Source organism: Letharia columbiana, assembly GCF_014066305.1.
Source record: "Letharia columbiana isolate WasteWater2 chromosome Unknown Sc0000006_s0, whole genome shotgun sequence".
Taxonomy (NCBI): domain Eukaryota; kingdom Fungi; phylum Ascomycota; class Lecanoromycetes; order Lecanorales; family Parmeliaceae; genus Letharia; species Letharia columbiana.
The window spans coordinates 1,237,350-1,309,438 of record NW_023501042.1 but is presented as its reverse complement, the minus strand read 5'-3'; the positions used below and the strand labels follow the sequence as shown (position 1 = coordinate 1,309,438).

General features: G+C 28.2%; 10 protein-coding genes across 10 annotated transcripts; 3 read left to right on the top strand and 7 right to left on the bottom strand.

Moving 5' to 3' along the window:
- Positions 1–19,861: 19,861 nt before the first annotated feature.
- HO173_003023 (uncharacterized protein) lies at positions 19,862–21,575 on the bottom strand (the record flags this gene model as incomplete). Its single annotated transcript, XM_037304953.1, has 3 exons — positions 19,862–21,096; positions 21,151–21,253; positions 21,312–21,575. 3 exons carry the CDS (start codon positions 21,573–21,575, stop codon positions 19,862–19,864), a joined length of 1,602 nt encoding a protein of 533 aa, XP_037168446.1.
- Positions 21,576–23,068: 1,493 nt separating this feature from the next.
- HO173_003022 (uncharacterized protein) lies at positions 23,069–24,046 on the bottom strand (the record flags this gene model as incomplete). Its single annotated transcript, XM_037304952.1, has 3 exons — positions 23,069–23,372; positions 23,486–23,864; positions 23,914–24,046. 3 exons carry the CDS (start codon positions 24,044–24,046, stop codon positions 23,069–23,071), a joined length of 816 nt encoding a protein of 271 aa, XP_037168445.1.
- Positions 24,047–28,046: 4,000 nt separating this feature from the next.
- HO173_003021 (uncharacterized protein) lies at positions 28,047–29,658 on the top strand (the record flags this gene model as incomplete). The annotated part of the gene is made up of 2 exons (XM_037304951.1): positions 28,047–28,383; positions 28,448–29,658. The coding sequence occupies 2 exons, from the start codon at positions 28,047–28,049 to the stop codon at positions 29,656–29,658; spliced, it is 1,548 nt and encodes a 515-aa protein (XP_037168444.1).
- A 1,358-nt stretch (positions 29,659–31,016) lies between these two features.
- Positions 31,017–32,219, top strand: HO173_003020 (uncharacterized protein; the record flags this gene model as incomplete). Its single annotated transcript, XM_037304950.1, has 2 exons — positions 31,017–32,112; positions 32,170–32,219. 2 exons carry the CDS (start codon positions 31,017–31,019, stop codon positions 32,217–32,219), a joined length of 1,146 nt encoding a protein of 381 aa, XP_037168443.1.
- A 924-nt stretch (positions 32,220–33,143) lies between these two features.
- On the bottom strand, positions 33,144–35,673 carry HO173_003019 (uncharacterized protein; the record flags this gene model as incomplete). The annotated part of the gene is made up of 5 exons (XM_037304949.1): positions 33,144–34,037; positions 34,094–34,243; positions 34,294–34,419; positions 34,475–34,597; positions 35,662–35,673. 5 exons carry the CDS (start codon positions 35,671–35,673, stop codon positions 33,144–33,146), a joined length of 1,305 nt encoding a protein of 434 aa, XP_037168442.1.
- A 140-nt stretch (positions 35,674–35,813) lies between these two features.
- Positions 35,814–37,766, bottom strand: HO173_003018 (uncharacterized protein; the record flags this gene model as incomplete). The annotated part of the gene is made up of 1 exon (XM_037304948.1): positions 35,814–37,766. One exon carries the CDS (start codon positions 37,764–37,766, stop codon positions 35,814–35,816), a length of 1,953 nt encoding a protein of 650 aa, XP_037168441.1.
- Positions 37,767–38,224: 458 nt separating this feature from the next.
- Positions 38,225–39,784, bottom strand: HO173_003017 (uncharacterized protein; the record flags this gene model as incomplete). Its single annotated transcript, XM_037304947.1, has 7 exons — positions 38,225–38,558; positions 38,612–38,717; positions 38,806–38,868; positions 38,921–39,146; positions 39,196–39,320; positions 39,378–39,470; positions 39,520–39,784. 7 exons carry the CDS (start codon positions 39,782–39,784, stop codon positions 38,225–38,227), a joined length of 1,212 nt encoding a protein of 403 aa, XP_037168440.1.
- Positions 39,785–40,721: 937 nt separating this feature from the next.
- HO173_003016 (uncharacterized protein) lies at positions 40,722–41,613 on the bottom strand (the record flags this gene model as incomplete). The annotated part of the gene is made up of 8 exons (XM_037304946.1): positions 40,722–40,761; positions 40,816–40,901; positions 40,957–41,041; positions 41,102–41,214; positions 41,272–41,354; positions 41,420–41,432; positions 41,496–41,513; positions 41,566–41,613. 8 exons carry the CDS (start codon positions 41,611–41,613, stop codon positions 40,722–40,724), a joined length of 486 nt encoding a protein of 161 aa, XP_037168439.1.
- A 707-nt stretch (positions 41,614–42,320) lies between these two features.
- HO173_003015 (uncharacterized protein) lies at positions 42,321–46,158 on the top strand (the record flags this gene model as incomplete). The annotated part of the gene is made up of 4 exons (XM_037304945.1): positions 42,321–43,639; positions 43,797–45,070; positions 45,117–45,547; positions 45,595–46,158. The coding sequence occupies 4 exons, from the start codon at positions 42,321–42,323 to the stop codon at positions 46,156–46,158; spliced, it is 3,588 nt and encodes a 1,195-aa protein (XP_037168438.1).
- Positions 46,159–46,747: 589 nt separating this feature from the next.
- Positions 46,748–47,723, bottom strand: HO173_003014 (uncharacterized protein; the record flags this gene model as incomplete). Its single annotated transcript, XM_037304944.1, has 2 exons — positions 46,748–47,284; positions 47,430–47,723. The coding sequence occupies 2 exons, from the start codon at positions 47,721–47,723 to the stop codon at positions 46,748–46,750; spliced, it is 831 nt and encodes a 276-aa protein (XP_037168437.1).
- Between the last annotated feature and the right edge of the window lie 24,366 nt (positions 47,724–72,089).

Sequence of the window (72,089 nt, the reverse complement as noted above, 5' to 3'; positions counted from 1 at the left end):
ATTATATAATCTTAACGCCAAGATCAAATTCTGATAGCTGAAATTTCAGTTCTAAGGGTAAAAAATATGAAAATGTACGCTAATTTCTAAAACTTGCCCTAAGACAAGTTTTAAGCTAAAATGTATACTAAAGAAAAGCGATATTCGAGGTCGAATTTCTATAAATTTCTACTCTTATATTTAAAAGCGATTTAAATTTTACGCTCTTTTATAATCATAATAATTAGACTTAGTTCTCTCGATCGTATACTCTTAAATATTCTAAATATATGTGATTATAACTTCTTATTTCGGAGGCTTAACGTTGAAGCGATTACGGAACGTAATCTATAATTCTCTTAGCACGTTATAATACCCCTATCTGAAAAGAAAAGTTGAAAATCTAATCTAATTATATCGAAAATGTGGCTATTAGATAATAGCTAAACGGGCCCTTAATATTAGAAGAAGTTTAACGCTATAAAGTATAAGTATAATAAATTATAACTATTAACGCTTAAGAAATATATATATAATTATAAAATCTTTAAAAAACTTATTATAATAGTTATAACGTCTATATAATATATTAATCGAGTATATATTTATTATATATTTATTATAGAAAGCGTAGATTATTAAGAGTAATAAAGAAGTATTAATAAAATAAAAAACTTTTTAGAGAAAAAATAAATATTATTATAGTTATATTTTAATTATACGCGTTATATATTTAAATTATAATATTAAAAATTACTCTATATATCGTTATAACTATATCTAATCTATAAGAGTATATCTAATATTATCTATCGACGTTATATACTTTTATTATATATTTATAATATATTATATTTACACTATACTATTATAAAAAACTCTTTCTCTTCTTTTTTTATAAAGTTTAGAGAATTTTAATAAATCTTTTAATAATAAGAAAATATTCTTTCTACACTTAGATTCGAGAATAAATCTTTAAAGAAAAGAGATAATTGTTAGAAAAGGGGCTTAAGGGTTCTAAGTGAGAGAACTCTAGATTATTTAGCTTATATACGCCTAACGTATACTTAACGAAGTCTTAGCGAATAAGCTTAAGTAAGCAATTCCCTCGAGTTTTCTTTATTTTCTTAAGAATTAGTTTTACTACTAGATCGATATACGAATATATCTATCTTTCTAATTTTATATTACTATATAACTTTAAGACTCTTCGAGTTTAATATATTAACTATAAGAGTAAAAGTACTTAAAGCGAACTAATAAACTCGCTTACGTTATTTACTAGATTATAAATTATATAAATAGAGTAAGTATTTAATATACTTAGCGAAGTCTTAAATATTTATAAATTCTCTTTCTCTTCTTCTTTTTTTAATTATTAATTTATCTAATAATTAATCTATTTATTCTATTAACTATATATCTAAATCTTATAATTATATAGCTATTACGTAGTTTTATTAAAAGAAATTTTATAATTTTATAATTTTAATAACTTTATTTATATAAAGTTATCTAATTTAATTATAGTAAGTAACTCGCGAGTTAATTCTATTAACTTATAAAGTAGAAATATTCTATTATAATTAATTAGCGACGTTTTTAACTTAATAAATAACTCTTATTAAAATACGTCTACTATATAACTAAGCGATTATAATATTAATTTTAATATCGATAGAAATTTTAATAATACTATTAATAGAAATAATAATCGCCGAAGTATTATATCTAATAACTCTCTATTTATAGATAAAGACTTTTATTTTATAGACTTAACTTAAATCTAACGCTATTAACTTTTAGAGTTTAATATTAAAAAGTAACTAGTTATTAAAAAACTTAAGCTAATTAAAATATAGAATATATAAGAATATTATTATAAATATAATAATTATTATTATTATAATTCGAGCTATAAGAAGATAAGTATTATTAAGATATTTAATACGTAATATCTTAATAACTATAGCTCGATAATTATATTTCTTTAAGACTATAATAATTTTATCGTCTTAACGTCTTATATTAATTTTTATATAAATAAAGAAAAGACTTATTAAACTTTTATTCTCTTAATAGATATTAAGAAATAGATTTAAAGAAATATTAGAAATATAATATTATATAATATTAAGAAATTTATTTAAGAGAAATATAAGAGATAATACTTAAATTAAATTTATAATTTAATTATTAAATTTTATAATATAGAACGCTAATTAGTTAAAGTAGTTATAAGAGATATATAATCGATAATTAACTTTAATAATTATTTTATTATACTTTAATTATAACGAGATTATTATATAATTAATTTAAAATATATAAAAGATTATAAAATAGAGTAGTAGAGAAAATTTCTTTAAAAACTATAAAGGAGGCTATTTAACTTATTATCTATACTATTAATATATATAAAAGAATAAGATAGAGCTAAACTAGAAAATCTTAAATTTATATATATAGTTAATTATAAATTCGTTAGATCTACGCTTTTTAATTAGATATCGCGAGTAAATAAATTAGCGTTAATAATTATTAAAAATCTATATATAGAAGTCTTATACTCTAAAATAATTAAACGCGTTCGAGATCGAATAATAATTCTTTCACCTATTTATGTAATTATTATTCTTTTATTACTTTATTAATTCTATTAATTCCATTAATATAAATATAATCGTCTTCGATATATCTCGTCTAAAGGTTACTTAACGTCTTAGATATATATACTTCTTCTACTCGCCTCTTAGAGTCTCTACTTACGCTCTTAGACTATCTCTTAATAAATTCGTTACTACTAATAATCGAGGCCGTAAGCGAGTTTAATAGCTATCTACTATTGCTTATAAACGCGTTAAAAGACTCTTAAAAAAGGTCTAAACGAATTTATAGCTATCGTTCTTCTTTATATACTTCTCTTAAGCTAGATAATACTTAATTAGTCGCTTAATTAATACTATCTATCTTATTAGTTTAATAATTTACTTAGTTAGATTATTAGTTAGTTATTTAATTATTTACTTAATTAGTTACTTAGTTAACTATTTAATCTAATACTCTATAAGAGAAGAAGTAAGAGAAGAAACTATAATAGATAAATACGAAGAATATTATAGAGAAATTAAGCGGTAATAAGATTATTATCGTTAAGAATATAGCTTAGCTCTTTAAGATTTTACGTTATATTAATTATCTACTTAGTTAGTTACTTAGCTAATTACTTAATCTAATACTCTATAAGAGAAGAAGTAAGAGAAGAAACTATAATAGGTAAATACGAAGAATACTACGGAGAAATTAAGTAGTAATAAGACTATTATTATTACGAGCGTATTCTTAATATATTACTTAGCTCTTAGCCCTATAGCTAGCGAGCCTTAGCGAAGATATCTTCTATTATATTATATCTTCTTTCTATATATATAATTCGATAGCCTTATTATTCTAGTTCTATCTTACTTATACTAGTATCGTATCTATACTAGTCCTAATATTATAATAAGACTTCTTCGTATACCCTCTCGGCGAAGAGAATTGACGGGTTTTTTACTTTCTACTCGAAGTAAGCGATCGAGTCTAATAAAGAAAACGCTGGGTATTTCTATTATATAGAAACCCTATTACATATTTAAATTATAAACTATCTATATTATTCGAAAGAATCTATATTAGATAGTCTTCATTATTAACGATAGTTTAATCTATTAAAAAACGAGTCCTCTCCACCGAATATAAGAAATCCTTCTCCGCTTCGTATCGATCTCTTCGCTTCGTTCTTATCTATATTTAATATATTATAAATTCTTTAAATCCACCTATATTAATATCAAGATATCTTTCTCTATATCGTCGATTATCTATATATCGCGATTAGTTTTATCTTATATATAACGATTCTATCTACTATAAAGTAGTAGAGATTAATAAAAAAGATAAATATTATATAGAAATTCGTAACGCTATCATCGAAGATAAGAATAAGTTTTAAGGGATTACTCTTAATAAGTGCTTCGTATAAGACGAGATACTTTATTATAAGAATCGTTTATAAGTATTCGATAATATATATATCGATATTATTCGAGAGATATATAATTAATCGTTCTACGATTATTTCGAAGTAGTATATATCTATAAACTACTTAAAAGAGAATATTATTAATAAGAAATAAGGACGATAATAACTATCTATATTTAGAATTACTATATCTATTAGAGAACTAAGATATCTTATAATTAAAAATATAATTTACTTTAGTTTATATTAAATCTATCTATATTAATACTAAGATATCGCTCTTTATATCGTCGATATAAGAATACTCTCTTTAGATTACGATCTTCTATATATTATAACTAGTCTTATCTTACTTATAAAGATCTATATATAAGATATTTACCTTTAAATTCGCTATAACTTTATATATTATATATATAGCGATCTCTATCTACTAAGAATCTATATTAGCGATATTACGAAGTATTAAAAATATAAGACTAAAACTCGTCTAGTATCTCTACTTCGTTCTCGCTTTTTTCCTTATTTTATATTAGTTAAGAGGAGACGTAGAGCTAAAACTCGATAAGTATCTCTACTCTTCTATCGTCGTTCTTACTATTACTTATATTATAAGATTTCGAGATATTTAGAGTAAATTAATATTAATTAATATTATTATAGCTAGTTAGATAGCTACTTAGTCTAAGATTATTAAATCTATCTATCTTTATAAGTATTAATTTAATACTATTCGATAACTAAAAAATAAGAATTTAAGATAAGCTTACTTATAATAATAATTATTTTCTTATTAATATCTTTAAAATTATTTACGTTATAGTAAGACTTAAAGAAAAAGTTAGTTAATATATATCTATTAGACGATAATATCGCTTATACTCTATAGTCGATAATCTTCTAAATTATTTAAGTAATATATATAAGATATCTTTATTTATTCTTAAAATAATCTATTAATATACTTATAATAAAATAAGTTAAGAAAGTTAATTATTTCTCAAATTCTACGATAATCTTATTAAGTATATCGAATATAATTTTAGAAATAATAATCTTAACGATCTTAGAAATAATAGTCTAATAAACGATATATAAAAGAAATTAAAACTTTATTTCTATAACTTAATTTATCTAATAGTAAGAAATTAAACTACGTCTAAGTTAAAGAAATATATTATAAAAATATAACTTTAATATTAATAATCTATTAAGAGATTTATTAAAAAGAAGATTAAAAGATTCGCGAAGTAATATATAAAAGTAAAGGTTAAGACTAACGTAAAGAAGAGTAAATACTTAATTATAACTCGCCCTACTTTTAATATAGAGAATTTAAGTTTTATTAAGATAGAGAATCTTATAGATAAAAATTAAGCTTATATATAAAAGTATAATAAATACTTCGAATCTATAAATTTCGATAAAGTATACGAGCTTAGTTACTAGAGCTATTTATAATTAAGAATAGATAATAAAAATACTAAAGAAGGGCTTAGAGAGTCTTATAGATATATAGATAAGAAGATTTACGAACGTATTAGATCTATAAACGATATAATTATAAGAACGTAATAAACGAGCTCGATAATACTTCGAATATCGTATTTTTAAACGAATTGAAATTATTCGATATTAGAATAGTCTTATTCTTTTATATTCGTAAAATTAATTCTTTAGATCTATATTACTTAATAACTACCTTATATTAAATCTATTAAGCGAGCTTTCCTTATTATTATATATATAAAGATCTTTCGAAGTTATTATACGTTATCTATAGATCTTACTATCGTCGTCGATAGCCTTTATCGATATCGTCTATATAGTATTCTATAGAGAAACTTACTTAATATTAGATTAGAGTTTTTAGCGCCTACGACTTAATTCGATTTAGAAGCCCTCGACTAATTATATCGCATTATTTCATATATATTTTATCCGCTTAGATATAGATTCGAAAATTATTACTATTTACCCCTATATTAATAAATATTATTTTCGCTATACTATATCGATTTTCTCTCGACTAAACTCTTTATATAAGTCTATATCTCGACTAACGACGTCGCTATAGCGTAAGTATAAAGAGCTATTATTATTCTTAATATTACTTACGAAGAAAGATATAATACTAAGATTCTCGAATACGATTATTTCTTTATTATTTTTACGATTTTTCAGACGTTAAGCGTATATATATATCTATTTTTCTATCTTTTCACTTACTAATTATGAAATATAATTTTATAAAGAAGAGAAATAGTATTACGAGCGTACTCTTAATATATTTCTTAGCTCTATAACTAGCGGGCCTTGGCGGAGACATTCTCTATTATATTATATCTTCTTCTCACATATATAGTTCGATAGCCTTATTATTCTAGTTCTATCTTATCTATACTAGTATCGCATCTATACTAATTCTAATAATTATCGTTAAGAATACGACTTAGCTCTTTAAGATCCCACATTATATACTCTCTATAATTCTATATTAAATTATTACTTAATAAGCGAAGAATACTATTATAACTTAATTTATTATTTCTACTATATTAATATAGTATATTATTATAATAATATTATAAGAGAAGAATTTACTATAATAATTATAGTTAATTAGATCTCTATAGAAGAAATATTAAACGATATATATTTAAACGAATTAAAATCGTTCGATGTCTTACTCTAATAGCTATTTTATTATTCGAAAGATTTTACTATAATAGAAGATAATATGAAATTCATATTACTAATTAATATGTTATCTTTATTTCTTTTCAATATTTTAATACTTCTTATTATAAGAATATAATCTTTCTCTATTTTTTATAGATAATTATTATAGATAAATTCTTTATACTTAATATATCTTTCTAATTAAATCTTAGCGCGCCTCTCTTCGTATATATATATCTATATTTATATATAGATTAAAAACGTATAGTAAGCGATTAGAGTTCGATTTAACTTAGAGCTAGAGCTAAAATTCGATTTAACTTAGAAAAATTCAACTTTATAAATTTAATTTATAGGTCTTTACTTATATTACTATAATAATATTAAGATATAAAATAAAAGCTATAAAAAATAAAAGAGCTTTCTACTCTAGATAAGATTTACTTTAATAATAAAATAAGTAATTAAAAAAGTAATAGTTAATAGTATATTAAGTCTAAGAAATAATATATAAAGAATTAATAAGATTAAAAGAAGAGTTTATTCTTATTAACGCTATAAGATTAAAAGTTTAAGCGAATTAAATTCGAAGATAGCGACTCTTATATTAAATTTAAAATATCTTTTATTAAAATATAATACTATAATTATAAATAGCTAAGATATTATAAAAATTTATTTAAATATCTAAATTACGTTATAGATAATAAAGTATATAATTATAAATTAAATAAGAGAAAAGATAAAGTTTAATACTTATCGCTATAATATTAAATACGCTATTAATTAAATAGCGATCTTACTCTCTATTATTAAAAGGCGAAATTATTATATTAAATAAGAAGTATAAGATAACTATCTTAATAGATATCGATAATAAAAAAATCTTCGTATTATAATCTTTTATTAAAGAGATATAAATTTCTAAATCTAAATACGTATTAATAATAATATATACTATTAATAATTATTAAATATTTTTATATAAAAAGTATAATCTAGTCTTTAGTCTCGCGAATAGTTAAGAAAAAAAGTAAGAGTAAATCTTAAAGGCGTATATTATAAATATATAAGAATATATTCTTATTCTTAATTTCTCTTAAATTTATAATATTAATTCGAATATTTATTAATATAAGTAATTTTAGATTTATCGCGATTTTTTTATAAGTAATAAGAAGTAAGTAAATATCGTAATAATAAATATAAAGTAATTTATATTATTAGTTAATATAGTAATTATATATAATCTAAAATAAATATTTATTATATTTTTATATTAAATTCTATTTAAAGATAATAAAGATAATTATAATAAAGTTATATAATATAATATTATATAGCTAAATAACTCTAGCGTATTTAAATAATTTAAAAATCTATTAAAAGTCTTTTTAAAAGAGTTATCTAATAATTTTAATATATATAATTAAATTAAGTACTCTATCGATTTACTATCTAAGAAGCTATTTAGAAATAATTTAATTTATAATATATTATATAATAAATTTATAATAATTAAGAATTATTTAAATATTATATTTAAAAGAAAGTAAATTTAATTTTTAATTAGTTAGATTAACTCGCTAATACTATTTATTAAAAAATTAGATAGCTCGCTATAATTATATATTAATTATTAAAGACTTAACGAGATAATTATTAAAAATAATTACTTATTATTACTACTCTTAGAGATTTTAAAGAGATTTTAAAGAGATTTATATATATAAAGTATTTTATTAAAATTAATATTTATAATATATATTATAAAATACGAGTATAAAAGAAAAATAAATAGAAAATTATCTTTCGAACTCGCTATAACTAGTTTAAATATTAAATAATATTTTTTAATCTTATAAATATTCTTATAATCTTTTAAGCTTATATAAATAAAGTATTTAAGTTATATATTAATATCTTCTATTAATATATATAAAAGAATAAGATAAAATTAAATTAGAAAATCTTAAATTTATATGTGTAGTTAATTATAAATTCGAGTTCTCTACGCTTTTTAACTAGATCGGCTAAGTTATCGCGGGTAAATAAATTAGCGTTCGCAATTATCAAAATCTCGCCCTTCCGCGCCTTCTTATTAAAAATTAGATGTATATTATTAACATATAAAATAACTTTTTTATTTTCTATTAAAATTATAAGATTTTTTTTTAAATTATAGAACGAAATATAGGCTTTTAGATAAAAAAAGAATTTTCAAATTTAGTCTTATAATTATTAAAGCGCAAGGAATTCAAATATCGCTCATCAAAGTTCGCTCGACAGCCGCTGCCGGACAGCCCGCTCACCAAAGTTCGCTCATCAAAGATCGCTCACCTATTTGTTGAAAGTAGGATATCAGACATGTTATAGAAATTGAATGATTGTAACTGAAAGACTGATTATTGATTCATGGGATATACGGATATTTATATATATAAAATAGGTGGCTGATGGTGGCTGGTAATTACTAGCCCTAGCAATACGCGACATATTATGCGATAGCCGAAGGGGCTGATATTATAACACTCCCCGATAGCCCTAGAAGCTAGATTCCCTAAACCCCAGCATATCGCATATCCCATATATATTAGTTTCCAAATCCACGCTTTGTATTCGGGATTGATTATTTACCCGGCCTCGTTAAACCTATAAAAAACCCCGATAAGAAAAAATAGAAAGAGTGCCGGGGCTTTTGAATACCCGTTTCGGGACCTCGAAATGATATAAGGGTTTTTGATGTTTTGCCCGTATTGTTTCGGGACCTCGAAATAATCTAAGGGTTTTGATGGTTTACCCGTATTGTTTCGAAACCTTAAATGAAATGAGGATTTTAGTTCGATATTTTTTATGTAGGGATTAAATGGCGATAGCCCTCTCGTCGATAAGTATGAGTTAAAAAAATGGGCTGTCGCCATAAGATATATCTATTTATAAACGATTATCGAAGACTTAGTTTAATATTCATATTAGAAAGTATAAGAATATTCGATACTATTCTATCCGCTTTCGGGCTTATAATCTATTAAAAGTAGAATATTAGATATATTATAGAAATTAAATAATTGTAACTAAAAGACTAATTATTAATTTATAGAATATACGAATATTTATATATATAAAATAGATGGCTAATAGTAGCTGGTAATTACTAGCTCTAGTAATACGCGATATATTATACGATAGTCGAAGGGGCTAATATTATAATACTATTTACTCGATAGTCTTAATTAAAAAAAAAATTATAAATTTAATTTATAGGCCTTTACTCGTATAATATACTTAAATAATATACTAATCTATTTTAAAATAAAAGAGTTATATTAAAAATATATATATAAAATATTACGCGTATTATTAAAGTATTAACTCTATATAAAATTATCGAAATATACTTTTAATTAGTATATATAATAGAATAAGATAGAACTAAATTAGAAAATCTTAAATTTATATATATAGCTAATTATTAATTCGTTAGATGTACGCTTTTTAATTAGATAGCGCGAGTAAATAAATTAATATTCGTAATTATTAAAAAAATAGGTGTATATTATTAACATATAGAAAAACTTTTTTATTTTCTATTAACTTTTTAAGATTTTAAATATTAAATTTTGAAGCGCAGTCTGCGCTTTCCCAATTTTTAAGAATTCTGAAATTTAATCTTATAATTATTAAAGCGCAAGGAATTCAAATATCGCTTACTAGAGTTCGCTCGATAGCCGGATAGCCCTAATTAAAAAAAAATAGATACATATTATTTGATTTTAGAATAACTTTTTTGTTTTCTATTAAAATTTTTGAATTTTTGATTTAAACTATAGAGTATAATATAGGCTTTTAGATAAAAAAATAATTACTAAATTTAGTCTTATAGATATCTAAAAGTAAGGAATTCAGATATCGCTTATTAAAGATCGCTCACCAAAATTTACTCGATAGCCCCGATTAAAAAAAAATGATTATAAATTTAATTCATAGGCCTTTACTCGTATACTTTTAATTATAATAAGATTATTTTTTTAGAGTTCTTAATAAATTAGCGCGATATTTAAATAAAGCTATCGTATATTAAGATTATTATTAAATAGCTAAAATTAGAGTCTATTAAAAATATCTTAATCTTTCTAAAATTTATAGATTTCTATTAATAATTTATATAAGATTTTTCGTAGATAGCTATATCTTTAATAAATCTAACTTAAAAAATAAAAAAAGATAAGATTAAATTACTCTTTATATTTAATAAGAAAATATATAAAACTTTTAAGATACTTAAGCGAGTATTTATTATTATATTTATACTAAAATATTATAATTAAAAAATATTACTTATTATAAAAATTAGTACTTCTAATATAAATATAAATAATATATTTAATTAACTAAATAAAGATAAATAATAATACTCTATTACTTTTTCTAGCTATAAATTTAAGAGCGTTAAGTCTTATTAAAATATATATATTAAAGAACTCTATATAGTTATATTAGACTTTAAGAATTAAAAATATTACTTATAAGATAATAAATATTCTATTTATATAATTTTAAATTATAATAATTTATATTATTTTATAATAATAAAAGAGTTTAATATAAAGTAGATTTGCTAGATTAAGAAATTAGCTATATTTAACTTTATTATTAAATATTATAAAAAAAAACTTAACTTTATAAATATATTATTAAAAAGATTTAATATTATTAAATTAAATAATAGCGAGAATAATAATAATTTTTTTTATCTTATAAAATAAGCTTCGTAATTAGAAATATTAATTTAATTTATAGAAATATAATAGTATATTTACTATAATTAAATTTATAGCGTTAATAAAGTAATTAAATAATATTATTATTATAGATATTTAAGTTATTAATTTAAATAAGAGAGTATTTAATAGATAAATATATATTTTAAATATTATAATATTATTTTAATTTCTAATTTATTAGATTTTAAAGTTAAAGAGATTTTATTTAAAATTATAAAAATTAATAATAATATAATTATTTAAATTATAATATAAGAATACTTTTATTATAAATAAGAAATAACGTTAAAGATACGCTATTAAATAGAATAAGCTTTCGAAATAAAGAGTTAATAAGAATAAATTATTACGTTATAATATCGTAATTTATATTTCTAATAATTCTACTATAAAGAAAGAGATTTTTTATATAAATTTTATAATAACTTTAATATTAAATACTTTATTTATAAGTATATTAAGAAGAATATAAAATTTAAATATTTATAAGAGTAAAAGTACTCGAAGCGAACTAATAGGCTCGCTTATATCGCTTACTAGACTATAAGCTATATAGCTAGAGCGAGTATTTAATATATTTAATAAAGTCTTAAATATTTATAAATTCTCTTTTCTCTTCTTTTTTTTAATTATTAATTTATCTAGTAACTAATCTATCTATTCTATTAATTATATATCTAGATTTTATAATTATATAGCTATTATATAGTTTTATTAAAAGAGATCTTACTATCTTATAATTTTAATAACTTTATTTATATAAAATTATTTAATTTAATTATAATAAATAACTCGCGAGTTAATTCTATTAATTTATAAAATAAAAATATTTTATTATAATTAATTAATAACGTTTTTAATCTAGTAAGCGATTTTTATTAGAATATATTTACTACGTAATTAAGCGATTATAATATTAATTCTAATATCTATAAAAATTCTAATAATACTATTAATAAAAATAATAATTATTGAAGTATTATATCTAATAACTCTCTATTTATAAATAAAGACTTTTATTTTATAGACTTAATTTAAATTTAATACTATTAACTTTTAAAGCTTAATATTAAGAAGTAATTAGTTATTAAAAAATTTAAACTAATTAAAATATAGAATATATAAGAATATCGCTATAAGTATAGTAATAATTACTATTATAATTTAAGCTATAAGAAGATAAGTATTATTAAAATATCTAATATATAATATCTTAATAACTATAACTCGATAGTTATATTTCTTTAAAACTACGATAATTTTATCGTCTTAATATCTTATATATCGATTTCTATATAAATAAAAAAAAAACTCGCTAGATTTTAATTCTCTTAGTAAATACTAAGAAGTAAATTTAAAGAAATATTAGAAATATAATATTATATAATATTAAGAAATCTATCTAGAAGAAATATAAGGAGTAATATTTAAATTAAATTTATAATTTAGTTATTAAATTTTATAATATAGAATATTAATTACTTAAAGTAATTATAAGAAATATATAATTAATAATTAGCTTTAATAATTATCTTACTATACTCTAATTATAATAAAAATATTATATAATTAATTTAGAATATATAGAAGATTTATAAAATAAAGTAATAAAGAAAATTTCTTTAAAAGCTATAAAGAAGGCTACTTAATTTATTATCTATACTATAATATTATAATAATATTAAAATATAAAATAAAAACTATAAAAAATAAAAGAGCTTTCTATTTTAAATAAAACTCGCTTTAGTAATAAAATAAGTAATTAGAGAAGTAGTAATTAATAATATATTAAGTTTAAGAGATAATATATAAAAAGCTAATAAGATTAAAAGAAGAGTTTATTCTTATTAGCGTTATAAGATTAAAAGCTTAAGCGAATTAAATTCGAAGATAGTAACTCTTATATTAAGTCTAAGACGTCTCTTATTAAAATATAATATTATAATTATAAATAATTAGAATATTATAAGAATTTATTTAAATATTTAAATTACGTTATAAATAACGAAGTATATAATTATAAATTAAATAAAAGAAAAAATAAAATTTAATATTTATTATTATAGTATTAAATATACTATTAATTAAGTAATAATCTCGCTCTTTATTATTAAAAGATAAAATTATTATATTAAATAGAAAATATAAAATAACTACTTTAATAGATATTAATAATAAAAAAATCTTTATATTATAATCTTTTATTAAAGAGATATAGATTTTTAAATTTAAATACGCGCTAATAATAGTATATACTATTAATAATTATTAAATATTCTTATATAAAAAGTATAATTTAGTCTTTAATCTCGCGAATAATCGAGAAAAAAAATAAGAGTAAATCTTGAAGGTATATACTATAAAAATATATAAATATAATTTTATTTTTAATTTTTTTTAATTTTATAATATTAATTTAGATATTTATTAATACGAGTAATTTTAAATTTATCGCGATTTTCTTATAAGTAATAAGATATAAATAAATATCGTAATAATAAATATAGAGTAGTTTATATTATTAATTAATATAATAATTATATATAATTTAAAATAAATATTTATTACTTTTTTATATTAGATTTTATTTAAAAATAATAAAAATAATTATAATAAAGCTATATAATATAATATTATATAATTAGATAACTCTAATATATTTAAATAATTTAAAGATCTATTAGAAGTCTTTTTAGAAGAATTATTTAATAATCTTAATACGTATAATTAGATTAAGTACTCTATCGATCTACTATTTAAAAAGTTATTTAGAAATAATTTAATTTATAATATATCGTATAATAAACTTATAGCGATTAAAAACTATTTAAATATTATATTTAAGAGAAAGTAAATTTAATTCTTAACTAATTAGATTAATTCGCTAATACTATTTATTAAGAAACTAAATAACTTATTATAATCTTATATTAATTATTAAGAATTTAATAAGATAATTATTAAGAATAATTACTTATTATCGCTACTCTTAGAAATTTTAGAAAGATTTATATATATAAAGTATTTTATTAAAATTAATATTTATAATATATATTATAAAATATAAATATAAAAGAAAGATAAATAAAAAATTATCTTTTAAACTCGCTATAACTAATTCGAATATTAAGTAATATTTTTTAATCTTATAAATACTTTTATAATCTTTTAAACTTATATAAATAAAAGATTTAAATTATATATTAATATTTTCTATATAATATATATAAATAATATATTAATCTATTTTAAAATAAAAGAGTTATATTAAAAGTATATATATAAAATATTACGCGTATTATTAAAGTATTAACTTTATATAAAATTATTAAAATATATTTTTAATTATAATAAGATTATTTTTCTAAGATTCTTAATAAATTAATATAATATTTAAATAAAGCTATTATATATTAAGACTATTATTAAATAATTAAAATTAGAGTTTATTAAAGATATCTTAATCTTTTTAAAGTTTATAAACTTTTATTAATAATTTATATAAGACTTTTTATAGATAGCTACGCTTTTAATAAATCTAACTTAAAAGATAAAAAAAGACGAGATTAGATTACTTTTTATATTTAATAAAGAAATATATAAGACTTTTAAAATACTTAAGTAAGTATTTATTATTATATTTATATTAAAATATTATAATTAGAAAATATTACTTATTATAAAAATTAATATTTTTAATATAAATATAGATAATATATTTAGTTAATTAAGTAAAGATAAATAATAATATCTTATTACTTTTTTTAACTATAAATTTAAAGATATTAAGTCTTATTAAAATATATATAATAAAAAACTTTATATAATTATATTAGACTTTAAAAATTAAAAATATTATTTATAAAATAATAAATATTTTATTTATATAATCTTAGATTATAATAATTTATATTATTTTATAATAATAAAAAAGTTTAATATAAAGTAAATTCGCTAAGTTAAGAAATTAGCTATATTTAACTTTATAATTAAATATTATAAAAGAAAATTTAACTTTATAAATATATTATTAAGAAGATTTAATATTATTAAATCGAATAATAGCGAGAATAATAATAATAATTTTCTTTTTATCTTATAAAATAAGCTTTATAATTAGAAATATTAATTTAATTTATAAAAGTATAATAATATATTTATTATAGTTAAATTTATAATATTAATAAAGTAATTAAATAATATTATTATTATAGATATCTAAGTTATTAATTTAAATAAGAGAATATTTAATAGATAAATATATATTCTAGATATTATAATATTATCTTAATTTTTAATTTATTAGATTTTAAAATTAAAGAGATTTTATTTAAAATTATAAAAATTAATAATAATATAATTATTTAAATTATAATATAAGAATATTTTTATTATAAATAAGAAGTAGCGTTAAAGATATATTATTAAATAAAATAAACTTTTAAAATAAAAAGTTAATAAAAATAGATTACTACGTTATAATCTTATAATTTATATTTCTAATAATTCTATTATAAAGAAATAGATTTTTTATATAAATTATAATAATTTTAATATTAAGTACTTCGTCTATAAGTATATTAAGAAAAATATTAGATTTAAATATTATTAGATAGATATAATAAGCGATATAATAAAATATATTTATATTTATCTCGATTATTAAAAAGTATAAATTTATTATTATAAGTTATATAGTAAGTTAATATTAATTTCCCTAGATAATATAAATCTATTTTATATTATAATATTAAATTTTATTATAAATCTATTATTTATAAAAAATTTATATATTAATAAAATTTATAATATTATTTTAATCTTAATAGATAAGTTAATTAAGTATATAATATATATAATAATTATTAAAAATTTAAAGATTAATAGTCTTATTAATATCTTATAGCGAAAATTTATATTATTATATAATATAATATATAATTTAATTTTAAATTAAGATTTTCTATTTATAAGTAAATTTTAGATAATATTATATTAATATCTAAATACGAAGCGTAAATTAGATATTATATTTTATTCTTAAATCGATAATTAGATTAAGAGATAAAATTAGATATTAAAATATTATTTATAATTATATTATAATTATAAATAAAATAATTAACTTAAAATCTTATTAATTACTATATTTATATATAATAATAATATATATATAAATACTAATAAAACTTTATAAGATTTATTAATAAGATATATAGTAGATTTAGAAAATACTTTTAAAAATAAAATCTTAAAAGAGGAAATATTACTTATTATAGAGTAAGTAAAATAATTATAAAAGATAAGATTATATTTAAAAGAATTATAGAAGTAAATATTAAAGTAATAAATAAAATATTATAATAGTAATTATAAAATTATAATTTTTAAAAAAAAAGATAAAGTATTATTATAAAGCTTAAATATATATATTTTATAATTAAAGAAGAAATTTAATTATAAATAATTTAAGTCTTTTAAAGTATTAGAGAAAATAGATATATAGATTTATAAGCTAGATCTTTCGACTAGATATAGAAAAATTAATCTTATATTTTATATATTATTATTAGAGTTATAATATTTATATAAAAATAATTTAAAGTTATAAATAGTCTTAATTAATAAAAAAGAAGAATAAAAGATTAATAAGATATTAGATAAAAGAATTTATAAGAGCGAGATTAAATATCTTATTAATTAAAAAGACTTTTTATTTTATAAAGCTTTATAGAAATTAATAAAGTATTTTAAAAATATTAAAGATATAATTAAGAACTTTAAGTAAGTAAAGAAATTATATAAATTAATATTTAAGATAAAGTTAAAGATATAATTATTAAAAGAAATTAAGAAGTAAGAGAATTTAAATAAATAAATAAAATTATAATTAAAAAATTTAGCGAATATAATTAAAAAGTTTATAAATTAATTTTAAAGTATTAAGGCGCTATATATAGTAAGAAAAGTAATTATTAGAGTTATATATATAACTATTATTATTTAATATTAATTTATCTATTTTCTTATATTAGAAAATAATTTTTTATCTAGAAGATTTATTAGATAATAAAAAGACTTAATATAAGAGATAATAAAAGAAATAATAAAAGAAGCGGCGAAGATAATAATATTATATCGAAGTTTTTTAATATAATAAGTCGCTATATATATTAGCTATATAATTTAATATATATTAATTAAGATTTATATTACTTTATATTTAAAGAATAATATAAATATCTCTATTAATATAGATTATAGCGAGAATATTACTCTAGTAATAGAGAATTATATTTACAATATATATATAATCTTTATAAGAGTATTATTTATATTTACATTAACGCGAGCTAATAAAAAATATAATATAAACTATATAAGAATTATATATAAGAGTATATATATAATAGTAATAAAAGAAAATTAATATATATTAACGTAATCTTTTAATTATCTAATATCTCTTTTATTTATAAATAAGAATAAAAATAGTAATAAGAGAAGTTATTAAGCTCTCTTAGTTAAGTATATCTTTAAAATAAATATAAATATTTATTAATTATAGCGAGAGATATAAAAATAATAATAATTATAAATATTTAATAGCTTATAGAGCTATAAGAGCGAAGATTTAATATTACTATTAATATATTAATATACTTCTTATACTATTTATAAAGTATTATAAAGTATTCTTTAAGATACTTATTAGATATAAAGTTAATTTAAATAATTATAATCTTACTTAACTATTATTTTAATTAATATATATATTATACTATTATAATAATATATAACTCGCTATCGCGATATTATAATAAGAATAAGTAAAGATAAAATAGTAGATATAAAGAAGAATTAAGTACTTACTTATAATAGCGTCGATATTAATATTATTACTAAAAAGAATAAAAGTTAAATTAAAAATAAGACTTTTATATTTACTAGCGCGATATTTATAATTATAATAATAGAATTATTATAATTATTAAAGTAATAATAATAATAATAGCGTATAATAATAGTAATAATAGTATATCGCGATAGAATAGTAATATATTTATATCTTATTAATTAAGATAATAATATATAAAGTAATATTATCGCGATTTAGTATATAAATATATTAATATATTTAAAAGATCTCGAGATAAGTAGTTTAAATACGCTATTATAGTATATATTAATTTAGATTATATTTAAGCTAGTAATAAATAATATATATAAAGTTAATAAGTTTATAGTATTTAATTATAAGACGTAATAATAATAAGATTTAGAGATTATATTTTCTAAGAGAGAATATAGTTATAAGAGTAAAAATACTTAAAGCGAATTAATAAACTCGTTTACGTTATTTACTAGATTATAAGTTATATAACTAGAGCGAGTATTTAATATATTTAATAAAGTCTTAAATACTTATAAGTTCTCTTTTTTCTTCTTTTTTTTTAGGTTATTAGTTTATCTAGTAACTAATCTATTTATTCTATTAACTACGTATCTAGATCTCGTAATTATATAGCTACTACGTAGTTTTATTAAAAGAGATCTTACTATCTTATATTTAAATATCGCTTATTAGAGTTCGATAGCGAAATAGCTCTAATTAAAAAATAGATATATATTATTTAATTTTGAAATAACTTTTTTATTTTCTACTATAATTATAATTTTTTTTTTTAAATTATAGAATAAAATATAAGCTTTTAGATAAAAATAGAATTCTTAAATTTAGTCTTATAATTATTAAAAGATAAGACATTTAAATATCGCTTATTAAAGATCGCTTATTAAATTTACTCGATAGCTCTAATTAAAAAAAAAATTATAAATTTAATTTATAGATCTTTACTCGTATATTAATATATTAATTAATATATATAAAAGAATAAGATAGAGTTAAGCTTAAAAATTTTAAATTTATATATATAGTTAATTATAAATTTAGAATTACTACGCTCTTTAATTAGATCGACTAAGTTATCGTAAGTAAATAAATTAATATTTATAATTATTAAAAAAAGTCGAATAGCTTTAATTAAAAAATAGATATATATTATTTAATTTTAGAATAACTTTTTTATTTTCTATTAAAACTTTAAGATTTTTTTTTAAAATTATAGAACGAAATATAGATCTTTAAAGAATTTTTTTTAAATTTAATCTTATAATTATTAAAGCGTAAGGAAATCAAATATCGCTTACTAAAGATCGCTTATTAAAGATTACTTATCTATTTACTCGATAGCTCTAATTAAAAAAAAAATTATGAATTTAATTCATAGGCCTTTACTCGTAACTATATACTAGAATTATAAGTCATTTTCTTCTAAAAAAACATCAATGCAATTTTCTTCTATATTCAATTAAGACATCAATATTGCTTTTACCTATACTGATCGTAATGCCTCTCTTCCCTTTTCCGTCTTTCCACGAGTTGCAACACGTTGATGCTGTAGATTTCATCTGGTCCCCGGCCTCCCTTTAGTACGTCCTTCTCATGTGCCGCCGCCTCGTCTTTAGTCATGCACACCAACTCGTTCAGACTTAGCCTTACGCTTTTCCGCCCTTCTCGGTTCTCCTCGATCTGGAATCCACCTTCGGGCACTTTCCACCTCACCAACGCCAATCTCGTCGGCAAATTACTCACCACGCTCTTTCCTCGATAAACCTCTTCGACCAGGTATCCCACGTCGTCCTTTGTCACGGGGATCTTGAGGCCTAAAGAGTCTGCTCCCTCGTATCTTGCTAACCGCTCCTCCAGACCTTGTAGATTTGCCAAAATGTTGGCGTACATCTTCTCTCTTCCCTTGCCCGCTCCGCTTTCATGAGGGTATCCAGTAAGTTCCAAAACGACAAAATTTGCCATGGTGTATCCAAAAACTGCAGGCATCGTGCCTAAGACCGGTAAAATCCTGGCTCGGAAGTCCGGTAACACGCTCAGCTCGTTCGTTTGGCCCTTCAGGAACTCTTCTTCTGGTAGCGGCAATAATTGCGCTTTCCCTGGGCCGGGTTTCTCTGTGGAGTATACCACTGGAATCCCTTCGCTAATGCCTACAGCTCGTAGTCTCCGTCTTGTAACTCTTGATAATGGATCCTCCACACTCGCGCTGATGTCTCCTACGAACACTCTCGTGGGATCGCTCTTACATCCTGCGCCCATGGAGCTGACGACTCTGACACCATGCTTGTGACAATACTCCAGCAAGGCGACTTTGCTGTCAATGTTGTCGATCGCATCGACTACGTAATCTGGATTTCGACCCTTGCCCGTACACCACGGTCCAAATAACCTCTCCGCCCGCTCTTGTTTCCAGACTTCATTAAAAGGCTCCCACTGCACCCATGGTACTATTGCCTGTAATCGTTTCGGTACGCATTCCACTTTCGGTGTACCAACGTCGGCAAGGGTGGCAACAGCATGTCTGTTGAGAGATGAGAGAGTGACTTGGTCGAAGTCAATGAGGCGGATCTTTGAGACACCGGAGCGGGCGAGAGCTGAGGTGCAATGTGAGCCAACACCACCAAGGCCGACGACAATCACAAAGGAGTCGCGGAGCAGAGCAAAGCGATCGGAGCCAAGAAAAGAAGTAGTACGTGTGAGTTGCTCAGTGATCAAATCTGAGGAGTTCAGCATGCGCCCTCGATAGGTTCGTAGAGCTTAGATAGATAGACCTTTGTCATAATCACCTTGCTGGGCACGACGAGCGAGAGCAGATACTCTTTCGTCCTCTCTGCTGGCCTTCGGTGGTGGCGAGGCAGCACCAAAATCTGTGAGCTTCACTGAGCCGATGAGCGTAGATCCCGTTTGTCCTAATCGTGAAGTCTAAACGTACCATGTCTGCATGGTGAGTTGCATCCAGCTCTGGAATCGATGCTTTCAACTCTTGCACAGCCTCCTTGCGTCGAATTGCTTGTGTTCCATAGATGAGTGCCGCGACAGTCACGCCGGAGAGGACGACCGCGGCGGCAAGCTGTGCATGGTGAGAGGAAGCTTGACGTTCAAACCAGGAAGTCATGGTTTCTTGAGGCTTGGGCTCTGAATTCCGGGCGATACGCGGATACTTTGTCTGCGACTTAAGTTTTTCCTGCCCCTCCATACTTGACGATCAGCATCATGGTGGTGACTTGCCAGACAGTCGCCAGCATGTTGGGTAAGGTAAGGTTGTAAGATAGTTACCGTAGCCAGTACTTTACTCGTAGTATCAGAAGTGAGTAACCTCGCTTAATAGCGCCGGGAGAGTTGACCAATCAAACTACTTAGTTCACCGCGAAAACGTAGTTTGATTGGTCAACTCTCCCGGCGCTATTAAGCGAGGTTACTCTTCTGGATACTACGAGTGAGTGCCATCCAGTTCCGGGCCGTTTTTGCGTGCAGGACGCTAGAGGCGGAGATCTTCCGAGTTCGTTTCGCACCCGAGGGACCCCTCGGCCCTCGCACCTAAGGTATGCCTCCGGAAAATCCCAGGATTATTCGTGTTTTGGAAGCCAGCCCAAGGTAAGATACGTCTTTCTATTGAGGTCAAACATGACATAGAACAACTGACGGAAGACATTTAGTTCATACTCGATGCAGAAACTCATCACCAGAGCTCCACGACGTCCCTGCGCGGACTGGCTCATCCCAGATCTGCCAAAGGACCCATGAGTGAGAGACGTGAACAGAGATCTTAGAGTGCTCGTCTTCAGACTTGCAGCATGAACCGCGTGTGCTTCTTACAAGTTACAATACCCTCATCCTTTACGTTCACCTGTCGGACATTCCTGTATCTGTTCTTTTCATAAGGGCGGCTGGTTTTGCAATTCTGACGGCGCTAGGCACGAAGAGACGTGTAGCAGCCGTGACGACACTAGCTTCCCAGAGGCGAAGTGCTGCTTCTCTGCGAGCCCGACTGGGTGAACATTGAGGTATAGCGAAGACTTCGCTGATGATGGGCTCACACAGTAGTTTTCAATCGGAGAGGCATATCGCTCCGTATGTGATCCTCTTCATCGTATTTTTCCAACCACGCTTACGGGTGTTCAGGTCGCGGTAGTTCAGACGTGCTCAGAAGGAGCGAAGCCGCTGTCTTTTCCAGGTTTTATTTCATGAAGGCGAGATATGGTCGGCGATGGAAAGGGTTCCGGCTCAGTGATGAGAAACGTGTCAAAAGCCAAAGTTGATGGTAGCCTGCTGGAATTTGCACTGCTTGAAAGAGCAGAGTAGACGACCACAGTATGGCTGTCGATGGGAACTTTGAGAGCTAATCTGGTATGTACAGTTCCAAGCTAATCCCTTCTAATTCATACTATTACTCGAGTTGCAAGACAAGTCTTGGGAGCAAAATGGTCCTTTTAACTCCTTCGAAAAATTGCTTCGGAGAAGAAACGCTGATTCCGAATCCTTTATAGAGAGCCTGGCATTAATTTAAATGATGAATCTGCAAGCTGTATCGTGCACTCCAAAGCGGTGCGTTTTCTATGTCATTGAAAACATTCTGTATGTGGTTTTTTCTACAATGAAGCTATATGAAGGCTCGTGATGTGGAGGCGCGCTTGTGATCTCTGCCATTCCGTTACTCCTGGTATCTTCCCTTCACCAACGCCCTTCCTACTACTTGACTGAAGCGTTCAGATGCCAATCAAAAACTTTCTTGAAGATGCTTTTTCCACCGCTTTCGATCACGTCGCCGTGGCACGGAATTATCCTGTCAAAGTCCCAGCTAGCAATCTTCCTCGCACTCTGATTGAAACCTTGACGATCTCCCGCACTTGCAACGTACCAAAGGAATCTCTTCTGCCATTTCGCAGGTCCCATTGTATTTTGTAAACCAATGAATAATCTTGTCAAGATGCCGGACGTTGGATCTTCGCCGGTCCTAGAGAATTGTTCCTTCGCGGGGAGATTGAACATCATACTGGATCAAACCGCAGTCAGTGCTGCATATTTAAGGGAGGAACTCCTCTCAAGATTGTTCCAAGACCCAAGATCTGGTCCAAAAGAGAAGACGTGGACTGCGAGAAGACGTACTCCGCCTCTATCAACGTCCTGTCACGCTTGTGAACAAGGACTAGCTCCTTGTTTGCATGACTTCCCACATACTCGTAGTCGAATTCTTCGTCGAATTCCGGGTCGACTTTCATGTTTGCCTTATTCTTCTGTGTCCATACATGCTGGAATTTGCTGCCGGCAGTAGCTTGATTCTTTTCACGTTTCTCTGCCAGGCCTTCGACACCTAGGAGCTTGGCTGATGGATATGCTTTGGCCCACTCGGTGATGAAAATATGGTGCTCGTAATCCCCTGCAGCAATGTATCCAACTTTGTTCCCCATGGATTCGACTGTAGAGCGGACTTCGGGTGTGAGAGCGGTGGGAGAGAAGACTGCGAGGGCGCCGGACTGGAGTCGTACTAGATATATATCTTAGCTCCGTAATAGAAAGCGCACCGACGGTTATACCAATAGTGCCTCGCCCACCGACCTTGAGTCTACCGAATCGAAGGAATGGCGCCGAGCACGTCGTAATGTTTGGGGTGACCTGTCGAATCACCATCACCTTGGAGGGATCTGAAGGGATGAGCTTGGAAGTCATGCTGTAGAGGTGCTGTGAGTATTATAATGTTAGTTGTGAGTCGGGGAGGGCGAATACTCGTATATACCCGGAAGTGCCCGATACCTGGTAATGCACGGTTTAAAATCCACTTCAGTAATTCGTCCTTTCACAATAGTAATATAAAAAAATTGAAAAATTAAATAAAAGAACGTAAAATAAGCGTCTAGAGCTTTAAGAATCTTATAAATTATAGTTATATTAATAACGTTATATATTAATACGAGTAAAGGCCTATAAATTAAATTCATAACTATTTTTTTTAATTAGAGCTGTCGAGTAAATTTGATAAGCGATCTTTGATAAGCGAACTTTGATAAACGATATTTGAGCTTCTTACTTCTTAATAATTATAAGATCGAATTTTATAATTCTTTTAGCATTAAATAATATAAACTACTCTTTATATTTTAAAAAGAAAATCTTAAAATTATAATAGAAGATAAAAAAGTTATTTTATTTATAAATACTATATATTTAATTTTTAATAAAGAGATATAAAAGAGCTATCGAGCTAACTTAGTCGATCTAATTAAAGAGCGTAGCGAACTCGAATTTATAATTAGCTATATATATAAATTTAAAATTTTATAGCTTAACTCTATCTTATTCTTTTATATATATTAATAATAAAATCTATTTAAATACTATAAGCTCGAGATAAGTTTTCGAAAGAGTATCCTTTAAAACTCACCCTCGGATTTTTCGGATTTAAGACCGGGCATTATCAGATATCGAGTACTTTTAAATATATACGAGTATTTCTTAGCGATATTCATAGTCTTAGAATTAAGACTCTATCTTTAAAGAAAGTTAAAATATTATTAAAAAGCTTACTTTCTTATTACTTAAAATTAAAATTATTAAATATTCGATAATTATAAAGTTAAAGTTAATTAATTTAATCTTTAAACTCTATAATTTTAACGTTAAAACTTATCTTATTTTTTATTTCTAAATTAAAAGCGAGTATATACGAGTATATTTAAGAGAGAAAGTTAAAAAAGAACTTTAAAATCTTTAAATTAATCTTCTTTAATTTCTTTTATTAATATATATAATAGAATAAGTTTAGGTCTATAAATTAAATTTATAGAAAGTAATTTATTTTTAAATCTAATCTCGAGATTAAATTCGATTCTCGAACTTCGAAGAGTAAAAATATTTTAATTTAAGGTTTACTTAGAATTATAAGATTAAATTTTAAAAATTTTAAATTATTAGAGAGCGTAGATTAAGTTCTATAATTTAAAAAAAAAGTAGTATATTTTTAATAGAAAAAGAGAAGTTATATTAATAATAGATTTCTAGAAAGTTAATTATCTTTCGATTTAATTTAAATTTAATTAATAAGAAACTAATTTTAATATCTATAATAGTCTTTTTATTTTAATTACTATTACTATTTTTATTATTTTTTTAATTATAAAAAATTTATTAGTTTTATAATTTTTATCGATTCTATAATTTTTACGATTTTACGATTTTTTAGCGAGAGAGATTAATGAATTCGAATCGAGGACGAAGCGAAATAGTTTCGAAATTTATTGAAATTATTACTACTCGACTATCTAAGCTTATATAAAAGAGTGTTCTTAATAAAGTAGATAAGTTTTTAATAAGCGATATTTAAATCCTCTATCTTTAAACAATTATAAGACTAAATCTAGAAATTCTTTTTTTATTTAAGAGCTCATATTTCGTTCTATAATTTAAAAAAAAAATCTCAAAATTTTAATAGAAAAAAAAATGTTATTTTAAAATTAAATAATATATATCTAATTAGAGCTATTCGACTATCGAGCGAACTTTAATAAGCGATACTTGAATTTCTTACACTTAAATAATTATAAGATAAAATTTAAAACTTCTTTTTTTTATCTAAAAGCTTAGATTTCTTTCTATAATTTAAAAAAAAAATCTTAAAATTTTAATAGAAAATAAAAAAGTTATTCTATATGTTAATAACGTATATCTATTTTTTTTTAATAAGAGAGCTTAAAAGAGCTATCGAGCTAACTTAGTCGATCTAATTAAAGAGCGTAATAAATTTAAATTTATAATTAGCTATATATATAAATTTAAAATTTTATAACTTAACTCTATCTTATTCTATTATATATATTAATAAAATAGAATTAATTTAAAAAATCTTAAATTTATATATATTAATAAAATAGAGTTAATTTAAAAAATCTTAAATTTATATATATAATTAATTACGAGTAAAGATCTATAAATTAAATTTATAATTATTTTTTTAATTAGAGCTATCGAGTAAATTTAATAAATAATCTCTAATAAGCGATATTTAAATATCTTATCTTTTAATAATTATAAGATTAAACTTTAAAACTCTTAAAGTATTTAAAAGCGTAATCTACGCTTTATAATTAAAAAAATTAAAATTTTAATAGAAAATAGTAAAGTTATTAAATGATTAAAAGTAGAATAAGAGATTTTAATAATTACGAACGCTAATTTATTTACTCGCGATATCTAATTAAAAAGCGTAGTAACTCTAAATTTATAATTAACTATATATATAAATTAAAGATTTTTTAACTTAGCTCTATCTTATTCTATTATTAGTATACGAGTAAAGGCCTATGAATTAAATTCATAATCATTTTTTTGATTAGGGCTATCGAGTAAATAGGTGAGCGATCTTTGGTGAGCGAACTTTGGTGAGCGGGCTGTCCGGCTGTCGAGCGAACTTTGGTGAGCGATATTTAGACTCCTTGCTTATTAATAACTATAGGACCAAATTTCAAAATTGTTAAAAATTTGGAAAGCGCAAACGACGCTCCATAATTTAAAAAAAAAATCTCAAAATTTCAATAGAAAACAAAAAAGTTATTCTATTCGTGAATAACGTACACCTATTTTTGATGAGGGAGACGCGGGAGGGCGAGATTTTGATGGTTGCGGACGCTAATTTATTTACCCGCGATGACTCAGCCGGTCTAACCAAAGAGCGTAGTGACCCTGAATTTATGATTGGCTGCACATACAAATTCAAGGTTTTCAAGCTCAGCCCTACCTTATTCTGTTATATATACTGATATAATAGAATAAGATAGAGCTAAATTAGAAAACCTTGAATTTATATGTGCAGCCAATCATCAATTCGTCAGGTCTACGCTTTTTAGTTAGATACCGCGGGTAAACAAATTAGCGTCCGCAACCATCAAAAATCTCTCCTACCTACTTTTAACCCTTTAATAACTTTACTATTTTCTATTAAAATTTTAAGATATTTTTTTTAAATTATAGCCCGTAACTTGCGCTTTTTAATGCTTTAAGAATTTTGAAATTCGGTTTTATAATTATTAAAAGGCAAGGCACTTAAATATCGCTCATCAAAGATCGCTCATCAAAGATCGCTCACTAAATTTACTCGATAGCCCTGATCAAAAAAATAATTATGAATTTAATTCATATGCCTTTACTCGTATATATTAACGAGTTTAAATCTATAAATTAAATTCATAATCTATTTTTTTTAATTAAAGCTATCGAGTAAATTTAATAAGCGAACTTTAATAAGCGATATTTGAATTTCTTATTTTTAAATAATTATAAGACTAAATCTTATAATTCTTTTAGCGTTGAAAAGCGTAAACTATACTCTATAATTTTAAAATAAATCTTAAAATTTTAATAGAAAATAAAAAAGTTATTTTATAATAAATAACGTATATCTATTTTTTTAATAAGAGAGCTCGAGAGGGCTAGCGGGCTAACTTAGATAGTCTAGCCAGAAGGCGTAATAACCCCGAATTTATGATTGGCTGCACATACAAACTCAAGGTTTTTTAGCTCAGCCCTACCTTATTCACGATTAATCATTTTAGTGCGCACGTCATCTGCGTTGAAATTCCTCTAGTAAACACATTGAAAAGCATGGCTGCCTCTATCCTAAGATGGCCATCTGGGTCTAATGAAATAGATGAAGCCTTTCTCTCGAATACCCATCAATATGTTTGCGCGACACGGTGTGGCTACCGCTGCGCGGAAAGCACCAACAATCGTTGGTAAGCCCTACCCTCGTTATTGGAAAAACCCTCAAGCCCGACAACTGCATCTGTCACCATTGCGTCGAGCTCAAGGATCGCCGGGTCCTCGAAATTTCCATGCCACATCCTCTCGCAAAGCTCAGCCAGTTTCAGTACATGCCGTCGACGATCCGCCGCTTCAGCCCCCTGACTCCTCCAACCCTGCCCTCTCATTCCCATGTCTCGATGCTCAAGAGGCCAAGACAGCTTCACTTTCTAAGCGCTCCCTATCTTCCGGTCCTGAACCATCATATGTCACCGGTATACATCGCAGTTGGCATTCTCAAGATGCACTGCTTCTTGACTGGGGGGGGCGTTCTGCCAGAATTTAATATAGCTTATGAGAATTGGGGACAACTAAACGAGGATAAAAGCAACGCCATACTTCTACATACTGGACTATCAGCATCCAGTCATGCACACAGCACAGAGGCAAATTCCAAGCCTGGGTGGTGGGAGAGCTTTATTGGCCCCGGAGCCCCTCTTGACACTAACAAGTATTTCATTATCTGCACAAATATCATAGGGGGCTGCTATGGCAGTACAGGGCCCAGCTCGCTCGATCCGGCAGATGGCCTAAATTACGCTACGCGATTTCCAATTCTGACAATGGAGGATATGGTGCGAGCACAATTCAGGCTGCTCGATGCATTTGGGATCAAGAAGTTATATGCGAGTGTCGGATCGAGCATGGGAGGTATGCAAAGTCTAGCAGCTGGCGTGATTTTTCCTCAAAGAGTGGGTAAGGTGGTCAGCGTGAGCGGCTGTGCACGAAGTCACCCCTACAGCATTGCAATGCGGCATACGCAGCGTCAAGTACTCATGATGGATCCGAACTGGTCACGAGGGTTTTACTACAATAGCATACCGCCGCACGCAGGTATGAAGCTTGCTCGTGAGATCGCTACTGTGACATATCGAAGCGGACCAGAATGGGAACAGCGCTTCGGCCGAAGGAGAGCGGACCCGAGCCGACCGCCGGCGCTTTGCCCAGATTTTTTGATTGAGACATATCTTGATCACGCTGGAGAGAAGTTTTGTTTGGAGTACGATGCCAACAGCCTTCTCTACGTCTCCAAGGCAATGGACCTATTCGATCTTGGACGCGAGCATCAACTGCAGATGTCTGGCCTCCGACAGCAGAACAACTCAAGGTATTCTTCCGGAGAGAAGGTCGAAGGAGACGGTCGTTATTGCAGTCTTGCGCTGCCAGACAAGCCTTATGAAGAGCAAGCCGCTGAGACGGCTTCCCAGTCTTTCTCCGAACCTGTAGCTTTCACCTCGACGAGACCCCCAGATGATCTTGTGGCCGGTCTTGCACCGCTACGCAGTCACCCAACCTTGGTCATGGGCGTCGCCAGCGATATCCTTTTTCCTGCTTGGCAGCAAAGAGAAATTGCGGAAACGTTGCGAGCGGCCGGTAACCGATCTGTTACGCACGTTGAGCTAGGGGAGGACACTTCTTTGTTTGGACATGATACGTTCTTACTCGATTTGGAACACATTGGAGGTAATATCAAATGCTTTTTAGGCTAGGATTCGAGCGCTGTATTGCGCGGGGATAAGAGGAAACGAAAGACGTGAGGAACAAGGTGGAGCGTCAAAATATAATGTAGGTTGCATAGTGAAGCGATGCGTAATCGCTTTTCGCCCAATGGATGGAATGGTGAAGAAGGGAAGCCCCGGGGATGGTGTGAAAAATATCGCTGGACGACAGGGCAGTCGAAGCTGGAAAGGAAAGTGTCATCACTAATGCCGATGTGATTGCAACACGTAGTAATTGGCTTACAGTCCATGCATGCACATTGGAGTGTTAATGTCATCATCATGCATATCCGTTGACCGAGACAAGCCCACAGCCAGCCAAACCTGAATTCGCTTATGCAGGCCTCGGGAGTTATGACTATGTCGAGCAGCATGCAACCTCTCCTTTGCAGGAGATATCAAAGGAACGAATGCCGAAGGGGGAGATGAAAAGAAGAATATTCTAGGGCGTAGTACTAGGTGCATAAATTACGTCAAATTTATGACAGTCAAAGAAAGGGAACAAGAATTGAAGAACAGCAACAAAGGGGGGGAAAATGGAGAAAATATAGGTAAAGGGAAGAAAAAGGGAAGGAAAAAAGCCAAGCAAGGGAACTAGAATGAGCAGCTCCCGGCCCTGGTGGCTCCCCCCCGGGGACGGAAGGGAGGAAGAAATGACATTGGCCTGCTCAGCTGCTGATGACTAGGGCTTGTCACTTTCCGTGTCATCCATGCAATTATAATGGTAGTAGAGACTCTGAATCCTGAAAGATGGAAATCATATTTAAATTCCCTCTCCTTCCATCCAGGTGAGGAGTCCCTAATAAATTCCTCCCTTCTCGCACAATCAATCCATCAATCCATCAATCCATCAATTCAATAAGGTATTGAGGCTTGCGCTAGTATCAGTATCCGCCTTCCCAACTTTCCCAACTGAGAGAGATATCTTGGCCCATCCACCAATCTACCCACAAACAATTGCCATTGCCATTCCGACATTCACTTTCCCGCAAAGAGGTCTGGTACCTCTCCCTCTTTTCTTTCCACTCATTCTGATTCTTATTCTCATTCTCATTCTCGTCCTCCATCACCATCCGCACCGTAGCAGCCCAAATCTCGCCGCGCGTCAGGACTAGAGTAGCGGCTTCGAAGTTCCCATCCGTCTTCTCGTCAAGGGGGAAAGGGACCAGAGCATTGAAAGTAGCTCAAATTAGCTTATGCTCGCCGTCTGACAACTTTCGCTTCCGAGTCCGCCAACACCTCCACCCTTCGGATCTCGATCCTACCCTTCTTCTTTTTTGAAACAATCACACGCTGGCCTTTCCAACTTGACGGGCGCTTCAGGCAGGCCCCAGGCCTCAGTAGTGAACATGCTCACTTTCCGCAAAGCAGCACTACTAGCCGTGTTCGTGCTCACTGCTATCTACCTACTACACTCATCTCACTCCGCGACCTCCACCGACCCGGCGAAGACTGCAGAGGACTTCAAAGCCGACTTCGATGGATTGACATATCCAGCTACGACAGGCATACCTGCGAATTCGGATCCTGAATCGAGACCGTATCCTCCTCCCCGACAAGGTTCGAGTAAAAAGAACGACGCTCAACAGCCACTGACCGAAGTTGTCACCAAGGGACTACGTGAACAACTCCAATACCAGTTCCCATATGATAGAGCAGGTAAATTCCCAGCATACATCTGGCAGACATGGAAATATACTCCTGCGTCTGGTGACTTTGGGGAAAGCTTTCGGCCAGCAGAGGCAAGTTGGTCTGAACTGCATCCCGGTTTCGTTCACGAAGTCGTTACGGATGAGGCAGCTGTATACCTCCTGAAACATCTCTACGCCTCCGTGCCGGAAGTGCTTGATGCATATGAATCACTTCCATTGGCCGTCTTGAAGGCCGATTTCTTCCGCTACTTGATCCTCCTTGCGCGTGGCGGCATCTACACCGACATTGACACAACGGCTCTTAGATCGACGACGGATTGGATTCCTGAAGAGGTTCCCCGATCTTCGATTGGCCTGATCATTGGTATCGAAGCCGATCCAAATCGCACAGACTGGAAAGATTGGTACTCCCGCCGTATCCAATTCTGCCAATGGACCATCCAGGCCAAGCCGGGCCATCCGGTGCTCCGGGACATCGTTGCAACCATCACCGAGGACGCGCTTCGAATGAGGAAGAAAGGTGTGCTCAAAATTAACAAGTTTGACAAGAGTATTGTTGAATTCACTGGGCCGGCTTTGTGGACAGATGCGGTATTCAGCTATTTGAATGACCCTAATTACTTCAAGATGGATGGGAAGAACATCACATGGGAGGCCTTCACGGGTATGGAGACTGCGAAGAAGGTGGGGGACGTCGTCGTTTTACCAATTACGAGCTTCAGTCCTGGTGTGCAGCAGATGGGTGCAAAGGAGCCGGATGACCCGATGGCCTTTGTGAAGCATGATTTTGAAGGTTTGTTATCACCACCGTGGGATCTGAGAAGAGTATAAGCTAACGAGCCTCTACTAGGCACATGGAAGCCTGAATCAGAAAGAATACATCCTGAGCGCGAGGGCTAGTGAAGACGGCATTTTCCTCAACATGCTACTATCGAAGCCCTTCATAGATCGGCAAGCTCGAAAGTACCCAGCATCACTATATGATTCCTCTGCCCAGTCGACTCCCGCTCGGTTTTATCAAAACAGAGCTGCTCTTCCACACCTAATGCGACACCACAGACAACTTAATGAGGCCTGGTCTTCCCACTATCTCTCTTACGGAAAAACAGAAATCATGGCGACGAGGGGGAGGGTTTTGATTTATTTTGAGACAACAAGTTTCAAGGGCTGAATCTTGTGGATTCTCTTTTACGAACTTAGCATCCTAGCATACGGTATAGCGCTTGTTACTGCTGCATTGGGCACGGAGTTTTGAGATGTGACTGTGAAATACAATGGGCGAGGACATTTGCAGGGCGACAAGGTAGCAAAGATCAAACAATCATTGATCCTATTTTCAATCACGAAATGATCAAAAATGATCAGAAATGATCAAGGGTGCCAAGTGCTACACAACTCTCTTTTCCAAGTTAGCCACTTCCCTATGGGCGGCTACTTCAATCCATCACAAGGGAAGTCTGTTTTTGGCGCTAGTCGTTTCATCAACAAAAAACACTGAATAACGAGACAATGTCATCCAATCCACTTAGAGATGACAGAGCTCTGGTGCTTCATTTTGTATTGCGGAAACAGGGCGAGCTCGACCTTGTCTTCAAGAAAGCAACATGCTCGACAGACTGGTAACATTGTCTGACCAAGGCCGTTCACGCACTGTCTGACACATTCACTTCCACTTTCCTTTCTTGAGCTTGCCCGCTGCTCGTTGCTTCAATAGCTGGGTGCAAATCTGGGGGATCTACACTGCAAAATGGTATATCCCTCGGCCAAACGCCCGCTCCATCAAACCGTTGCAAAAGTGTCATCTCTGGAGATGGACGCTGTCATCTAGAACCTGTTGTCACCAATCCCATGGTCCCCGCCGAGATCCCGCTCGTTTTCTCGTGCCCCGCCCCACATGTTCCACTCATTCTCATTACCCCTCCCTCCCGGCGGGCCTAAAGGATGCGAGTCCGGGGGTGGTACAGGTGTCACCCTGCCTCTTGCACCATGATAACCGGTATCTTCTTCCCCGAGACTCCTCTCATCAGCAACGCCATATTCTTGTCCTGGATCTTGATGCCTTGTGGTAGGGTATGGTGGGGCGTGCGGAGTAGGAGGGTCATATACTCCCATAGTGCCTATGTCACCACCAGCGTTGAGATGAGGGAGGCGTTCCATGGGGCGAGGGTAAGGCACTTCTGGGTTCGATTGCGCGTGTGCAAGCAAGCGGTCGGAATCCTCTTCTTCAGAAAGCGGTTGATATCTAGCTGGTTTGCCAACCTGCACAAAAGGATGAGAGCCATCAAACGAATGGTTGCCAGTCTCGAAAGCCGTGATCTGGTTTCTCGTAGGCTCGAGACCTGTTCCTTGAGCGGAATTCTTGTAGCTGATATCTTCCGTGCGTGTCTTCCGACCAATAAAAAACCATTTGAAACCTCTGCCTACGGCTTTGATGATGTCCCAAGGGTTGAAAGCGTCCATGAGAGCTTTGCTGCCAAAAGGTCCGCCATGGTAAGCCGTCTTCGGATCTGGAAAGAAACCTGCGGCTGATTCTGAGGCCACGATCTGAGAGCGCCGCACATCGTAGACTTTCCATGGGAATGCCCAAAGGTGAAAGACGCTGAATATTGCCATTTCAATGCAGAGAAGCATAGAAGGAATGCCGATTTTGATATCGGGTGTTTGGATGCGACTAGAAGCTTTAATGGCACCAGTGGAGGTGATGCTGGATATGACGAACTGTATGGCCATGTTAATACAAGGTAAGTAGAAAGAATGATATCAGATCGACTTACGGTCTGCCAGAATGAGAGGAAGATGACGAGCTTAATCGCGACGACTTTGAGGAACGGGCTATGCGCTGCGAGGTCGCGTCTGAGCTGGATGTAGAACTGAATGAGACAGTACATCGCAACCGTTACGCAACCTCCTTCTATTACCATGACCTAAAACGATCAACATGTGGGCTTGAAGCTTCGGGGAAAGTAGAGCTTACCCAGACGTGAGCAAAAGCTGGACTGAGAGATTCCAAACAATACCTACCAATAGCCTGTGTGATGACTGCTACTAAGGTCATGAAGACTCTCACGAAGCAGTATTGAAAGACGCCAAACCAAATGATCTGGTAACTAGGTCAGCACTCGGATAGTGCCCAGACAGGTTGCGCTACCGCTCACATTGAACCAAGTCAATCCACTTCTTGGTGTCCTCCAAATCCCGGAGTCACCCCCACAGCATCTCTTGAAATAACTTATTGGCAGGACCCAGCCTCTAGGTTGTATTTTCCTGAAATAGTCTTTCTGGTTATGCAAATCCGGTGCAATGTAAGCGCAAAGCAGAGAAAAAAAACTTGCGATAGCGAAAGCTTCATAGCAATCCCTGATCACTTCAAAGTAGACTGCGCGCGTGTAGAAATAGTATGATAGGAAGGAGACGACGGAGTAGATGGGAACCATGAAGAGAACTCTTATGATACTGATGGCTATTAATTTCAGGGCGCAGGGAAGAAAGGGGGGGTCGACTCACTGCCGTTGTTCCCATGGCTTCAGATAATGGGTACAATGTCGCCATATGAGGTAAAAAGACATAAGGACCGAAACGAGGCCAAACAACGCAGAGAGTATTAGGCCGAAATGGTGAAATTGCAGACCATGCCATAGCTGGGTCTCGTCGACTAAGGCATACAGTCAGAACTTCATTGTACGATACAAAGTCCCGGCAGACCTACTCTTCTCGTATTCCAGCGTGGAATTACATTGTGTCCACACCATCTCGTGCTCGAAGCCTCCACCGCTTTTTAGGAAAACGTGATAGCCTCTGCCTCAGGTATACGACCCAAAGCGTGCTATTTCTGTTGTTGTCGGAGCCGGTGTTGGCTTGTCAATGCAGGGAATTCTATCTCAAGAATGCGCTTCAATTCCGAATATTGGAGGGATGTCAAGCAGCCGTGTGAGTCTCTGAAGACAGGAAATGAAGAGTTGCGAAACGGGCAGGGAAGAATTCGTGCGCTCAATTATTGCTATGGATAGGTACAGGGGTTGTTCCTTTGTTTCGTATTTGGTCCAAAGGGTTGCAGGGTTACAGCCTGATGAAGTGGCGGCGATTCTATGCATTCGTTGGAGTGTGAAAACAACGTTGTAGGAAGCAGTGTGCAAGCGCACCGAAGGCAGGATGGAGTGAGGTCTCATGCAAGCTTGCTAAGTGCCAGCCAACATGGTGCCCTAAGATTACCCCTGCTGCGTTTAGTTTTACGCTGCTGCGCGGCTACGCAACGAGCCCGTCTTCTAGCTAAATTATATCCCTATTCCGTATTCCCTAGTTGCAGAATCACGCGAGGCTACGACACGATGCGTCAATGGCATACAACATTAAGCATGACGCTGTGTTATCATTTCTATCACTACCAAGTATGTGGCGCCATGCTATTGCGTAGTATAACGACACCCATTTCTGGTAATAGAGTATCGCCTGTCCAACCATGCAATTCGATATGATGGTATAAAACATGACTGCCATTCAATATTCTGAACGCCTGTCCCTCCAGCTGTCTCCTCGCAAAGCATCTCCCCTGTAACCTCTGCCTCTTCCCCGATAGCTTCCTGAGTAGCCCCCTCCCCTTCCATACCCACTCCTCCCAAATTCTGGGCCATTGTCTACGATGGAGCCTTCCTCAAACGAGAATCTTTTCATCTCATTACCCCGACCTCCGCCTCGACCTGCCGCTAGCTTGGCCAATCGTCGACCCGCTTCGGCCTTTGGAACAGGCAAGTAGTAAAGCTTTGGCTTCGCCGCAGTCGACGGGAAAAGGTCATCAAGCGCTCGAAACCCATTACCACTGTCTGGCCTTGTTCGTGAGCTTCGCGGCTCCGATCCGCTGATTCGAGGTCCGGATGGTGGTGCAGCCTGCACGCCTTGGCCGGCATCCATTCTGGGAGTTTGTGCGGTTCGAAGACCTCCACTGTTCGAGCCTACTTCTTGCAAGTAGGCTTTGATACCATCTTCTTCATCCTCGTACACTACCTCCCAACGCTTCGATGGTTGCCCGCGACCACTAACCGCCGTTTGCTCGACATCGATCCACGTTTTGAGCTTTTCCTCAGGCACGAAGTCCACCCACAGCTGCCGCCTGTCTCGCTCGTTGGGCCAAACCCGATCATGCAATCCAGAACGAACCCTGGATGCTGCAGAGATATTTGCAAAGCCCACAAGGCAGTGAGTGCGCACGGAATCAAGGAAAAAATCCGTTACTATACTGGGATTGACAGCAGTATCTGGCGGCGTTGCAATGGTTATGAGATGGTCTCTAAGACTTTCAATCTTCAATGGACGCATGAGTTCGCGAATGTATAGAGCAGATGTAGCCGGATGGAGAGCAGGGCTAACTGTTTTGTCTTCAGCATCTGGGTAATGAGACTGTTGGGACGGGGGCTCCAGATTGGCAGGAGCCGTGAAAAGATTTTTGAATCGGGTGTCTGATGATGGTTTCATAGGTGACTCGGCTCTCTTGACCGGTGTGGCCGTAGCGTTTCTCTCCTTTGGTGGGCCCATCTCTTCAAGTGCGCAAGGGTCAATTTGTGATTGCGAAATTCTTGCGGCATCGGTCTGTCCAACTGTAGCCGATGTCCTGTTTATGGCGAATTTACTTTCCCCATTGCTGCATGTATAGCCACTCATCTGAGCATCGCTGTCTTGGGCGTAAGTTGGATCCGGTCGTGACGAACCATCATTCGGCCTTTCTTCTGGATTTGTACGTTCTGCTATAGAATCTTCTGGAAGTTCTACTAGGGGCCTCCCATTGTCTGCCTTCAATCTTTTCTGTGTGATTTCCATAGAGGATGGGGGTGGACTCTGACTCCGCCGCTTTCTCTTGCGTGAATCTTCCAAGATTTCATCGCCTGTGAGCGACGTTTGAGTTGACATTCCCGTTTTAACCTCGGCGGCCTGCACATCTCCAATCCGTGTTTGGACATGGATAGGTAATTGAAGCTCTGACTCTTTTGCATTTTCGTCTGTTTTCTCCGATAGACTTTCACTCTGGGTGCTTTTGAGGGTCAACACATATCCAGACGGCTCTTTGAGAATGTCTGATGCCTGTCCCTCAAGTCGCTCGTCTCCTTGCACCTCTCCTGTTTGAGATTGTGCCCGCACCAATTCACCTGACTCGTAACGAGGCGCATCTTCCTCTGCCACATCTGCAACTTTCAGTTCGTCTTTGTCTTGCTCCTCAGGTTGCGGCGCGTTATCTACTGCATCTTGCGCCTGGGCTTCCAATGGAACCGCTTTTGTCACGAATTCGTCTTCCTGAATATTCTTAGAGGGCTCGTTTGCAGCTGACTCCGTTTTCTCGGGTTGTCCATGGGCTTCAATCAGTCTCTGAACAAGCGCTGCCTTCAGACCTGTCTTTGGAAGTCCACGAGCTACGAGCTCATCCCGAAGTTTAACGACAGTAAGCTTTTCAAAGTCTGGCATGATCAAGGGAAGGGCGCGCACATCTAAGATTTGACCTGAGGTTTGTCATCTGTTAGCTTGTCACTTGCTGAACTTGAGGAAAGCGTGAAGTCGCCGTCACCGCGTTTCATTCAGAACCTGATTACGTAATCATATTTAGCGAATTACAGCGAATAACAGACATAACGCAGCGTCATGTGAAGGCTTCTGCCGCAAATGTCCGCTTCATTGAGTATCCTTTCGGTCCTGCACTACTCTTTGGAGGATGTACAGCTAGAAAGCATCTCAGTGCTTCCATCTTCGTCCGCAAGGTAATTACATGCATGCACATTTCCGAAAGCCGGGAAGGCGCTCTCAACTACGATCTCATACGATCTAAAAGAAGACACTGGGAGTCACGCACGATGCCTTTCGAACGCTCTAGCAAACCCTATCTCGTGTATGTTCATAGGCATCTCCCCGTGACGCCGAACAGTTACTCAAAAGTCTTTGAACTCGTGATCGTACTTCTGCGCCATATCCTTGGAGTATCCGCTCTGGCTCTCCGAAGGGGGGTCGTAATTGTCGAAGTTACTAGCGTCAGCTGCATGTTTGACTTTTGGGATGATAGGGCTTTTGATCCTTCGATGATACAAGGCGTCCCAGTCAATGGTCTCGAAGAACGGGTGAGACTTCACAAGAGCGGTGCCGTTGACACCAGCGCTGGAAATATTGCCAAGCCGCTGAGATGGATTGACGGTACAGAGACTGCCAATAAGGTCGCGGGCATTGGATGACATCCACTGAGGATATTTGACCTTTCCTTCTATGATCCTGATCGGGAGGATTAGCATGGAATGGGCGTACATAGGCCGAGACGGACTCACAGCTCATAGATCTTCATTGGGTTTTGATTCCAGAATGGCGGCTGTCCAACGAGGAACTCGTAAATGAGGATACCAAACGCCCACCAATCAACGGCAGTACCGTGCCCTAGTGTACATCAGATCAATGAAGTTCTGAAGAACCAGGATCATGTTGAGGAGACCTGAAAAGAAGGGTTTGATGAACGCGGCTTTACCTGAATTTCGAATAACTTCTGGAGCGAGGTACTCTGGCGTTCCACAAAGAGTGTAGGTCTCTCCTACACATAGAGTCAGCTAATTTTACGAGCCAAGGTCCCATGATCAGCGCACGATTCGAAATTTCCTTTGCAAACCCAAAATCCACGAGTTTCAGGTGGCCCTCGGAGTCAAGAAGGATGTTTTCTGGTTTCAAATCGCGATACGCAATGCCCTTCATATCATGGAGGAACTCCAGTATTAGTACAATTTCTGCACCGTAGAAACGTGAAGTGTCTTCGTCAAAGCGACGTGCTCTTCGCAAGTATGTGAAGACCTCGCCTCCAGGGCAATAGTCGAGCTTTGAACGGTCAGCGGGATTGTCAGAGCTTTGGACATGGGTTGCGGACTAGCATATACAGACAATCCCGGTCCGAGAAGCTGGTAATCATGGTTGTAATGAAGGGATGGCCGGCTACAGCAGAGAGCGTGTTTCGTTCATTTTTGATATGTTCTACTTGCTTCAAACGAATGACTGTAGAACCTGAGTCCTCCTCTCTTTAAAAAGAAAACATTTTTGCATATTACTTACTATCGACCTTGCGGAGTATCTTCAGAGCGAAAACTTTTTGTCCCTCCTTTGGAGACCCGGCTAAACGAGACAGCCATACACGCGCAAAAGTACCTGGACAAATGAATCAGCTTAGACTTCCGAATGTCCGGAGCAACCTTACCAGTCCCAATAGTCTTGATCAATTCAAAGTCTCCCACTCGTAATTGTTTGGACGCAACCCCGACCTCTTTGCTGCGAGGGTTTTCCGCAATCTGACTTGGCGAAAGAGGAGGCCCATTGCACTCGAAGCATGCTATAAAATTCTTCTCTTTTTGCTTCTGTTCCTCGTCAATTGGCTTATCATTGGCCAAGTTGCTGCTGTTGGTACGGAACAATTTATGGCCGTGAGGAGCGTGGAAGTGGGATTTGAATTTCGCGGTTGCCATCTTGATGCGCAGCAGGCTAAGTCGTCTTGGAATGATGCTTGGCGAATTTTCGAGGTTGGCAATGGCCTCCGGTGGCAGGACTGCCGTCGAGCGACATCGTTCAGAGAGTGTGTCGTGGGGGGGGAGTGAAGTTGGATGGCTGATGATGAGCCGGCGGGACTCAGGCCAAGCCCTGGTGCCATCTAGACTGCTTTTTCCGCTCTGCTTACCTAGTTTATGACGGAATTAATGCAAGGATATCTGAGTTTAACACCGTATTCCTTAATACCTAAGGTAAGCTGCTATCGATTATTCAGGGTCTTCTGCAGGGTGATTTGCAGAAAGATCTTTGTCCATTTGAAGAGAGTTTGCAGATTGCTCGTGGTGGATGAGCGATAATATTTGTCGGGTTGTGGAATCTGTCGGGTTATGTGAGTGAGAGTGAGATTTCACAAAGTGGGATAAGTCAAAATACTCCTTAGAGCCGTGGAGCCTTCCGTTGAACTCTCGGGACTTTCGTACAACCACCAGAACTTACAAGTCACTGTTTATTTTGGGGAGCTTGGCACTCGAAAGGAATTAATTCCGGGTGATCGGAAGCCGGTTACCTATTCACCTATTTTCTTTCATTCACACCAAAATGGACCAACAACGTACCACACAAGCTATAACACAAAGCGGATTTTTGTTATACCTATCTCTTAGATTTCAAAGCCACGGAGTATAGCAACATAATCGCCAAACAGCTGCACTTCATAATGGTTCTAAATATCAACGATATGTGAGGTGCAATATCAGATCATTGTTCAGGACCAACTATATCATCTAGTATTCTAGGAGTGTGCCTGACGGTCACAGCTCATTTGGTGTAGTGTCTGACGCGAGCTCAAAGCCGGCGTCTACATCGATGCCAGACCAGACTTGCGATGCTGTCCTGCCAAATCCCATCAAAACACCTTCAATCTGTACTTGTATTCAGGATGAGAGCAACAATGAGTCTGCTTTCACTTAGCTAAATCTCTCTCTCTGCTGCACCAACAGGTAAACCTTACCCGTAAAGACCCAGTACCTCTCCAAAAATCAATATCAGCACCATGCCCACGAATATCCTTGATTGTAACATATATGACCGAACTCCCTATACCTCGTAAGCTTCGAGAAGTGCACACAGTTGCAGAAAAATGTTGACTTACAACATCGCCTACGACACCAATTGCGTAGCCTGCTGCTAAACCTGTGAAACCGACTGATAGGCCTGCCGCAAGGTGCATGAAGCCACTAGGATTTAGGTAAGTACGGCAACAACATGAGTGGTACCGACTCTTGCATCGCACGTACTTAAAAAGACTGTAATTCTGCCCTGGGGGTGGCTCCAGATCTCCGGCTATCAAGACTGCTATCACCAGGGAGTATACGGCGATGATTCCAGCCATGACCACTGGAATCAGAGACTGTAGATCCTTGGGGTCAGCCTGGCGATTCCGAAAGTATCAAATTGTCCTCCAGACCTTCATTATCAAATCTGGCCTGAATGTCCCCACGCCTGCGATTCCAATGCCGGATTTGGCAGTGCCATATGCTGCCCCCGCACCTGCATACACATTTCGTAAGCCATCTAGTAGTATCAGGATCGCGGTTCATTTCCTAAGAGCATACATCCGAAGATCATCTGCGAAACATTAGCCTGCAGCGCTGGAGTAAGGTAGTTGGGGTGAGGTGACATGGAGCTTACAGCAAATGCAATACCCCCCTGCGCAAACCCATTAGCATCGATCCAGGTAGCAAAGATCTGACTGTCATACCATGCCGAAGAAGGGCGCAAACTTGGGAGACAACTCTGCTTCCGCCATGTCTGCCTCGATTTGCTTCTATATATCCAGGTTTTCGGTCAGGCTTCGCCAATCGCTGACGTATTGCAGAGAGTTCCTAAGAAACCTCAGGGAGAACTGTAGTGGGAGGACTGTCGGAGGTGAAGAGGCTTCAGCATAAAATTCAGACCAGTATGGTTCTGAAGTGAAGTGTGCTGCAGCAGAGAGTGTTTCGTGGAGTGTGGAGTGTGGAGTGTTGGGCAGTAGATGCAGGGTTCGTACTTGTCCATCCCCGAGATTTCTTGCTCGCCCGCTACAGCCATTTCCGAAACATCAGTCCCAATTTTTCGTTCAAGGCCACTTTGACAGGTAATATGTTTGCACTCTCCAGATGCTAATCACCGTATTCCCAACGATCGCACATCCCTTGGGTCTGGCTCACTCCCCAGCATTCGATCCGGCCGTCGTCTAAATACCCACTTCGCGAACACGAAGGAAACAACACCTCTGACTTGACCCCGCGAAGAATCAACAGCAGAAGTCACAAGCACGAAATAAACAATTATGTCTACAATTTAGCCGAATCAGCTTTGGGACCAATGTTGATGTTTCCGGAACCTTCGCCGTCAGTCTAACGACAGGCAATTCGCCATTCCCTCTACTGCTAGGAAGGCATTGCCTGCTGCCGTTCGGCATATTTCTTGATCCATTCTGTAGTGAAGATAATACTCAAGATTACGTTACCAGGCATGGCAGATTATGGGGTTCAGCAGGACCGGAATGTCCGTCCGAACAACTACGGACATGCGTCCTCCTACCAACGAGATGCGGCGTTCTCGAATATTTTTGGAGCTTCTCCGCCGCCAGGAAGGTCTCAGACGATGAGCAGCCAAATCCCTCAGCTGCCTGCTGAAAGATCGCAAACTATGACTTCTCAATATTCCGTGGCGTCTCAAATATCGTCCGCAGCGGCGCGAAGGCCTTCTCCAGGGGATCGCCAACAATCGAACGGCTATCCTCTCTCCAACACGAATGGATACTACCCAAACCAGAGACAAAGCAGTGGCCTTGTACAGCCGCAACCCCTGCCTCAATATCTGCCTCAACCGTTGAACCCAAACCAACGTCCTTACCCTCAACCTCAGCGCATTGACGCTCGCCAGCCCGCGCAATCGCAATACAATAGACAACCACCCAATCGTGGGTATCCTCCAAGCCTTGTAGACTCCTACAAGCCTATCCCGAATCGAGGCTATCCTTCCAATCCGGCTCTCAATGCCGATCCGTACCGAACGCAGTCCATGGCGTCGATGACAGCCCCCGCGACCTACAATCCGCCTCCGAGTAATTACAACCAGGCATCCGCGAACTCTTTCCGTCAGCCGTCATATCAGTCTCTAGGGTCTAGAACGACAGCGCAAGGGCGAATCGTTCCAGAACGGCATGACGAGAGGGCCATGTCGATGAACTCTTTCTCGATGGAAAGAGATCATAACCAGACAATGAGTGGAAGAATTATACCTAATCGGAGAAGAGAGTCTGGTGCAGAGCTCCCCGCGGATGATGAATCCACTCGAGATACTCCTTCACGCACCCCAACGCTAACCAACCCAAGTGCTCGTGACAGGACCACCAACCCTGATAGTACCCCCTCCCGAACGATGTCTATGGCATCTACCATTGTGCCTCCCTCTGAAGCAAATGACTCTTTACAGCATAGGCCTTCCGTACAGAAGGGGACCTCTGGTAATAGTGCTGTCATCTCCGCCCAAAGCAGGGCTCCACTGGTATATCCTGCGCTATTATCCCGGGTAGCCGATGTTTTCCGAGAACGAATATCGGCTGGGGATCGCAACAAGAACGATCTGTCCTACAAATTCGCCTTCACTGGTGCAGAAGCTGTGGATCTAATATCGTACATAATCAAGACTACTGATCGAAATCTTGCTCTACTTCTGGGCCGAGCTCTGGACGCGCAGAAATTTTTTCATGATGTTACTTATGACCACCGGCTCAGGGATTCTTCGACGGAGATATTTCAATTCCGGGAATCACTCATGGAGGATACGTCAACACACGTCAATGGTGTATTCACTCTTCTTACTGAATGCTATTCGCCCACCTGCACAAGAGACAGACTTTGCTATTCTATAGCATGTCCCCGACGGTTGGAGCAACAGGCACGATTGAATCTGAAGCCACAGCCAGGATTGAGGCGTCAGCAGTCATCAACAAGCATACATGGCGAGGGAGACTGATGAGCAAAAGCTCTGGATTAACACGGTCACAAAAGAGGTTGCTGACAGCGTGGGAGAAAAAGAGAAGAAGCGGCAAGAAGTAATATCGGAGATAATGTATACCGAGCGCGACTTTGTGAAAGATCTTGAATACTTACGAGATTTCTGGATGAAGCCTTTGCGCTCTGCGAACACTTTGAGCCCATCTCCAATTCCTGAACGACATCGGGAAAGATTTATTCGAACGGTGTTCTCCAATTGTATGGAAGTGCACCAGGTAAATTCGCGGATGGCTGAGTCTCTGACGAGAAGACAGCAAGAGAATCCAGTCGTACGGAATGTAGGTGACATTTTCCTAGAATGGGTACCAAAGTTTGGTCCATTCATCAAGTATGGAGCCAATCAGCTCTGGGGCAAACATGAGTTCGAGCTGGAGCGCACAAGGAACCCCGTGTTTTCGAAATTCGTTGATGAGACAGAGCGCCTCAAAGAGTCAAGAAAGCTTGAATTGAATGGTTACTTGACCAAACCAACCACGAGATTGGCACGGTACCCTTTACTTCTCGAAAACGTTTTGAAATACACTGCGGAAGATAATCCAGATATCAAGGACATCCCTAAAGCTACTGCAATGATAAAAGATTTGCTGCAAAAAGTAAACACGGAGTCTGGCAAAGCCGAAAACCAATTCAACCTGCGGCAGCTACAGTCGGCTTTGAAATGGACCTCAGGCGGACAAGGTGATCATCTAAAACTTCTGGAGGAGGGTCGTGAGCTGGTCTACAAGGGCCCTCTGAAGAAGAGTCCGACGGATTCGAGCGAAGTCCATGTGTACCTGTTCAACCACGCTCTGCTTTTTGTAAGACAGAAAACAAACAACAGACAGGAAGAGCTTCGGGTGTACAAGAAACCCATCCCGCTTGAGCTGTTGATCATCACCCAAATGGATGAGGTCATTCCCAAGTTAGGCATCTCAAAAAGGCCATCGTCAAGTTTAATACCAGGGGCAAAGGCAGCGATCAACGGCCCAAAAGCTGCTGGCGGCGCCAAAGAAGGCTTTCCCATGACGTTTCGACATATCGGTAAAGGTGGATTCGAGCTGACTCTTTACGCCGGCTCGACAATTGCAAGACGGAAATGGATGGAGAACATCGAAACGCAGCAGGCTAAACTTCGAGATCGTGGTAACTTCTATACCAAGGCAGTGCTTTGCGACAACTTTTTTACCAATGCTCATAAAGTAAATTGCCTTGTGCCAATCGGTAAGTTCTCGGTGACATTTTTGAGATATCAGCTAATCCCCAGTAGATGGTGGTCGCAAGCTTGTTTTCGGAACGGACTCCGGTGTCTATGTATCAGACCGAAAGCCCAAATCGCCCGCCGCGAGACCGAGACGCGTGCTCGACATTTCTTCGGTCACTCAAATCGATGTCTTAGAGGAATACCAACTTCTACTTGTACTTGCCACCAAGAGTCTAATGTCATACCCTTTGGAGGTCCTGGACTCTCCTGACAATGTGTCGCCAATGTTGAAGAGACCAAAGAAGATCCAGAACCATGCCAACTTCTTCAAAGCAGGGGTTTGTATGGGGAGACATCTTGTGTGTTCGGCCAAAATGTCGGGGATTTCCACCACCATCAAGGTGTTCGAGCCGATGGACACAATTTCAAAAGGCAAAAAGAAGCCAGCCATTGGTAGGATGTTTCAAGGTGGCCAAGACACACTCAAGCCGTTCAAGGTATGTATTAATCACTGCTTTGTGGAGCCTCGTACTGAACCCTTCAGGAATTCTATGTACCCGCAGAATCGTCGTCGATAGACTTTCTAAGATCCAAGCTATGTGTCGCATGTTCTCGAGGCTTCGAGGTAGTGAGCCTCGAGACCCTTGAGACGCAACCGCTTCTCGATCACGCAGATACCTCTCTCGATTTCGTCACTCGTAAAGATATCATCCCTATCTCTATCGAACGGCTCAATGGCGAATTTCTTCTCCACTACACTGACTTCTCTTTCTTTGTCAATCGAAATGGTTGGCGGGCTCGACCTGACTGGGTGATAAACTGGGAAGGTCGGCCTCACACCTTTGCCCTCTCGCATCCTTACCTCCTTGCGTTTGAGCCAAACTTCATTGAGATACGCCAGTTAGAGACTAGCCAATTGGTGCATATCATCACGGCCAAAAACATCCGCATGTTACACTCTTCGACACGAGAGGCAAGTCTCCATCTACTTGATTGCTCGCAAATGGAACGAACTAATGGTGTGACCCAGATCCTGTACGCTTATGAAGATGAAGGCGGCGAAGACGTCGTCGCAAGCTTGGACTTTTGGTCCAAACCACCACAATAACGCCCGTTCTATCGAAAAGGCCCTTTCAATTGGCACCGATCCCTAGCCTACTCTTGCCCTTCGCGAGCATTGTGGCCCGAGGGTGTCTGGCGTTCCATTACCTCGATCACCTTAGCATGTCGTTCATCTATGGGTGGCTTCTCTGTATGTCATACTATTGGCTACGCAGGAATAGAAGGAGTTTGGCGTATCTTCGTGATCTGCGTGAGAAGGCAAGCACTGAAACCATAAGGGATGGACGATGTTTACGAGGCTGTTTGATATCTGCATGGCAGCATACCTAGGCGTCCAAATCCACATGAGCAGGCCTTTGACTTCTGCTTGTCTCTAGGAAGCACTTTCAAGGTCTATGCGGCGACGCTCGATCGCAACGGTAAAGTACGAGCAAGCCAGCGCAGTCTCGCCTCTCGACAGCAAGCTTTAAATCATAATTTGTTCTGGTCTTCTCTTCCAATTACAGTGGATACTGGGACGGGCCACCGTTCTCGACATCGGACCACTGAAATTGACATGCTCCAGGGCTTGTCTTCCATCGAGCTTGACGTCTCGGTGTCATGGACCTTTGGGCGTGATATGTGCACTTCTTAAATCACAGCTTCCCCTCCTCCCTCAGTCCCTCATAGAGCGCCCACGCAGCCAAAACCTTCGCGTCCCTTCCCCCATGCCTCCACACTTTCTCCAACGGACAAAGCATTAAGGTAATCTTCTCCCCATGATCTCTTAGGCCCGTTAGCTTTCCCTGCCACCCATTCATTTGTTCTCTTGGTATTCGTTTTTGCCACAAGAAAATCGGCACAAATTCATCACAACCCCCTGGCGACGGATAAACGCCCTGCTGTAAATTTTCCTCATCATCAGATGTGGCACTGGACAAGGCGAGTTCGGTCATGTTTGTGAGCTCATTTGCTGGAACCTCCAATCCCGTCTCTTCTTCAATCTCTTTGGCGGCCCCACCGGCGAATGTACCAGCATCGTCGAGCATTCCAGCCGGGAGTTCGGCAAGGGATAGCGAGCCGGCAGGGATACGCGGTTGCATGGTGAGGATCACATGTTTCTCATCTTCCGACTTGAAGGGGACGTCATCAGGTTGTAGGATTAGAAACATGCCGACGCTGCCGCCTCGTAACTGGATTACAAGTTCTCAGTGATCATTGCCTATCTGAAGAGTAATTTGAACCTTGGAACATGTTTCGAGGGTGAATACTCCCAAGACATGTCTCAAGACTCGAGAATCTTTTCAAAGGAGGAAACAGGGACTCCGAAAAACGTACGAAGACGGAACCGGGTAGCTTCTCACCCTTGTCGTTTGATACTTCTGCTTTCAACTTGACAAAGCCGATGCGTTTACCTCCAAAGAAGTCCACAGACTGGATTTCGATGGTGCGGAGCTTGTACGGAGCAGAGTGGAAGGTGTGAGACTTGTTCTGCTGCGTGGAAAGGGAATGCTGCAGTGTAGAAATCCATGTCTTGAAAGCTGGAAATGAAAGCAGCTGCTCCTGCGAGAGGTCTGAGGTCAGATGAACTGCAATCTGTGGATTGCTGTTAGGGAGAGTAAATGTAGACATTGCTGCGAGACTTGATTTAAACAAGGACGAATTCAACGGGTTGCAAGAATTAACATGGGCAGCTGCCAGCCGAACGCTCCTGATGGGGGAAGAACATGAATACGTCGGCGGGCTAAGCAGCAATCGATAAAGCATGGAGTTGTTCCCTAGACCAACGACAGCGACAGAGGCAATGTTTGCGTATCATGACTGAAGCTTCTAGTCTCAGAAAGGCCCCACGCAAACCCTGCCAAGCCTCGTTTTTTTTGATGGTTTGGCTGATATGAGATATTTACCCCTAGATCAGCATTGATTAATTTCGGGTAGCTTAAACCCGAAGTGGGTTACCCTCGAAGCTATCTCGAAAAGATATTTTTAAAATATTTTGATTAATTTAAGTAAAGATTTATAAATTAAATTTAGAAAGTTAAATTATCTTAAGTTAAGTCGAATTTTAATTTTAATTCTAATTTAAATTAAACTCTAATCGCTTATTATACGTTTTTAACTTATTTTTATTATTTCGAAATTAATAAAAGAGATAAATATTTTATTATAAATTAAATCGAACTTTACTTCTTTCTATATAATATTTAACTTACTTCTATTATTATAAACGAGTAAAGATCTATAAATTAAATTCATAATCATTGTTTTTAATTAGGGCTGTCGAGTAAATTTGATAAGCGATCTTTGATAAGCGAACTTTGATAAGCGATATTTGAATTCCTTGCGCTTTGATAATTATAAGACTAAATTTAAGAATTATTTTTTTCTCTAAAAGCTTATATTTCGTTCTATAATTTAAAAAAAAATCTTAAAATTTTAATAGAAAATAAAAAGTTATTCTAAAATTAAATAATGTATATCTATTCTTTAATTAGAGTTATTCGACTATATTTTTTTAATAATTATAAACTCTAATTTATTTATTCGCGATAATTTAATTAATTTAATTAAAGAGCGTAGTAACTCTAAATTTATAATTAACTACATATATAAATTTAAGATTTTCAAGCTTAGCTCTATCTTATTCTTTTATATATACTAATTATTAATTAATTACGAGTTTAAATCTATAAATTAAATTTATAATCTATTTTTTAATTAGAACTATCTATCGAAATGTATTATCTAACTAAATTGAAAGATTAGCTAAGACGAGAAAGATTTATTAAGACTTAGCGATATATATATTTATAATACTCTCTATAGTTAGATCTAATTAATTAAGTATTTTATCTATTACTTTTAATAAATTATAAATCTAAATTATAAAGTATTCGTTTAATATATTATTTATAAGTTAACTAACTTATTAATTAAGTGCTTAAAAAATAAAGAAAAACTCTATTATAATATTATATCGCTTAGCGATATTATTATAATATTAAATATCTAATTAATTTACTTTAAGATAACTTAATAGTACTCTCTAAATTTTATTAACCTCTAAATAATAAATTATACTTATTATATAATAATTATAATCTTTATAAAAATCTCGCTATTACTATCTTTAGCTACTATATTAAAAAATAAAGAATTAAAATAAAAAGCTTAAATACTAAGTTAATTAAAAAATTTATTATATTAATTAATTAATTAAGCGCTTTAAATAATATTAATTTTATTTATAAAACGCTAAATCTATAAATAGAAATAATATAGTTATAAAAGAGATAATATATAAAAAAGTACTCTTATTTTTTAATTAAAATATAATTATATTAGCTAGATAGATTATAATAAAATATTAATATATTAATACTATTAATCGCTTAATTAACAAGTTATTAAATTAATAACTAAATATTTAATTAATAAAGAATATAATTATCGCGTAAGATAAAGAGTATAAAGAGTTTTTAGATTTTCTATTTGATATAAACTCTATATTTATCTAATTACCTTTAAATCTAATTATATTTTTAAAAAAATCTTTATTTAATTATACTAATTAAGATAATATTATATACTCTAAATATAATTATATATTAATATTTTCTCTTAATTAAGATAATATTAAACGCTTTAAATATAATTATTTATTAATATCTCTTACAATTTAAAATAAATCTAAAAGCTATTATAGATTATACGCGTTTATTATATCTTTAAATATTTTTTAAAAATAATTCTATATATTATATAATAAAGCACGCGCGAATAAATATATCTTTAAGCGCGATTTTTCTCGATATAATTAAGTATTAAATAAAGTTTAATATTAATTTAGAAAGTATTTAAAAAGTTAAGAATATAATTATTTATTTATTTATTTCTCTAATAACTTTATAATTTCTAATAATTTAATCTATAAGTTATCTTTTAAATTAATTAATAGCGAGAATCTCTTTAATATTATCATATAGCTTATTAAGTTTAATTCTCTTATAAACTTTTAATCCCTTCGCGTTTTAAATAATATATCGAAATTAAAGTTATATTAAAAGAAACTAACTTAAATATAAAATTTAATAAACTATTTTTTTATATTATTAAATTTAAAAGATTTAAAGATCTTTAAATATAATAGTAAGATATATATTAATACCTTATAATATAGCGTCTTATTAAATTTACTAGAGTTAAATAAAAAAATTACTCTATTATTTCTATCTTAATCGAAGATATATTTAACGCTAAAATTATAGAGTTTATTAATATTATTAAAGATAAAGTTATTAAATAGAAGCTAAGATATAAATTAACTATTAATATTATTTAGAATTATCTTAATAATAATCTATTATTAAATCTAGAAAATAAAACTAATATCTATTTTTTATAAAAGATTATTATTATTAATAATAAGTTTAAAGATTTCGATATTCTTAATAATCTCTATTATTAATTACTTAAGTTAAATCTTAGCTAATATAAAAATATATTAAATTTTATAACTTATCTTAAAAGTATTTATATCGATATTATTAATATATTATCTAAATTAAAATTAAAAGCTAATTTTTTTATTTTTCTCTTTTATATCGAGTTAAGTAAGATTTATACCTAATATCTATTTTATCTATTATATTTAAAATTATAAATTAATAAACGAGATAAATATAGAGCTTATCTTCTTATTAAAATATATTACTATTTAATTTATTTAGATAATTATTAATTTATCTTTTAAGCGTACTAAATTTAGCTATATCTTTATTATTTAACGCTCTTATTATCTTATTTTAGATAATTTAAATTTTATTATTATTATTAAGTTATAGAAAAGAGTTATATCTAATCTTAATAATTATATAATTTAAAAGCGAGTTAAATACTATATTTACTATAAAAAGTATTATTATATTAAAATATAATATAATTAATTTAGTAGAAAAGGTTAAAATAAAAATATTAGCGATAATAATAATAGAGATAATATCTAAAATAACGATTTTAAATCTAATAATAAAAAGAATAAGAATAAAGATTATAAGTCTAATAAGAAGCGTTATTATAATTTTATTAATATTAAAAAAGAAATATATATTATATATATCGTTAAATTTAATAGTTTCTTTATATAATAAACTCTAGATTATATCTATTTATAGCACTTTATTTTTTATTAAAACGCTTTTATTAAATATTATTTTCTTAATTTTAAAATTAATAATATTTATCTAATTAAAAATATTAAAAATTCTTTTATCTCTATCGATATTAATAAAATATATCTTAATATTATTATTAATAATAAGAAGAAGAAGTTAATTTTTATTAATATTCTTTATCTTCTCAAGTTATCTCTTAATCTAATTTCTTAAAAATAATTAATATATAATAATTTACTTATAAAATTCGTTTTAAATAATATTAAAATTAGTTATTATAATATTATTATTTAGCTATAAAAAAATAATCTATATATCTTTAATATATAAAAGTTAAAATTTATATTAATATCGTTTAAAACTAAATTAATATTTATATTAATACTTAAATAATATAATATAAAGTTTATTATATTTTAAGCTATTTCGAAATCGATATATATGCTATATTGTTACGATAATACGTAACTCGCTATCGCGATATTGCGATAAGAATAAATAAAGATAAAATAGCAGATATAAAGAAGAATTAGATATTTACTTATAATGGCGTCGGCGTTAATATTGTTATTAAGAAGAATAAAAGTTAGATTAAAAATAAGTCTTTTATATTTATTAACGCGACTTTTAACGATTACTATAATAGAATTATTACGATTATAAAGTAATAATATAATAATAGCGTATAATAATAATAATAATAATAATAATAGTATATCGTAATAGGGTAGTATTATATCTATATTTTATTAATTAAAATAATAATATATATAGCGATACTATCGCGATTTAGTATATAAATATAATAATGTATTTAAGAAGACCTTAGAATATATAGTATAAATACGCTATTATAATATATATTAGTTTAGATTATATTTAAACTAGTAATAGATAGTATAGATAATATTAATAAGTTTATATATATTTAATTATAAGGCGTAATAATAATAAGATTTAGAGGTTAAATCTTCTAAGGGGGGATATAATTATAAGAATAAAAGTACTTAAAGCGAATTAATAGACTCGCTTATATTGCTTATTAGACTGTAAGTTACGTAGTTAAAGCGAGTATTTAATATACTTAATAAAGTCTTAAATACTTATAAATCTTCTTTTCCCTTCTTTTTTCTTTAGTTATTAGTTTATCTAATAACTAATCTATTTATTTTATTAACTATATATCTAGACCTCGTAATTATATAGCTACTACGCAGTTCTATTAAAAGAGGCCTTACTACTTTATAATATACTTTTATTACTAGATTAAGCGAACTTAAGAGTACTTTAATAGCTTATATACTATTATTAATATATATTAACTTCTTATTCTTACGCTTAATATAGAGATTTAAATTAGATAATAAAATATTATATAGCTTAATATTAGCGAAGAGATAAAAATAATATTAAAAATATATTTCTTAAAAGTTTCTCGATATAAATATATTATTTAAAATTATTTTATTTAATCTAAAATAGCTATTAGAATTAATATATAATATATTAATAAAATATAATCGAAATAACGTAGAATATAGCGCGATTATATAACTAAAAATAGAAAAAAATTTAATATTTTAAAATTAATACTTATAATATTTATATTAATTATATTATTTTACTTTCTTCTCTACTATTACTAATTTCATATTATTAATTTATTCTAATATTTTATTAAATATAAATCTCTTTTCTATTTTAAGTTATATTATCTTTCTTATATTTATATCGCTATTAATATTATATTATAATATCTTTTTTAAATTAATAATAAAATATATAATAATAATCTATATATTTAGCTCGCTTACTCTATCTATCTACTCTAACTTATTATAAAAAAATTAATATATACTTTATATCTTATTATCGTTATTACTATATTAATTTAAGTATTTAAATTTAAAATTCTAATTAATTTAAAATTAAAAATTAAGTTATTATTATTATAGATAAGATCTATAAAAATAAATATCTAATTAATAAATATCTAATTAATAAGAAAATTGAAGAAATCTAGAAAAAGTACAAAAAGCTAAAAATATCTTCGAAGATAAATAGAGATATTTAATATATAGAAATATTATACTAATATTAAAATTATTAATAATTCTATTATAAGGCTTCTATATTAGTATATATAAAAGAATAAGATAGAGTTAAATTAGAAAACCTTAAATTTATATATATAATCAATTATAAATTTATTAGATCTACGCTTTTTAATTAGATATCGCGAGTAAATAAACTAGTATTTATAATTATTAAAAATCTATAAAAATCTATATATAGAAGTCTTATCCTCTAAAATAATTAGCTTTTTATAAATACTATTTCTTTATAATTTAATAAATTATAGAGCTTAATATACGCTTTCTAACGCTATAAAAATAATAAAATTTAATCTACTATTAATAAATTAAATAAATATTTAAATATAATAATTATAGTAGTTATATTAGACGCGTTTAAAATCGAATAATAATTCTTTTATCTATTTATATAACTATTCTTCTTCTATAATTCTATTAATCTATTAATTATAAATAAATTCGCCTTCGATATCTCTCGCCTAAATATTACTAAGTATCTAAAATATATATCTCTTTTATTTATCTTTTAAATCTCTTATTAATATTTTTAAATTATTTCTTAATAAATTCGCTATTATTAGTAATCGAGGCTATAGCTTAATAGCTATTTACTATTATTTATAAATATATTAGAAAACTTTTAAAAAGAGTTTAAATAGATATATTCTCTTCTATATATTTCTCTTAAATTAGCGATAAATAGATTAAACTAATATTTAAATATTATAGTTATATTAAACGCGTTTAATTTAAATATATATACTTCTTTTATCTATCTTTTAGATCTTCTATTGAAATTCGGATCACGTAACTCTTGGCGTCTTGGCGATCACGTGACATAGTCACGTGATACGCCTTAGTATATTTATATCTAGTCGCTCTTTCCTTCCATAGAACTCTTTAGTTAATACAATTAAGTATTCTATCTTATATTTTAATAGATTATAAATTTAAGCTTTATTTAATAACTATTTTAATTATTTTATAATTTATCTATTATCTACTATAGCTATAACTACTTTTAGCGTATTTATTATATTAATATTTATTAAATAATAATAATTATAATCGCGGAGAACCTCTTTTATTAATCTTTATAATATAAGTATTTTTTATTTTAAGATAGTTATTTTAGCTAAATAATATATATTAAATACGCTTTTAATAGAAAAATTAAGAATTACGAGTAAGGGGGACTATATCAAAATTATTAATATATTAATATATTATATTAATAATTTAGTATATAAACTCTTATACCGCCTTTAATATAAGATAATTTTAAATAAGTTAAAATATATCGTATTTAATTATATAATATCAAAGTTATTATATATCGTAATAAAATATTATATACTTATATCTTTTTATTATATAATCGCTATAACCGCTAAAATATTATTAATTTCTCTATATTAAATAGAATACGCTAAAGATAAAAAACGATATATTTTTATTCTTATATTTCGCTATATTAAAAACTAATAATAAGCGATTAGACTCTAATATTCTATTATATAATTTCTATAATAGAGGTTAAAATTTAATTTAAAATAATAATATAACGCTAAAAGAGAAAATAATCTATATCTTATATATTAAGTATACTAATACGTAAAGAGAAATTACTCTCTAATATAATAATTAAAAAATAATTATTCTCTATATCTATAAAAATAAAATAATCTTATAAAAAAGCTTTAATTAAATTTAATAAGCGAGCGAAGCGAAATTATAAATAATCTTATATTTAATTTTAATTAATTTTTTTAATAGAAGAGCTAATTAATAGATAATATTATATTATAAATATAATAAAAGATAATTAAGATAATCGCGATAATAATATAAAAGATAGAATTTAGTTAAACTCCCTCTTAAGTATAAAGAGAAATTGTTACAGTAAGCTATCGTGACTACATGAATATATGGTTTTATCTACCTTCGTACCTATTAAGAAGATACCTTAATAAGAACCTTAGCTTAGTATTATAAATAGTTACTTCTTAGTAGAAGAATAATTATCTTTACTATATACTACTCTTATATCTATATTTTTATATTACTCTTATAATATTATTATTCGATATTAATTAACTATTAAATAATCTAAAAGCTTCTCTACTATTATTTATTTATTTGATAATACTTTATTACTTAATTCTTTACAGCTATTCTATTATCTAAGCCTTTTATTAATACTCTTTTATTTATTAATTAAAGTCTTTATTATCTTACTAATTTAGTAAGTAATTTTAATCTAATAAAATATCTTTTTAATGTTAATATCGTTTATATCTATATTAATTAAAAAATAATTATATTAATCTTTCGAATTAACGACTTTATTAAAATAGTATATCTATATCTTAACCTATTAAAGTCTTTAATAATATTTATAATTTAATATTTTATTATTTATACTCTTAAGCCTTTAAAGCTATTAAGATCTTTATCTATATTATAAAATAATAAAATAAAAATTAAATCTAATTTTTTAGAATTTAAGTTATTAATATTATAGCTATTAAATTAAGCTATTAATAAATCTTTCTTTTATAAAATAATTAAAGACTTCGATAATTTTATTATATAATTAATAGAGCTATTAAAATCTTTTTTAATTAATATTATCCTATTAAATTCGCTTTTATTAAGCTCTTTTTTATTAGCTATATAAAAATCTTTAGAAATTATCTAAGTAAAAAGCTTTACTCTAATAAGTTTATTTAATAAATATTCTTCTTTTATATTTAAGATCTTTATAAAAATTATAATCTACGATAATATTATAATTTTAAATTCTTCTCTTAATTATTAATAGCTTTAATAAAATATTAATAATATTATTTAGAGAGCTATAATTTAAATATTATAGAATTTATAAATACTATTTAACTCTATAAACTTTATAAAATAATTAGAGTTATAAGATTTATCTAAAAAGCTATCTATCTTATTAAGTATCTTTAATTAATAAAATCTATTAAATCTTAATTACTTTAATTTTTATCTCGATAAATTCTATAAAGAAGATGAGACGTTATAATTAATAAAGATATCTACTTTTATAGCGTTATTCTTTTTACTAAATAATTATAAGATATAGCTATTATAAAAGACTTTTTTATAATTAAAATTAATTTTAATATAGTATTAAGAGATATAGCGTTATTATAATATATTATTAAGTTATTAAATCTTAAGAAGCTTAATCTATAGATAGATAATAATATTAAAAAATAATATAAAATATTATTAAGATAATTTAAGAAATTAACTAAAGTAGTACTCGCTTATTTTATTACTAAGAAGTATACTCTAATAAATATATATAATAGAAGAGAGCCTTCAGGCTATATATAAGTAGTTATTTAATATATTAAATCTATTAATATAAATAATATTAAAAATTAATTAATATTTATCTATTAAGGTATTATAGTAGACTTATATATTTTTATAAACTTATTATTTACTATAATATCGATTTCTTTATTTATTTAAGTATTTAAATTAAAGAAAAATATATAGTTTAAGATATCTAGATTATTTTATTAAAGATTTTAATAAAATTAACTATTATAATAATAATATAATAATTAAATCTTTTAATAAGATCTTTAATAAGATTAATTAAATATTAATTATTAAGGTTAATAGAATTACGAAAATTAACTATTTAACTTCTTTTAATTTTAATTCTATTCGCGATAATCTTCTAATTATTATAATAAATCTTACGATAGAAGATAATACGCTTATAATAATTAATAGTATAGTTACTAATTAAATTAGCAATATACTCCTTTATAAGATAATTATTTACTTACTATACCGCTATACCTTTAAATTATTAATTCTTTAAATATATTAAATTCGATATTCTCAAATTAATCTAAGTAATTAAATTCTTCTTAAAATAAAAGGTTTTTAAGATAAAATAACTACGGCTATTAAAGTAATAGAGATAAGTAATTATAATAGTTATAAGGTATCTACTATAGCTAAATCGCTATTTATTAAGCTAATTATAATAATTAAATAATCTATAATTAAACTAATTATATTAATAAAAATTAATCTAATATTTTTTAAAAATATAATAAAATATAAGAAGCTTATTAAGGCGAATTATCTAAGAAAAGCTTCGTTAATAATTACGGAGAATAGCTATATAAAGAAGCCTATATTAACTTCATAGATATTTATATAATCTATTAAAACTACGATATATTATTTATATTAAAAATAAAACTTTATAAATACTTATAAGAGAGCTATCTATAAGAGTCTTTTATAATTAAGTAGAAGAGTTATCTATAAGAGCCTTCTATAGCTAAATAAAAGCCTTTTATTTATTAATTAGAAATCTTCTATTATTAAGACTTCTATTCTATTAAAATTATTAACTTTAACTTTATTAAGAAGTTTAATAAAAATAAAAAACTTACTTTTTAAGAGTAAAATTATATTTATATCTTTATACGCCTATAGTCTAATATAATTAATAAGAAGATTTATATTAATATTAATTATAGAGTTACTCTAGCGAATAAATCGTAATTACTAATATTACTATCTCTTATAAAAATTTAAAAAATAATCTTATCTCTTTATATTAAGAGCTTAAATTTAGCTATATATAATACTAATAAATATATTCTAATTCTAATATATATCTTTACTAATAAAATAAATAATAGTAAAATTCTCTATCACATTTAAAGAGAGATCTATTTTATTAATAATCTAAGAGCTTATATATTATTAGAGAATAATATTATAAATTCTAAAAAGATTATATTTAATATTATTTAAATTAAAATATATATTAATAATTATATTATTATTATTAATATTATTAATTAATAATATAATTTATATTAGAGATATATTATTTATATTTATAAAACTTTAATTATAATACTTTATATTAATATTATAATATCTATTAACTCTCTTAAAGAATTATTTAAAAAAGATTATATTTTTAAGTTAATAGCATAGCGAAACTTAACTCTATACGCTTATCTTATAAATTTATATATTATTAAAATCTTGATTAAAAATAAAATTAATTAGATCGTTTAAATTTTTAAAAAGTTTTATTTAGATATACTATACGAAGTTAATTATAAAAATATCTTCTTTATAGAGTCTTCGTCGAAGTCTTTTATAGATAAGCTTACTACGAGTAATTAAATTAAAAAAATAATTATTTTTATTATAATAATATTAATAAATATAATTAATAACCTCTTATAGCTTATCTATAATACTATTATATCTTAATTAAATCTTATTAAAAAGATTAAACTATTAAATAATATTATAATTTATAATAATAAATATAATACTTAAATTTTAATAAATCTAATTAATAAATTTTCTACTTTATAAAGAGATAAAGACTTTATTAAAGTATCTAAATATAATTAAATAAAGATTATATTACGCGATAATTAGTAAAATAAATTATTAAAATCGAATTATATTAAGATTTATTTTTTAGATATTAATAATAAAATAGTAATTAATAATTTATTTAATAATTTATAATAATAAGATAAATTTAAATATACTATTAAATTTATTTTATTTAACTATTTTATCTTCGTAATTTAAAAAATACTATTAAATAATAAACGAAAGAAAAGAGTTATAATAAATATTAAAGGCCTTAATAATCTTATTATTTTAGATATTTATCTTATATTACTATAATTAGATATTATAATAAAATTATTAAAATATATTTATTTATCTATACTCGATATAATATCTTTCTTTTATTAATAGCTTATTTACTATAATAATCGCTATATACTTATTATAATTTCTTATTAAGATTAAAAAACTTTTAATATATTAATTATAAGATATATAAATTTTATAATTTATATATAGCGATAAATTAATAAAATCCTACGATTTATTAAAGATTTTATTTAAATATATATCGATAATATTATACTAAGCTCTAAAATATTAAAGAAATATATTATATATCTATAAAAGTTATTTTAAATCTTAATTAAATATAATATTATTATTACGTCTATAAAAATCTTCTTAAAATATCTTAATATTAATCTTCTAGATTATTATTATATCTATAAAAATCTTCTTAAAATATCTTAATATTAATCTTCTAGATTATTATATTAATTCTTTTAATATAATAATAATTAAGAATAAGTTAAAAGCTATTAATAAGATCGCCTATCTTAATATACTTGACGATCTTAAATACTATCTCGAATTAATAGATTATCTAAAAAATTTAATTTACTACTATATATAACTTATTAATTCTCTATAAATATTAAAAACTCGCTTATTTAAAGAGATATCTATTAAAGATAATTTATATTATATTTATTTCTTTAAACTTCGTCTATTAAAAGCTTTCTTATAGAAGAAATAAAGCTTTAAAAGCCTATAAAAAGCTTTAAATAAACTCTTATTACTTATATACTTTAATTTAAATAAAGATTTATAAATAAATCTAAATATTTCTAGAAAATAGAATTTTAGCGTATAAATATTTTATATTAAAAAGAAATTTATTATTATAGCTAATATTAAATAGTTATCTAAAACTATTATAAAGCTAATTATATATTTATTAAGAATATTAACTTTCGCTAAAAAGAATTATTAATCTATAAAACTCGAGATAATAAAATTTATATAAATTATTAAGAAAATTTAATATCTTATAAAGTCGTCTAAGTAACTTATTATTATTTAAATTAATTATTTAATTATTCTTAATATTATAAAATAATCTTCTATTATTTTTATAATATTTATAATAAAACTAAATATATAACTAATATATACTTTTTAATTTCTTTATTAATTTTATCTCGATATAAGATATAAGTCTAATAAGAAATATATTATATTAGATACTTTTTTATATCTTATTAATATCGATAAATTAATATTATTTAAAGATTACTTAAAACTTAATATCTTATATATTTATATTATATAAATTATAAATTATAATAATATTTATAATTACTCTACTATTATAATAGAGATAAATAAAATCTTTTATAATAGATTTTTTATTAGATATAATATAGATTTATATTAAATAAGAATTATTAGTATTATAAATACTAATATAAAGCTAATAATTAAAAATAAAGATATTAAGCTTTCTTTTATTTATAATATTATAAATCTTAATCTTATTTTTTATAAGAATAAATTTATTAATTTTAAATAATTTTATATACTTTAATCGCTAATTAAAGATATTCTTAAAATCGTCTATAATAATAATTATCTAGATTTTAAAAGATCTTTTAATATAATCTTTAAATTATAATATATATAAGAATTATCTAAGTATCTTTATAGCTATATTAAATACTATTCTAAATATCTAATATTATAAACTTATCGTTATAAATTTTATAATTATCTATAATCTATAGAGAGTTTTATTCTATCTTTTTATACTTTAATATTTAATTTTATTCTTACTATATTATTATTTAATAAAAAATTTAATTATATAATAATCGTTATAAATAAATTTATAAAGCGAATTATTTATATCTCTAATAAATCTATTTAAAGTATTAAAGAGTAGATTATTATTTTATTAAATTATCTTAATATAGATAATTAGAGAATATTAAAGATCTTATTATCTAATAGAGATCTTAAATTTCTATTAAAGCTATAAAAAGCTATATTTAATAAATTAGAAATTAAATTACTATATTTTATAACTTATTATTTTTAAATAAATAATAATAATAAATATATTAATTAGACGATTAAAATTACTTTATACTTTTATTTATATACTCTAAAAAAGCCTTTAATATAGTTTATTATTCTTTTATATATATAAGTACTACTTAATAATATATAGTTAATTATTATAATTAAATTATTAAATAAACTATTCTATAAATTCCCTCTAAATAAAACTTTTAATTTTATTATATTATTTAAATTATTATAGTAAATATATATTATTATTAGAATTAAAGCTATTAATATAATAAGCTTTATTTAAATATTTTAGAAATTCTATTATAATTATAAATATTAATCTATATACTTTAAAAAGAAAGATAAGATACTCTTATATTTATATAAAGATTACTCTATTTTATAATTTATTAATATTATTAAGATAAATAAAATTAATTAATACTATATTAACTCTTTTAAAATTATTATTAAAATAAATAAGTAAACTTATTATTTTAATATATCTAATTATTAAAGAGTTTATCTTATATTTTTAATAATATAATTAGAATTATAACCCGCTAATGTTAATTTTTTTTATAAATTATTATTAGAGAAATTTAATTCTATCTATATAAAAGATAATATTAATAATTATAAATTATATAAACTATAATTCTTATTTAATAAGCGTATTAAATATTATAGTAAAGATTATTTAATTAAATATCTAATATATTAAAAAGGATATAACTTTAAATATAATTAATAATATAATATTAAATAGCTAGGCGATACTCCGAAATTAGTGAAAGACTATAAGATCGCTATGTCGCCTCTATCAGAGCCACTACCTCCGCTACTAACGACGCATTTGCAGAAGCCTTCCACAATCGATCATACTACTACACTATCACTACCTCCGCTACCAGAGCCACTACCTGTGATACCTCCACCACATTTACAGAAGCCTTCCGCAATCGATCATAAGCCTACCACGGAGAAAGCTATTGCGGTTGTGATATCGAGAAGAAAGGAACTAACTATGTAATTACTACTATATTTACTTGCTTTGCTATATACATATCGAGGTTACTATACTTTTTTATTAACGCCATATTGTTATAGTAAGCTATCGTGACTATATAGATATATGGTTTTATCTACCTTTATATCTACTAAGAAGATATCTTAATAAGAACCTTAGCTTAGTATTATAAGTAGTTACTTCTCAGTAGAAGAATAAACCATCTTTACTATATATCACTCTTATATCTACATTTTCATATTACTCTCATAGAAATAATCTTTCTTTAAATTATTATATACTTATATTATATTTCCCCCCAATATTTATAAATTAAAGTCTATCTTTTTAAAGTATTATTAATTATATTATAAATTATAATATAAAATCTCTTTTTAAATAACGCTTTAATTTATATCGAGCTAATTTTAGAGCTCTATAAAACTTTCTCTATATACTTTAAATAATTATAAATATTTTAAATATAAATAATATCGATAGCGAGTATACTTTAATTTCTCGCGCTAATTCTATTATTATATTAGATTAATTTATTTTTAAATTATTACTAAAGCTAATTTTAGATAAAAAACTTTTTAAATTTATAATAAAGTTAGTTTTATCGACGCTATTTACTCTATTTACTTTATTAAACCCTATTATATTATAAATCTTACTCTTAAATTTAAACTCTTATTAAAACTTTATTTTATTAAGCTCTAAAAATTAGATTAATTTTTTATAAATAATATTATATCTAAATATATCGATATTAAGCTTTTAACTAATTTAAATTAACTTTATTAAATTTCTATATTTAAAAAATACTTTTAATTATTATAAATAAAAGTAAGATATATAAGATTTCTCTATTCTATTAAACCTCTAATACTATATTAAAATCGATATAATTTAATTAATCTCTTATCTAGCGATTATTATAAGAATTATAATTAAATAAGAATTTATAAAAAATACTTTTAAGATTATTATTAATATAGATATTATAATATAAATTAAAGTATATTATAAACTCTATACTATAATAAAGACTCGTTATAAGAATAATTTACGCGATTTTATTAAGAGCTATATTAACGCTATAGTTATCTAAAAAAACTTAGAAAAATATAAATCCCGCGGATTAGATATCCTTAGCTCTATTATTTAAAGACTAAAAATTTTTATTTTTATTATCTATAAAAATAAGCTATAAATTTATATTAATTAATTTATTAATTTATTACGTAAGATTAATAATCTATTCGAGAAATTTCCCTTTATTATTACTAAGAATTAAAAGATTTATTATTTTTATAAGAGCTTAGATAACTAGTATACTTAGTATTATAAGATCTATAATTAAAATTATAACCTTTATAATAAAAACGAGTTTTTTAAATTTACGCTAGCTTATATTAGAATATAATAATTTAATATTATCTCTAATTCTATTATCTTCGCTAAGTTCTTTAATACTTATATAATAACTATTTATATCGAAATAGATATTTATATACTTATTTCTATAATATCTATATTAATTAAATATCGTATTTAAGATAATATTAATTCTATTAACTTTTATATCTAGATATAGATTTATAAATTTTATACTATTTATAATAAAAACTTTTATTTTATTAAGAAATATCTCGAATAATTAAAGCGTAAGCGTATTTACGAAGAATCTTAAGTTTTTAAAAATAAAGACTACGATGATTATAGCGATTAAGATAAAAAAGATAATTAAAAAAATGATAATATTAATATCGAATCTAAATTCGAGAAATTTAAAAAAAAAAAAGAATTAATTTTTTAATATTAAGATAGTTATTATAATTATTTAACTTATAATAGCGCGCTACTTTATTACTTATATCGCTATTATATTTATTATTAATTTTTAAATATTAAATAATAAAATTTATAAATTTTTTAAAATTAAATTCTTAGATAGAGTCTTTATTATTACACTTTTTATTATAATAATAATATTCACTTTTTAACTTCGTAATTATATATATACTTAATATATTATTTATAATTTCTTAATTTTTAAAACTTTCTCTAGATTTTAAAAATCTTATTTTATTAATAAACTTGTTGATAATAATTATATAGCTATCGACTTTAATAATATTAATCTTAAATATAAAATAAAAAATATTAAGTATATTTAAACTTTTAATAATATTTAATATATATTAAGATATAGCTTTAATCTAATTTTCGAGAGATAATTAGAAAAATAATAATACTCGCTTTCTTTTATTCCCAACGATCTTTTTATAAAAAAATAATAGTTTTTCTTTAAACGTATTTAAAGTCACCTTTATACGCTTAATATTTAGAAAAATATTTCTCTAATCTTAATCGTTATTAATAGAGAAATTTCTATTTATAATAAATTTTTTATTAAGTTTATAAAGTCCTCTAATAAATAAGAGTCTTAAATTAATAAGAATATTTTATATATATAATATACCCGTATAAATTATTTAAATACTTAGAATATTAAAAAGATAATTAAAATATATATTAGAATAGATCTTTTTAAATCTTCTCTTAATAATATTTATAAACTATACTTCATAGTTAGCCTTAAAATAAAATCTTATAAATACTATATTATTTTTAAGAGATAGAAAAATAACTTAATTTATATTAATCTCTAGAGATTATTTAATATTTTCTATAACGACTATATATTTATAATTATCTTTCTAAATAATTTTACTCTATATTTCGATATTTATCTTTTATTAAATAAATTTAATAAATTTATTTTTATTATATTTAAGCTTTTTCTTAATAATATAAAATATAATAATTATTATTATACTCGCCTTCGCTTTAATTATAATATAAAATATTAGAATTATAAAATAAAAGTCTTTTATCTATCTAGAAGAATTATTTAAAAAGATATTATATTAAAAAACTCTTAAATAAATAGAAAGTTTAAATAATTAAGTATTATTATTTAATATAAAATTAGCGTAATATTTAAAAAGAGCGATCTATCGTAGAAGTATTAGATTAAATTTATTTATATTAAAAATTATTTATATAATTATTAACTCGTAATTAAACGAGATATTACTTCTTTTAAAATTTATATTAATTTTTCTTTTAATATTTTTTATCTATATATTATTAAATAAATAGATTTTTATTAAACTATATTTAAAGCTATTAATTAAAAAAAATATTAAAATTATATAATTAAAGAATAATTTATAAATTATTAAAATTATTTCTATTATATACTTTTAAATAGTAACGAAATTGCTATTATCTTTAATATTAAGTAATTTAATAATATTTTTTTAAGTCTATATTCTTTATTTTAGAAGAGAATATACGCGATAATATTAAAATAATAATTTATCGTAATGATCGCTATTTTATTAAAATTATTAATTATCTTAAAAGTTATCTTTTCTCTTTATTTATAATTCTAGAGAAAAATTGCTAAAAGAGATAAATAACTTTCGTTAAAGATAAAGTTAATAACTTATTTAATTTTATTTAAATTTTTAAAAAAGCTTAATTAGTAATCTTAATTAATTTAAAGTCTTTAGAAGAGTAATTATTTAATATATTTAATAATAAAATACTCTTTATAGCCTCTATAATAACGCCTTTTAGATCTATTACTCGCTTTATAAATAATCATAATTTAATTTTAGCGATAAATTATCTATTCGATATTTTAAAAATATATAAAGAACTTTTTTTAAATCCTCTAGCGTTATTAATAAAAGCCTTTTCTTTTAAATTCTATAAATCTTAAATCTATAAAAAGATTATATTAAATTTTTATTATAATATATATTAGAAAATTATTATAGAGAAAAAAATTAACTCGCTTATTATTATTAATAAGATTTAAACTTTAATAAATTTTTTATTAAATATATATATTTTAAGAGGTTAATAGATTTATAAGCTTAAGTGTAATTTTATAAAGAAGATTATATAATATAAAGCTCGCTAAATTATTTATAATTTTAAATAATAAAAAGAAATTAATTTTAATAAAATCTTCGTCTTTTTTATTAAGTTTATAAATTATAAAATAATCTTTATATTAATAATTATTTTAAATTAGAAGCTTAAATAAATAGATATTAAAATTATTTTTTTATATAGCGATATTAAAAAGATAATTTATATTATTTAATTTATCAACTTTAAGACTAAAAATTAAAAGAATAAGATATATAAGCTTATTAAGATACTTTATAATTTAAAATAATTTCTTAAAGTTTAATATAATATTCTTATAATTTATCTAAAGAAATTAAGTTTTAAATCTATTACTACTAATTTCTCTATATTTACTAATAATATTATTATTATCGCTATTTATATAAATAATATTTTATTTATAAATTTTAATAAAATTAAAATATAAAGTATTAAGAATAAGTTTAATAAGAAGTTTAAGATAATTAATTTAAGATTTTATATCTATTATCTTAATATAATAATTATTAAAGATTATATTAATCGAATTCTACGTCTTAACTAAAAAGGTTATATTAAGAAATTTTTAGAAAAATATAATATATTAAACTTTATATTATTATTTACTTTTATTAATAATAATAAATTTTATATCGCTAAAGATAATTTTACTTCTATCGATTAATCTCGCTATATTTATTAATTAATTATAGAATTATTTATATATATAATACTAGATACTTAATTTAATCTTATATTTATTATTTTAATAATTTCTAGATATATTTTAAACTTCGATAAATTTTATTAAAAGGCTATTAAGTGTATCTTTCGATATTTAAATAATACTAAAAATTAATAATTAATATTTAGAGAAGATTTAAAATTATTTATTAATTATATAAATATAAACTAAGCGAATAATTAAAATATTTAATATTTTATTTTTAATTACATCTTTAATATAAATAGTATTATTATTATTTAATTATTAAAATAATAATTTATTATAACGCTATTTTTATATAAGATTAAATATATTAATTAGATATAGATTATTAAGAAGATAGTTTAACTATATAAATTTCTTAATTAATTTAATTCTAGCGCTAAATAATTATAGACTATTATTATCTACTATAATAATTAAAATATTATAATTTTTATTAAAAATTCTTAATTTTATATATATATTAAGTATATTAATATTTAGTATTATTATATATAAAAATAAATTATCGCTAATATTATTACTTTTAAGTATATTCTTATTAAATAATAAGTAGTTAATAGATTTATTAAGATATTATTTAAGAACAAATTTAAAAATTTTTATATATTAATTAGACTAGAATATTATTTATAATATTACTTATTTAGAGAAGCGAGTTATTTTATTAATTCTTATAATTTAAATAATCTCTTTAAGTCGCCTATTAAGCTTTAAGCTTAATACTCTATAAATTTACTATTTTATATTAAAATAGCTATTTCTTTAATACTATTATCGCTATCACTATTAAATCTTTAAAGCTCTTTTAAAATATTTTTATTTATATTACTATTATTATTAGCTATTATTATTAAAAACTAGATATTTAAAATAATCTTATAAAAGTTTTATAATCGATTATAATATATAAGATAAAGAATTTCTTTTAATTATTTTATTTAGTTATTTCTACGAATATTTTTCGATTTTAAATTAATCGATTTTTAATATATATTAGACGGCTTAGAAATAAAATTTCTAAAAAATTATTTTTTAATAAAAAGTAAAATTTAGGATTTTAATATAGTTATTTTTAGATTTCGATTTTTTACTTTAATTATTTAACGCTAAACTTACTTTAATTACTTAATTCTAACTTTATTTTAATTACTTAATATTAAACTTACTTTAATTATTTCATTTAAATTTTATTTTAATTATCTAACGCTAAATTTATTTTAATTATTTAATTTTAACTTTACTTTAATTACTCGATATTAAATTTACTTTAATTATTTAATTTTAACTTTATCTTAACTATTTAGCGCTAAAACTTACTTTAATTATTTAATTTAAACTTTATTTTAATTACTTAATATTAAACTTTAATAAAAATTAATTAAATTATTTTTATCTTATTTACTTAATTTTAATATTATTAATATTAAACTTTATATTTATTAATTTTTATATATAAAAGAATATATATAAAGGGGAGTATTAGAATTTGAATTATATAATTTTTAATATCTTAATAATTATATAATATAATTATATAATATATCTTAATATATCTATATCTAATCGCTCTTTTCTTTTATAAAACTCTCTAATTAATATAATTAAGTATTCTATTTTATATTTTAATAGCTTTTATTAATACTCTTAAATTACTCTTTAATAAATTTATTATTATTAATAATTAAGGTCGTAAGCGAGCTTAATAACTATTTACTATTATTTATAAACGTATTAAAAAACTCTTAAAAAGAGTTTAAATAATTTTTTTTTTTTTTATATTTCTCTTAAATTAGTAATAAGTAAATTAAATTAATATTTAAATATTATAATTATATTAAACGTATTTAAGATTAAATAATAATTCTTTTATCTATTTATATAATTATTCTTTTTTTATTATTTTACTAATTTTATTAATTCTATTAATTTTACTAATTTTATTAATATAAATATATTTATTCTCGATATTCTCGCACTTAGTTAAATAAGAGAAGAATCTATAATAAGCGAATATACCTTACGGGAGCTACTACACATGGGTATTTACTATTAATAGAAAATTAATAAGTTATTAGCTATAATTATACGATTTGTATAATAAGGACTACACACCGGATACATTCAGATTTTACGTTCTATATAACGTATGTCGAATAGAGTTATATAAAATTTCCTATTTATAGTAGATTCAGTTAAATTTATTATTAATGGATAGTTAATGGACAGTTAATGGAATACGAAAGAGATATCGATTTATTATTATTTCAATACTACGCTATAAAGTAATACATTAATATATTACTAGTAGAGAATTAATGGCTAGCGGTAATATATAAAGTTTTTCGAAAATTTCTCTAAGTCCCACAGCCCTATAGGGCTATATATCTTACTTATATATCAAATTTCGAGAAAAATCCAAAAATCGAAAAATAAATCACGTGACGTTGATGAATAGGCTATTATAAGCGAAGCGAGATATCCGAATTAGTATAAACCTTAATATATAATAAGGGAATTACGAAATAATTATCCATTAATTTCGAATATCGAATAATTTAATGTTATCGAAATCCTAATATCAATGAGACGTTGATTGAAAGTTGATTGAAAGTTATAACAAATATCGAGTTGATAGTACAGTCACGTGACATACCCTAATCGTGTATTTCCTCTAAGGTAGAGAATATTATAAAGAATATTACGAAGATAATTATTAGTAATAATATATCAGAGAATAAATCGTATATCGAATAATGATATTAGTAGTATTATATGAATGGAATATTAACTATAAACGGTTACTAAGTAATATATATGCCGAAGTTATTAGAGTGCCAAGTCGCCAAGAAGCTAGCCCGAATGAAGCCTAGCGTAAGTCTAGAGAAGGAATGCCGGTTAAAATCATGACATTACCCTCTCTCTCAAATGGCTATATCTCTATAGTTTAAATTATGGCGACGGCGAGGTGGCAATAGCGAGACGATCGTCATGATCTATGATATATTGGCCTTTATGGCCTAAAGCATATTTACTACCCCCTGAAATAATAACTTTAAACTTTTTCTCGCAGATACTCTTAGTGTCCGACCGTGGCATTAAGCTAAATCTCATATAGTAGGCCTGCGGACGCAGACAACAGGGGTATCAATGTGGGGCAATAGCCCGGGAAGGTGCTTGAAGTAATGGTGTGGGGTGCTGAGAGGTGGTGTGGTGGATTCGTGGTTTTGGCGCATTGCCGAAAAAAGCGAAAAAAAATCGAAATCGAAATCGAATAAGGCCAATTCGTTCAAAAACGCAAAGTCCGATGATTTGCCGAATCGAAATTGATTTAAATACGCTAGCCGTATACGGCTAGGCGGAACGATTATTGCTAGTTAGAGGAAGGAGAAGAAATTTATTACTGCTGCTATAGGTAAGACCTATATTATTATTACTTCTTTATAGCCTTCTTTATAATCTTTTCCTTAATTATAATAGCCTTTATCTCTTTAAACGATAATATCTTTAAAACTATATATATCTTAGTCTGATTAAATTAATAGCTATAGCTAAGATATTTAAAATATTAATCTTCTTTCTTTAACTAATTCTTTAGCTATTTTAAATAAAATAATCGCTATAAATCTAATTTAAACTTCTATTTATTAATCTCTTTTATATTTATATATATAGTCTTTAATTAATAAAGGTCTTAATTAATCTTTTATAAATATTTAATAACTAAGTAAAAGAAAGATAATAAAATATCGATAATTTATAATCGAAGTTTAAGAGTAATAAGTCTTCGTAGTATAGCGATTTTATAATTTTTCGTTATAGTCTAATAGCGTAATAATAACTAAAAATCGAGTATAGAACTCGTTAAATATCTTCTTCTTTTTTATAGTAAATATTAGATTATAGAGTAAAGCGTTATTCTTTACTAGCTTATTATAATTATTAAATATATTATAAAGCTCTAAAATTATCTCTTTTATAATATTATAGAAATCCTCGCTTAGTGAATTTACTCGTATTTTAAGTATATCGAATATAATTAATTTACAGTAATCTCGAATATAATTTATTTTATCTTTTTTACTAGAAAATAATATAGTACTTTATTAAAACTTGAAGTTTAGATGAAATCGCTATTTGTTCTACTTCTCTTTTTTACTATAGAAGTAAAGTATATTAGAGTATTTTTTATTATTCTCGATAATAAGAATAGTAAGAATAGATATTTCAGTCTTGATAACTTTTAATTTAATTAATTAATTATTTATATCGAAATTTAGAGGCTCTATTAAAGTAATTATTTCTTCTTTAATAATTAAGATCTAAATTTTAGTTTATAATTTCATATTTATAGTAGTAAGAGTCTTTATATTAAAACGATAAAGGTTTTATAACTCTCGAAGTCGTATTATAATTATATTGAGATTCTAAATAGTAGTATTAAGATTATAAATCTAGGTCTAATAATACTAAATCGTTAATAATAATTTAGAATAAGTTTCTTCTTAATCCGAGTCTATAACGGATTAGGTGGAGATTTCTCTACTAATGCAAGTAGATAACAGATAAGATAAATGAGAGATAGTCGAAATATCTTCTTATAGAGGTAAGGTAGGCAGATAGGTAGGAAATCGTCTAAATATTTCTGTTACAGTAAGCTGTCGCGACTACATAGATATATGGTTCTATTATACCTTCGTATCTATTAAGGAAGATATCTTGATAAGAACCTTAGCTTAGTATTATAAGTAGTTACTTCTCAGTAGAAGAATAACTATCTTTATTATATATTACTCTTATATCTATATTTTTATATTACTCTTATAATATAATAGTAATACTATTATTCGATATTAATTAACTATCGAATAATTTAGAAGCTTCTTTATTATTATTTATTTATTTAATAATACTTTATTACTTAATTCTTTATAATTATCTTACTATCTAAGTCTTTCACTAATACTCTTTTATTTATTAATTAAAAAGTCTCTACTATCTTATTAATCTAATAAGTAATTTTAATTTAATAGAATATCTTCTTAACGTTAATATCGTTTATATCTATATTAATTAAACGATAATTATATTAGTCTTTTAAATCGACGACTTTATTAAAATAATATACTTATATCTTAATCTATTAAAGCCTTTAATAATATCTATAATTTAATATTTTATTATTTATACCTTTAAGCTCTTAGAGCTATTAAGATTTTTATTTATATTATAAAATAATAGAGTAAGAATTAAATCTAATTTTCTAGA